Raw genomic sequence first — 72089 nt, forward strand, 5'->3', positions numbered from 1 at the left:
GTACAGGGACCGGACAGCCCTTATCAGGGGGCTCGGTACCCCGTACTCCCGAAGCACCCCCTACAGAACTCCCCGCGGGACACGGTCGAACGCCTTCTCCAAGTCAACAAAACACATGTAGACTGGTTGCGCGAACTCCCATGCACCCTCGAGGACCCTGCTGAGGGTGTAGACCTGGTCCACTGTTCCATGGCCTGGACGAAAACCACATTGCTCCTCCTGGATCCGGGATTCGACCTTCCGACGGACCCTCCTATCCAGCACCTTGCCGGGGAGGCTGATGAGTGTGATCCCTCTGTAATTGGAGCACACCCTCCGGTCCCCCTTCTTAAAAAGGGGGACCACCACCCCGGTCTGCCAATCCAGAGGCACTGTCCCCGATGTCCACGCGATGTTGTAGAGACATGTCAACCATGACAGCCCCTCAACATCCAGAACCTTTATGAACTCCGGGCGGATCTCATCCACCCCTGGGGATTTGCCACCGAGGAGCTTTTTGACTACCTCGGTTGCTTCAACCCCAGAGATAGGAGAGCCCACCTCAGAGTCTCCAGGCTCTGCTTCCTCAGTGGAAGGCGTGTCGGTGGAATTGAGGAGGTCTTCAAAGTACTCTCCCCACCGACCCACAACGTCCCGAGTTGAGGTCAGCATCTCCACTGTAAACAGTGTTAATGGTGCACTGCTTCCCCCTCCTGAGACGTCGGATGGTGGACCAGAATTTCCTCGAAGCCATCCGGAAGTCATTTTCCATGGCCTCCCCAAACTCCTCCCACACCTGGGTTTTTGCCTCAGCAACTGCCAGAGCTGCATTCCGCTTGGCCAGCCGGTACCTGTCAGCTGCCTCCGGGGTCCCGCAGGCTAAAAAGGCCCGATAGGACTCCTTCTTCAGCTGGACAGCATCCCTTACCGTTGGTGTCCACCAGCGGGTTCGGGGATTGCCGCCACAACAGGCACCGACCAACTTGCGGCCACAGCTCCGATCGGCCGCCTCAACAATGGAGGCATGAAACATGGTCCACTCGGACTCGATGTCCCCCGCCTCCCCCGGGACATGGGAAAAGTTCTGCCGGAGGTGAGAGTTGAAACTCCTTCTGACAGGGGATTCTGCCAGACGTTCCCAGCAAACCCTCACAATACGTTTTGGTTTGCCAGGTCGGACCGGCATCTTCCCCCACCATCGGAGCCAACTCACCACCAGATGGTGATCAGTTGACAGCTCCGCCCCTCTCTTCACCCGAGTGTCCAAAACATGCGGCCGCAAGTCCGATGATACGACTACAAAGTCGATCATCGAACTGCGGCCTAGGGTATCCTGGTGCCAAGTGCACATATGGAAACCCTTATGTTTGAACATGGTGTTCGTTATGGACAATCCGTGATGGGCACAGAATTCCAGTAACCGAACACCGCTCGGGTTCAGATCGGGGGGGCCGTTCCCCCCAATCACACCTCTCCAGGTCTCACTGTCATTGCCCACGTGAGCATTGAAGTCCCCCAGCAGAACGATGGAGTCCCCAGGTGGAGCGCTCTCCAGCACACCCTCCAAGGACTCCAAAAAGGGTGGGTACTCTGCGCTGCCGTTTGGTGCATAAGCACAAACAACAGTCAGGACCCGTCCCCCCACCCTCAGGCGGAGGGAGGCTACCCTCTCGTCCACTGGGGTAAACCCCAATGTACAGGCGCCAAGCCGGGGGGCAATAAGTATGCCCACACCTGCTCGGCGCCTCTCACCCTGGGCAACTCCAGAGTGGAAGAGTGTCCAACCCCTCTCGAGAGGACTGGGACCAGAACCCAAGCTGTGCGTGGAGGTGAGCCCGACTATATCTAGTCGGAACCTCTCAGCCTCACACACTAGCTCAGGCTCCTTCCCTGCCAGAGAGGTGACATTCCACGTCCCAAGAGCTAGTTTTTTATGCCGGGGATCAGACCGCCAAGGTCCCTGTCTTCTGCCGCTGCCCAGCTCACACGACATCCGACCCCTTTGGCCCCTCCCACCAGTGGTGAGCCCATGGGAAGGGGAACCCAAGTGTCCTTTTCGGGCTGAGCCCGGCCGGGTCCCATGGGCGCAGGCCCGGCCACCAGGCGCTCGCCATCGAGCCCCATCTCCAGGCCTGGCTCCAGAAGGGGGCCCCGGTGACCGGCGTCCGGGCGAGAGAAAACGTGGTCCATTAATTTTTTCCTTCATAAGGGGTCATTTTGAGCCGTGCTTAGTCTGGTACCTCACCTAGGACCTGTTTGCCATGGGTGACCCTACCAGGGGCATAAAGCCTCAGACAACTTAGCTCCTAGGATCATTGGGGCACGCAAACCCCTCCACCACGATAAGGTGACGGCTCACGGGGGGGCACATAAAATCAAAACCGAGCAAAATACACTGCGTACCCCCCTGCACAACATGTACAGTCTGTTCATAGGATTTGTTACCCAACATTATTGGAAGGGTCACAGTACCTAAAGTGTCCTAAATTGTCCATTCACAGCACGTGCGAAGATGTACTGCATATTCAACACGTTTGCGCAGTCGGGATGGACATTTTTAACTACTCCAAAATCATTAAACAGTAGAACCAGAGGCCATTAACACTTTTACATCAACACCCACTTGACTCTACCCGAACATAGGCAGTAGGTTCCGACTCACTCACCAAACCGGACTCGCACCAAAGGGGGTGAGGGTGCTGCTGTTGAGTCATCGTGGCGACCCTGCGATGGCAACTCTGGCATATTGTGCCAGCTACCGGGAGTTTCCCTGCCCCCATCCGTGGGGCGAGGGTGAACGCCGGGAAGGAGGCAAAAACCTCACTCCACGTAGGTTTGCTCCCTCTCACTTTCGCTGTCCTGACGGTGCAGCGGGAACCTCGTAGGAGTGGTGCTGCGGGTCCCCTGCTTGTGAGGAGACCACTTTCTATCGCCGAAAGCACCCAGATGTCCTCGCTGCGGAGACCGGTCTCTTGCGCTGTTGCCCATCTGAAAGTACCTGGAGGTGGACCTGCAGCCAACTCTGCCACAATCACAGCGACAGGCACGTCGTTGTTGACCGCGCTCCGCTGGGCTCAGCAGACGAGACCCAAGAAAAGAAAAAAACGTTGACCATCCTCTTGGGCACGGGATCGCAAATTCCTCGCCACGATCTGCAAGTGAGCTGCTCCAAGGCATGGACGAGCTTTTCCATAGAATTAGCGTTGCAGTCCACTCCGCACTGATGAATTAAGGGACGCCACAACAGTAGGCTGTGTGACAGAGTAGGGAGTTGCAGGCAAGCCAACCATCAAAGCCTGCCTGGCCCGTTCACAACGGCCCGCGATGATCAAAGCCTCTCCCAAATCAGTGACCCCTTGTCCGTGGCACTTAGCCTGAAGGGCTGGGTCAAGATCAGCAAGGAAGCGCCTGAAAGTTTTGCCATTTTTGGCAGCCCTGTCATAGTCTGGAAACGCTTCAGCCACGAGTCTGGAAACATCAGCTGCATACACATCCAGACTCTCATTTGGCTGGCGGGGCCATGCAGCAACATATGTCTGGAAAGACATGAATGATGCGACTTGGAGAAAATGGACTTACTGCTTCTGTCCAAAAGCCTCCTCGAGATTCCCCTTAACTCGTTCATAATCGCCTCCGGTGGCAAACTTTCCCACAGCAGAAAAGCCGAGCCTCGTCAGGAGGCGACTCACCAGAACAGCGACGTAAACCCCCACTTCTTGCCTGCGCGCAGACGACGGCCTCCAACTGCTTCACCCAGGTAGCAAAAGGCTTCTCGCAGTCCCCGCGAAATGGCGCTGGGAGCTCGACTCTCATGCTACGTACGCCACCAGTCCACAAGGCAGCGCTCCAGTAATAATCTTCATCAACGCCACAGTCCATACTGTCGCGCTTTAATACACCCAACATGCCGCTCCAAAGTAGAACAGCTAGCCGAGTAGAAAGTTCAATAAATTTCCGAAGAAAACAGTTCCAAAACCTAGGAAACACACCCGGACCGCCGCTGCCACCAATGTAGCGTGTCATGTGTACGGCATTGAAAAAGACTTTGTCAGAAAGAAAAATACTTAAGAACTTGTACTTCTTTTGGGAGCGAAAACTGTTGGCCCCGTTTATTTCCACCTCACCATAAACCTCCCTCACTTTTCCCCCTTGCTCTCTCATTGCTCTCCTCTTACATCATCACTCTGCAAGACGTCCCCCTAAAAGCTTACACTACTAAAAAAGAAAAAAAAGGAATAAATGACATTGAAACTCTAATATTTTCAATTAATATGTGCCATGTCACATGATCATAAAACGTTTGAAAACAAGGTGAAGGGTCAATTATTTTTCAAAACTGTGTTGTATTGTGCATGAAACCTTCAAAATAGATAAATATGAGTCTGGGGCTCGAGCACCTGTGGGTGTGTGTGCGACAGCCGTGAGCCCCGGTGGGAAAAGCTCTGACACCTCAGCACTGGATGAGAGCAGCGTTGTCCCGGGAGCACTGGCGATCCAGTCGGATCCAAGCGGGGGCGATATGACGGTCGTAATGCTGGCATTGACATGGTGGAGACAAGTGTGGACGGCAGAACACGGCCCGTGGAACTTAGTAAAGATTGTCCGATGAACAGAAATTACGATCTTAAAATGTCAAACGGTCTACGCATCAATGAAGTCAATGCAATGAACTTTGAATCAACACAACGCCCTCTTCAGGAGAGAGTCGAGCGATGCATCACTGTGTCTAAGTATAAACATTCAAATATCTTTCAAATGGTTAACCATGAGAAAATCATATGGGACCCGAAAGTTAAACCTAGAGGAATATTTGGTGGACATTTAAACATTAGAAGTCTTCTGCCGAAGCATGAGGAAATCAAATTGTTACTGCCGCACTCCAACTTGGACCTTTTTATGCTTGAGTGAAAGCTGTCTTTACAATAAAATTTTAACCACTTTTATCGATGTGCCTGGGTACACATGTTTTGGAAAAGATCGTAATACTGGGGGGGGGGGGGAGTAATCATTTATATAAGGGATACTTTTAAATTTCAGGTAGTGGACTTTGACTATAATGTATCAATTGAATGTCTAGTTGTAAGTGTCCATTTATCCCCAGAAATGCATGTTCGTATTTTAGTTGTATACAATCCCCCATCAGGTGATCAGGGATTTATTGATCATCTTGCAAAATTGCTGAAAGTTATTTCACACAAAACAGAAGTGATGATTTTTGGCGACTTAAACATCAATAGGCTGAACAAGAACAAACGGAGAAAACTTAAAATATCCATGTCCAAATTCGACTTTACTCAGACAATTAAGGGCCCAACCCGGATCACCAGGTCTTCCCAGTCCCAAATATTCATATACACAATGATTTTTTCACACCTCAACTACTGTATCACCTCATGGTCACAGGCTGGCCAACAGGTGATAAAACCCTTAGAGAGACTTTATAAAATCTTTGGAAAATGGCCAATAAGATCACGCCACTGTCAGGCCCTGGAAGATCTGAAAGTGTTGAATTTTCACAACTACATTACAGTGTTAAACTCTGCTCTGATGTGGAAATGCTTGAATGGCCAAGCCCCTCAGATTTTATCCGATTTGATAAAACCTTTACATGTCAGTGGAGTTGTAAATAGGAGGGCAGTTGCAGGGAATTGTAAAATACCCTACAGGAAAAACCTCCCTCAGCCAGACATCTTTCACAGTCAGGGGAGTTAAGATATGCAATGAGCTATCCTCTGATGTGAAAGCAACACAAAATTATAAACTCTTCAAAATTAAATTGGCAAAATGGTTGATTGAACATCAGGCCTGCACTCACAGGTAGTGTGTATGTGGATGAGGAGGGGGGAGGGATTGGGTTGGCGGCCTCGTGCATTTGTGTTCCACTGATTTAAAAAGTATATTTACTAATGTAGACATGTCTCAAAAGTTGTTTGTGTTTTTTCCTTTTCTTTCTCTGATTGCTTAAAAGCCCTTCTAGGGATGGGCATTGGAAATTAGCATTAGCTACAAATGCCGTGATGCTGTGCATTGGAGATTGTTTTTCATTCAACTATGTTGTGGCATCTGTCCCTATTCAAATAAACATGAAATGAAAATAATTGTTTGTTATAATGAATATTGTAAAATATTTGAAGGATTTAGTGTCTATTTATATTTATATGTTGTAACTGTATTTCAATGCTTATTATTATTATTATTACTACAGATGAAAAGTAGCCTTTTGGCTAATTCTGTTTTTTTAAGCATGTTTTTTCATGTGTTATGTGAAATGTGCACTGTCCCCTTTCAAATAAACCAATCAAATAAACTATCTATCTATCTATCTATCTATCTTTCAATAATTTGTTAAAGATTAACCTCACTCCCCACTCGTGTCACTACAATTCTGTTAAAGATAGTTCAGAGACAATCAGACTCAGTGACATGTCTACAAACAACTCAATTATGGGACATATTTTGCTTTTTTCTTTTGCATTAAACACCACAATGTCCTTTTTTTTTTTGGTTGTTGAGTTCTGTGAGACTACTTAAATTAATTAATCAATAAAAATGGAGCAACCAATTTAGCGAGAACTATTAACAGTACCCATACAATCCATACATTTTTGTCGACGTGATAAATTCTAGGTACAGATGACCAAACTGTGAAAACAGACCTACATTGGGCACATACTAATGCTAACAGTGAAACGCATCATTAGATTGAAATATATAGCTGTAAACATGTGAGTCCAAATCTATTATTTTAGATAGAGCAATTTTATGGAATAAATTATAATTAATAAATTGGATATACACGTTGTTGACTATACCTGCTGTGAAGATGCCTGAGTCGTAAGCTGTCTGACTCCGAGGTGCTCGCGATGGCCATCTTTGTTTTCTTCTCTAAGCATGCGCGGGTGGAGGAATCGCGGCTCGACTGCATGACGTCATCTTAATTTGCATGTTGTGATTCGTCGCCTAACAAAAGTGATTTGTATGCTCTGCTGGCAATTCGTGCGTAGTGAAGATTCGTAGTCGTGGAAGCAAGAGTTGTATTCTCAAAACAATGCACTCACAGATTTTTGATCTTTACTCAAAAGAAAACATTTCACACCCACAATTTTGATACATACTCACAAGAAAAACATTCAAACCATCACAATTCTGATTTGTACTCACAATAAAAAAATGTAAACCCTCACAATTTTGATTTGTACTCCCAGGCAAATAATAAAAACAAATTTTTACTATTACGGATACGAATCGTTAATCACGCATATGTCTTTTTGACAGCTCTTACGCCATATGCCAGCAGCCTCAAAGTGTCCACATTCTTTCCTTTATTGTAACCTATTTCCTGACTTTGTGGAAATCAACTTCTTCCTCGACAATTGTGCCATGTTTTTGTGGTTGAAACAAATGATACAGTATAGTATATTGTAGATGGAGCCTGAAAAACCTGAAACAGGGTTGCAGATTTTCTGTTTCAGCACGCCAGCAAATGTGTGGCTGCAATCGCTTGGTGTGCGGTGAAGAGTTGCCAATTTTTTTTTTTTGTCTAATTCTCCGGTTCAGTCACTTTCAGCCACGTCATTCGGTGGGCCTAAACTGAACATACCCATCATAAGAGGAATGGGTATGGTTTGTCCTCATTAACTGAGGTCATATTTACCTGTATGACTATATAATGGTAGATAAAGAGTAGATTTGGTACAAAAGCACAGATTGAAGGTTGCCAAATTAGTAACTTTTTCTTGAAACACTTGTGCCAGTAACTAAATCACACACTAAAGTGTTGCCAGAATGTATTTTAGCTGTAGAAGGGGCCTTGACGTCTTCAGCTGGCACCATGCCAGCCGGATGCATGTGGCCGGCCGATAAGCCCTCCGTTTGTTTCCTTGAGCCACATGTCTTGGCTGGTGTTAAGCTTGAACTCAAGTTTGAAATTTACTTGGACAGAGAGCCTGGCTACATGAAGACATGTGTAATGTAAATGAAACGGGCACGCGCTCTACAGATCCCTGACGGCGTGCCAGACAAGCCCATCCCCTCTCGCTCGGTCTTCCTCTTGTCTCCAAAAGGGATGCGGCACCAGGGCGTCAGAGTGATAAATAGTTCACCTTTATATGCCAGGAAAGCCTGTCTGCTTGTGTCGCTGTCAAGTAGACCACATCACATTTGGAAATATAGCCAAAGATGATTTGCTGCAGGCACTATATTCACACTATTCGGTGAATTTGCATGTTGCACTTAGGAGCATAGTAGTGTTTCTCAAAAGTAGGATTGTGTCTGCTAAGACTATTTCTTCAGTAAACAAATATTGAGAGTGGAAGAATGGTTAGGTGTACATCTGTCTCACAATTCTGATGTTTGGGATTTGAATCTCTAGTTGTGAATTCGTCCACTGTAAAAGAGTGATTATAGAGGGTGACTGAAGCAAAGCAGACACACCAACCTCAAACCACCCTTTGCTCCACCACCATGAAAACCCTATTAGACACTCAAGGGTGCCCATAACAGATAGAAATTATGTGCCCCTGCCTAATACCTGTCAGGGTTTGAGGTGGAGGAACCAAATGCAGGGCGTACTGAAGAGAGCATTTATTAACAGCAAAAATCCAAAACTCAAAGTAACAAAGAAACACTCAAAACATTACAGCAAGGACAACACGACAATGACTGAACAAAAACTAGCAACTTAAACACAAGCACACTGACGAGACAATGAGAAACACAAGGTAGGAGGGAGCTGATTGACCATCACTAGGGAGTGGAAGGCACACAGGTCAACACAATCATGACGAGACAGATACAGAACACTGAGCAAAACATGAAACTAAAGAAAGCCCAAAACAAACATGACAGTGCCCACCCTCAAAGGACTGCTCCCAGACGTCCTCAAAAATAGCAAAAAGACAGGGTTGGCGGTTGTCCCAGAGGCCCGAAGGAGCCAATCGGGCGGTCGTCCCGGAGATAAAAGGGGGCCGCAGGATGTGCGGCGGCGGGCGCTGCGCTGGCTCCGCCCGGGCGGCGGCAGGGGAGCGCCCGTAGTCGTCAAGGAGCTTCTGGAGGGCCAAACTGGTGGACTGCAGCCGACAGGACTCAGGCAGCGTGGGACGGGAACGGGGGGCGGCCACTGTGCAGTCGCCGCCGGGACAGGAACGGAGGACAGCTGCCAAATAGCATTCGGAGCACGGCTGCAGCTGTCGAGGAGCCGGCGCGGGTATGGGGACTTGAAGAGCCTGCATGGGCATGGGAGGCAGCCACAGTGGCCATGGACCTGCTGGGTTCCTTGTTGGTCGGGTCATTCTGTCAGGGTTTGATGTGGAGGACCCAAATGCAGGGAGGCAGGAAAAGCAGGGCGTACTGAAGAGAGTATTTATTAACAACAACAACAAAAAAAAAAAAAAATCTTGAAAAATCCAAAACTCAAAGTAACAAAGAAACACTCAGAAACACAATACAACATAACACTGGGAGAAACAAAACAACATGACAGCGACAGCAAGGACTAAACAGACAATGACCCGACAAGGACTGAACAAAAATTAGCAACTTAAATACAAGCACACTGACGAGACAACGAGAAACACCTGGACAAGAGACACAAGGTAGGAGGGAACTGATTGGCCAACACTAGAAAGTGGAAGACACACAGGTGGACACAATAATCGTGATGAGACAGATACAGAACACTGAGCAAAGCATGAAACTATTCCATCCATCCATTATCTGTACCGCTTCTCCTCACAAGGGTCGCGGGGCGTGCTGGAGCCTATCCCAGCTGTCTTTGGGCAGTAGGCGGGAGACACCCTGAACTGGTTGCCAGCCAATCGCAGGGCACACAGAGACAAACATCCACACCTAGGGGCAATTTAGAGTATCCAATCAACTTACCATGCATGTTTTTGGAATGTGGGAGGAAACCGGAGTGCCCGGAGAAAACCCACGCAGGCACGGGGAAACATGCAAACCACACAGGGAGGCCGGAGCCGGGATCGAACCCACGACCTCTGAACTGTGAGGCGGACGTGCTAACCAGTCGACCACCGTGCCGCCAGCATGAAACTAAAGAAAGCCCAAAACAAACCAAACATGACAATATTGCCACAACCCAACACCACCATAATCCTTTTGTGTGGAATGACAATAACATTCAGCACTGGGGTTAACTTAGGTTAACCAGCAAGTATTCCCACTGAGAATAACTTCCTGACCCAGAAAATTCCAAACAAAAGGAAAACAATTCACAAGATAGCTTTTCCTCCTAGGTGTTAAATGAATCCTGTCGGTAGAAGAGGTTCCACAAGTAAACATCTGATCTTTTGGGAGAGATCAATGCTCCCATCAGGGTATGATGTGCATATCCCATAATTGAAGTCGGGGTCACTGCAGTGAGGAGTAGATGTGCTTCTTGTCTGTTCACGAAAGCAAATGAATGCCTTAATAGAGTACTTGAATAATGTTGTTTGCTCCCTCATAAGCACCAGTCAGGCCCTAAGTTAAGGCTTTAAATGAGGAAAGTCTTGGTGTGTCAAATGAGGTCTTAAATTAGCAATCCTCTTTTTAGCTTCCTGTCGTTTCGCTTCATAAATTAAAGGGGAAAATGTATGTTTTAATCCAGCAATAAAATGTGAATTAAGTAGTCCCCATACCATCCCCCCCCCCAGGCTGCTTTCATTTTCTATGAACTGCAATGCTGAACACCATGTGGTGCATTTGTAAGTGGATCCTGATTTTTTCATCTCTACTTTTTTTCCCCTCAGAGTTGTCATCCAGTTCACTAATTACCTGTCACGGATTCTTAGTACCAGAAAAAAATAAAAAATAATGATTCTTCCCTATCAAGGATATTGCAGTCTTAAACAGTTTAAAGCAATTGTCATGCATCATTAAACTGTGTTTTAAACACAGTTATGTATGTGTGAGGTGAGCCAAGGAGGCTGTGAGATGGGAATTGAGCTCAGTGTTTAGTTTTTTTTTTTTTTTTTCTAAGGGTGTGTACTCAGCCAAGTCACACTTAAGATCGTTTATGTTTTGGTGGCCACTCTTCTTACCCTTAAACCATCTGCCCGGAAAGCTGCGAGAAGCCCAAGTAACACATGAAGGCCCCATTAAGTGCAAATGTCAGCTTCATACTTCAAGTTAAAAAATTGGACACCGTCGGGAATATAAGGTCAAAATGATGTCATGAGGATAGAGTTTTGTCCAAAAAGTGTACTCTAATAGGGACGAAGGTTATTTTCAAGGGTTTATATTTAAAGATTTTGGGTTTGAATCTCAATCTTATAGAGGTGATTTGCAGGTTCATGTTGACATCTCTGGCTTTTCTAGTTTATTTGGGTGGCTGCCGGGAACAGGGATGGTGCTACACCGGCACTAGTGGGGCTAGAACCCCATCATAAATCTGTGTACTGTAGACCCAGAAAAACAGAAAAGTTTGTCTGTAATTGCACATAAAAATTAGGCTAATGTTGGAAATGCTTAAAAATAATAAGAATACATAAAAATACTAATTGCTAAAACACTGAAATGCAAAAGCTTATGAGTACTGGGGATCAGCATGATGGGTGCCAATTGGCATGAGGTAAAATGAATTAGAGATGAGCAAACTCAAGTTAGCCTGAGGTAGGTACATTATAGGTGCAAATGGCATTCAGACGTGTAAAGAGGCAGTAGTAGCGCATTATGATTGTTTCGAATTGAGGAGCAGATAGCCTTTGTCGTATGAGGGATCTTGTACAATACAGCCCACTAGCCTGAGATGATCACATAGACCAGGGGTCAGAAACCCACGGCTCCGGAGCCGCATGGTGCTCTTACATCCCTCTGCGTGGCTTTGGGAAAATAAATTATAAGTGTTCGATTGAAGTAAATGTTATTTGTTTCAAAAGCATGTATCATGTCTTCTTATTAAGTCAAAGTTTTGGCCACTTTCCTTTGTGGTAGAGCGGATACAATCTGATTATTTGCAATGCAACCGTAGTCTGAACCGCGCCAGGTCGCATAACTCCGAAGCCCAAAATGCTTGGGCCCATGCTCCGCGTGGGCGGAGAGACTAAAGTGCTGGCAGCGGTGAGATCGACTCTGCAAAGTTGTTTTGAGTAACAGTATTGACTTTATATTTGACTTGAATTTAATCCCAATTCAAACATGAAGCACAAAGTGGACATTTATGGTGAGAGTAATTCATCCACAGCTCAAATCAGATCATTTTTTAACACCCGGTTATGACATGTTACTGACGTCTCCATGAAATGAGATCAAAAAGCCTTGCTTCATCATTTCCCCCAAATACTATATTTATACCTCCGACTGAATCGCTTCACTGTAGAAATGCCCTGACACGCTGCACCACATTTACTCCTGTAAACACTACGTCGTGAGTGAGTCATCTCTTCTTCTGCGCAAGCGGGTCACTTTCGGGATGCGCACACACACCCCAAAGGGACCGAAGTCGCATTTATAAATTATGTAATAATGAACACTTACACACACCAAAGAAAAGATTTTTGAAATGGAAATGACATCTTACAGTCATGCGTAAAGATGAAAGTGATTTCCCAGTCCTAATTTGCAGTCGCATGCGCGCAAAGGTTCAGGAGCAGAAGTCCCATTAACCAGGTAAAATAAATATTCAGGCAGTTATTTTGCAATTTGTATTTGTTTTCATTGCTCAGAAAAATGCTGCTCTTTTTGTCCATTGTATTTTAAAATTCAGGTCAAGTCTACACGCTCCGAAAGCCAGGATGACGGCTCACGTCACTTTTGTTTGCTAGATGGATAATTTAAATTCAACTTTTTAATTCATTTGAAATAGACCTTCAAACCTGCAATTTTTTTTTGTAAGAGTTCAAAATGTGTTCATTTAATAAATGTAATACATATACATATATATATATATATATATATATATATATATATATATATATATATATATATATATATATATATATATATATATAAAATATTCTTCATTTCAGATGTCAAAAAATGTTTGTGGCTCCCAGGGATTTATTTTCCGTGGAAATCGATGTCGAAATGGCCCTTTGAATGGAAAAGGTTGCCGACCCCTGACATAGACAGTATATAGAGATATGAGAGGTGGGCCTATTATTTTTAGAGAAGTCCGTCACAGTTTTTCTGCAGGCAGTTTCTGTCCTGAAGGGTGATTGAATAAAATCAGATGGTGACAGGCCCGCCTTTACCAACAGGCTTCCTTGCTGGAGCCCAGGGGCCTAAACGAGTCAAGGGCCTATCAGAATAATAACAAAAAAATCCCAAATTGTTGATATTTATGTCAATCAGAATGTAAATTATTGGCATGAGTTGACCAACCAACAGGCGATTCTGTACAGTTTCATGGCTGTAATTATAGTGCGTTCCAAGAGAGGACTTTCAGACATTATTCTGCCACTTTTTGAACTGTCAGTCCCTTTGTCACTGTACCAGTTCACAAAGCCCGCTCTAGACAGCTTATCTTAATGCCAAAGGGCCTATCTGAAGGCATTACATTGTACATTATTCTTCTGCCATTTTTTTGTTTATCAGTCATTCAAATAGCATCCGCGGACCAATCACCAGAGGTGTGCATTCCGTCTGACTGACGGACCAGTCCATCAGTCCGTCACTGACGGACGCCCGTTTTGCTGATTGACGAATGACGGAACACCTTTTAAAATAGAACGAATGACGGAAGTGGGTTTTCATCTGTCAATGTAATCATCACTAACCATCAGTGACAGTCCGTGACGGACTGACGGATTTAGTAAAATGCCCACGTCTGCCAATCACACACCCGTAACACAGACAAGGCATTTTGTTATTATTGCGTTTGTGGAATAAGAGTTAATCCACCCATTTTTAGCCATCTCTGGGGGCGGCCATTTCGTCACTTCTGTCGACTGAAAATGACATCACAGTTGCTCAGGGCTCAGGTAACGACCAATCACAGCTCACCTGTTTTCTGAAGCTGAGCCATGATTGTTCGTGATCTGAGCCTTGAGCACCGGTGTCATTTTCAGTCGTCAGAAGAAGTCGACAAAATGGCCGCGCCCTGAGATGGCTAAAAACTGGTGGATTTTGCTGCTTAACTCATATTGCACAAATGCAATATTCATCAGAATGCCGTGTAGTGTAGTGGGCCTGCATAGAACATATTCTTGAAAAAAATATGTTTGGGTTGACTTCCGCTTTAAGCGTAGTTGTTTATTATATCAGTGCAATACTACTAACACTAGGAGTACGAGAGCAGTCATTTTGACTGTTTTCAAACTTTGATGTGTTATTCTCTGCATTTACAGATGACCTATAAGATGCTCCTGGCCTTTTGACTTTTCCTAATTCTGTATATATTTCATTACCATCGTGCAATTTTATGGTATTAATCAATATAAAAATAGTTACAAGTCATTATTCCTGTAACTATGGAATCTGGTCAATTTGACAGTTATACTTACTCTTATGTACATTGCGCTGGGACTGCGCCGCCAGGTTTCTATAGAAACCAGTGGTTGCATTGAAAAAAAAAAAATCTTTTAGAGTAGAGGAGGCGTTACATCTACTTAAAAAAATTGTCGAGTTTGAGGATAAATTGCTCAACGGACACACAGCGAGTCAGAGTAAAAAAATCACCCTGTGCCAGCCAAGAGTAGCCGTATCTCGTGTAGTATAAAAGGCTGTTAGATGTGATAGTCAGAGCTGGGCATTCTACCTATGTGATGGACTGGTCCCCCTATCTGCCTATGACGGACACCCATTTTGTAAACGATAAACAGGAAACTTGAAAAAATAGTCGGACTAATCATAGCTATGAGCCATGATTGGTTATCTGAGCTCTGCGCATCGGTGATGTCATTTTCATTTGACAGAAGTGACAAAATGGCTGCCACCTCAGATGACCAAAAACGGGTGGATTTCGCTGCTTAAATCATATTCCACAAACAATTTAATCAGAATGCCATGCTTTAACTAGTGGGCCTGCATAGGAAATAAATTCTTGAAAAAAGTATGTTTGAGTAGACTTCCACTTTAAGCTTCAGACATGAGTTGTCACAGCAGTCCACAAATTGCTGGGTGGCTCATCCATGGGGCTGTGAAAAGTCTGTTATTGACATACACTCTGATGTTGTTTACACACACTCCCTGTGTCCTGTGAGAGAGAGAATGCAGGAACCACAGGATGAGCTGTTCGTCCAGGTGGAACGAGGTGGAGAATTTGTTGGCCGGGACTGAGGTTGGTGGGTGGTGAATGCCAAGGAGAAGATGAATTCTGGTGGTAGTATTGGGGCGCTCAATGTGTTCATGGAGGGCGGATAGGATGTCAATTTTGTAATGTCTGAGACCTCTACCCGTGTGGTATGCACATTGGAGAGGTTGGAGCTTGTTGCTGTTGGAGTGGGGCTAGGAGATTACTCCAGATTGTGGTCGCAAAATGTGCTTACTTACTTCGGTCCACTGCTTTACCTTGCAAACCACTTTTTTAGGCTTCCCTAGGAGAGGGATGCATGTTGGAATGAGGAGGATGGTGAGATGGTCAGATTTCAGAGGGGGTAGTGCGATAGATCTATATTCTTCTAGAACTGAATCATAGTACTTTGTATTTATCGAGAGGCATGAGGTACATATATAAGACTTACAAGAATAAATCGACTCAAATAATTAGAAACAGTAAAAAAGAGTACTATAGTAAATTACTAGAGAACAATAAAACACACATGGACAACATTGAAATACATTGTCAAAAAAGTAAAGTTGAAGTCTATTTTGTAACAAATGACAGTACTACTTATGACATGTCGAAAGGCCTAAATAGACCAAAAAGACGCTGGCCAACAGTGACGGACGCTTACCCCCTGTGGTGTCCATCCAGCTGTCAGCACGTCACGCTGGAGGAATACACCGTAACGACAGACAGCGACGTTGACCATTAAAGTACCTTCCGTGCATGCATAAGATGTAATGCCCTTCCATACCATCGGCGGCGGTAGTCACCATTTTTCATGGTTAAAAAAATCCAACCGTAAAGCTGTTGGCCGGGGGTGGATTATAAAAACGTAAACAATGATTTCAACTATATTCTTCACTCATGATGGATCCCACACAGTAGTAAGTAAACCATCACTTTCTTGACACAGTAAATCTTACATTATCAACCCTCGCTCTTGTACTTGTAAGAAGATCAAGGCAGCGGAGGCGTGCTCACTATTTTTCCGCATTTGTCACTTCCTGTTGGTGCTGCGAGCGCTGATTTGCTAGCTAACAGCCAAACAAAGAGACCAAATGTAATGACTGGTGACGCTGATTCAACATGCGTAAACGCCCCCCGGATGCTTACAGAAGGGTTATGACACTACAACGGTGGGCATTACATCAAACAGACGGCGCATTCAGACGCCACGACGCTTCACGACCTCCGACGTCGGTTTGGTCTATCAGGGCCTTAAAAGCTACTGAGGAATTCAATGCTTTTTTTGTTGCTGTTGGCCCTGGCTTGGGGAATGAGATTGCAAAAACTGGTGATGATGAGGTGAGAGTAAAGAAATATATGTATGTCAAAGAAATAATATTCATAAGAAGAACTAATGAGGATGAAATAATCGATACAGTAAAAAATATAAAGAGTAAGAACTCAACAGACTGTAGTAGCCTTGATATGACAACTAAAAGCATACCGGTAATTGAATGTATTGCCAAACCTGTGTCTCATATCTTCAGTCTGTCTTGGCAAACTGGCATATTTCTGAGCAAAATGAAAACAGCCAAAGTTACTGTATACCAATTTTAAAATAAGGTAATGTATTCTAAACTACAGACCCATTTCTTTACTACCACAGTTCTCCCAAATACTTGAGAAAATATTTTACATAAGACTGGATCATTTCATCACAAAGCATAGTATACTGTACGAACAATAATATGGCTTCAGGACTAAAAGGACAGCATTATTTGCACTCATAAAATTTGTTGAAGAAACCACAACTGCAATAGAAAACAAAAAATAGGCAATAGGCATATTCTTAGACTAAAAAAAAGCATTAAATACCGTAGATCATAAACTATAACTTGAAAATGTGGTATTAGAGGTACAGCGCTGACCTATCATATAACAAGGATAATAAGCTACTTACCCAATAGATACCAAAATGTTGAAATGGGAAACTTCAAATCACAATTACAGAAAAATACATGTGGGGTGCCTCAGGATTCAGTGCTAGGACCACTGCTGTTCATATTATACATACAGTAAATAACATCTGTGAAACATCAAAAATTCTCCAAACAGTATTGTGTGCTGATGACTCAAACCTCCTATGCCATTGTGATAACTTGGAGCAACTCCTGGAAACTGCAGGTAGAGAGCTGAGCAAGATAAATAATTGGTTTGACCAAAATAAATTAAAACTAAATATAATTAAAACAAAATTCATAGTCTGTGGGAACCGACCTACGAACTCCAACAAGCAACTCATGGTAAATAACATAGAAATTGAAAGAGTAACAGTAATTGATTTTGAGGAGTACTAATAGACAATGAATGAAACTAGAAGCTACACATAAATTATATCAGTGCCAAAGTATCCAAATCAGTTGCAATAATGAACAAAGCCATACCTTACACCCTGTACTGTTCCCTCACACATCATCTTTTGTGTAGAAGTATGGGGGAACACTTACAAAACAAACATATATCCTGTCTTCATCCTGCAAAAAAGAGCCATTCCAATCATCGATAAAAGTCATTGCAGAGAGCACACATATCCACTCTTCCTCAAATTCAAATTCCTTAAATTCTATGATCCAATTGACTAAAAAATTCTCGAAATCATGCACAAAGCATTAAACCAGCAGTTACCCACCAGTATACAAGAGTTGTTCCAATTGAGAGAAAATGAACGTAATACCAGAGGAAACCTCATATTAAAAAAACAAAACAAAACATCAGAACAAACGCAAAGCTCCACTGTATTTCAACCAAAGGTGTAAGCCTATTGAATAGCTGCAGTATGGAAATGAAGTCATGTAACACCTTAACCAAATTAAAGGAAAAACATTCAGAAACTAGTCCGCTGATAGTGTAGTGGTACACACGCCCGAGTTGTGTGCGGGCAGCGTGGGATCGATTCCCGCTCAGTGACAGTGTCTATGTGTGCCCTGCGACTGGCTGGCGACCAGTCCGGGGTGTAGTCTGCCTTCGCCCGTTGACGGCTGGGATAGGCTCCAGCAACTCCCCGCGACCCTGTATAGGATAAGCGGTTTGGAAAATGACATTCAGAAACTCAACACTCAAAAAATATGGTATGGTAATATGTAACAGTGAGTATGGTATTGTTTTGTTTTACTTATGCAGTACCCAAAATCTTCTTGGGTATTTTTTTTTCACATTCACACTTTTTTTTCGGAATAAGTTCTAATCTATGCAGGCCCACTAGTTGAAACATGGAATGATATGTATGTGTATACGTGTGTGTGTGTGTGTGTGTGTGTGTGTATATATATATATATATATATATATATATATATATATATATATATATATATATATATATATATATATATATATATATATATATATATAATATCGCGCCCCCCCCCCCCCAACCACCAAAAAAAAGTGTCCGTGATTGACGCCGCCGCGGGAGAGATGCTATGGCAGAGGCTTTTTAAGGATCATTAGCTGGCTATTTTACTGTTCAAACACGCTTCAAAATGCGCCCCTAGTACTTTACTACTTACCCAACTGCGTGTGCTTCCTTCCATTATGAGCCCCGGGGTTGGTTTTGCCGTATTGTATAATTATTTGGGTCCAACAGACGGCCAGAAGTCGCATTCAACAAGTTACTTATTTATTTTCCACACTTCCCTTCGTTCACGGCCTTCAATATAAAAGCATACCAGCAAACCACTATACACAGCAGGTTTGCTACGGCGTATTTCCGGAAGTAGGAAAGATGCCAGAAGAAGTGCATGAACACCACCTTGATGTGCCAGCGTCATCCAAGCCGCAGCTTGATTATACTCGTGGACACAAGTTGTTTTGAAACAGTTACGTTCCAAGTCTGGGGGCGTCGCTTCAAAAAGACAGCGACAAAAATGTATACCGTGCCTAATACAACCATAAAGGGACCGAGATGACTAGACTATGCATTTAATTTTATTGACAAACTAGTTTGCTTTGCAACAGCAACGAGCTGCGTGCTGCATCCTCTCTCTCCTCCTCTCCGTGTGGGAAACTGTATGTCATCGCAACATGTGACGTAATGGACCGATCAGAGCAGCAACAATTTCTGATGGGCCAGCCAAAGATATGAGTTTAACCTATATCTACACTGTTAATTCATAAACCTGACCAGAAAAATGATTGTTACCATAGCGAAGCAGATTCCTCAATGCAAAGTTAGCAGGATAACACAGTAAGCAATATCCAAACATACATTCAAATATGTTTCATTGCAAGGTAATTTTGATTGATCAAAAGACATAGGAAGTTTAAAGCTGCAGTTCCCATGTCGACCTCTTGGGGTCAGTCTTTATCCAGCGCTGTCAATGTTCATCGGGGCTGCCCCCTGCTGATCGCAAGAAGGACCTCCTGGCTTCCCGCTGGGGGAAGCTCCACAAAGTCTGTTCCGTCCGAGGCCATCCAAATCCACATCCGTTGTCTGTAGAGGGGGTCGCGGTGACGTAGTGTAGAGTGGCTCCTTATCAGGAGTTTGTGTCTTCTTGAGTCCTAGCATGTCTTTGTAAAATCCAATTGCCGAGGTCCCCTGGTGATTCAATTGCTTTGAAGTGAGGCTGGGGCAGACTTGGTGGCATCTCCTGGCTGGCTCTTGTCTCCAGCCCTGGAGATGTGGTCCACATGAAGGCATATGCGCTACACCAAATTGTCAGGTGCGTTGGGGACGCGTCATCCCTATCCGCCGAAACTCTCAGAGAGGCGCAACATGGTTCCTAACATGGTAGACTAAACTCCAGCACAAATATAAAGATGTACCGTTTTTACACTGAATGAATGAGCGCCTGTCTACCATAAATAGGGCCCCATATCTGGCTACTGCTGACTGACTTTTGGAGTGGATCTGCTTTCTCGAGTTGCATTTCATTTAATTGCACTCGCTATTGACGTGCAGCAGTCAAGCTCGGCAAGCTGTTATGTTGGAAGTGCTATGTGTTTCAAGTTTCATAGTCTACTTCTCCAATTAGAGAGGTAAGTTTGCTTAAATTAGTTGCTACTATTATTCTACTTTTATTCAGAATACTACTTATTTTGTGTAAGCTGGCGATAATGTGTTGTATTTAAATGTACGATGTGTTTTATTTAGGGACGCTCTGATCGATCGGGCACCGATCGGCTGATTTTCGGGAAAAACTATGTGATCGGAACATTTGATCAAAGCCTTTTATTGCCGATCAAAAAATCCAATCACCCGCAGCTCATGCTTCGCAGCCTACAGCCGTGTTGCGCACCCGATGCACGCTGCGGAGGCGCGCGGAACTAACAACCAGAGGCCCCCAGCGCACGTTTTCCATAGTCCATGGTGGACTGACTGACCTTAAAAAAACATGCTTTCAGTGGTGGAGACATACGGAAGGCTCAACAAAACTAGGGGAACCCAAGACAAATTTGTTGTCCACCAGGTAACGCCAGAGCTAGATATATATATGGTATACACGGTATGTAAATAATTGTTTTTTTTAACCCTCTGAACATTATTATGGGAATGTGCAATTAATGTCAGCATAATAAGAAACAATAATTTTGGGGTGGAATAGACAAGTACATTGAACGGACAGGTAATTAATTGATTGATTGACATTGATGAATAATAGCTAAATAATACACACACACACACACATGCACACAGCCTTACATTAATTACAAGTTCAAACAGATATGGATAATTTTTACTGTACAGGCAGTCGATATACTGCACTTTAATTAAATATAATAGAAAAACAGTTAAAAAAATGTTTTATTTTTCTCTTTTATGAATGTTCTTCATCCAATCAAATTTGTTTACAAAGTTCTGGTGGGTGGGACCAGAGCCAGCAGTCTGGTTCTGCCAAGGCAGAAAGCTCTTTGCCCTTGGCAACACATAGCAAAAATTCTGATTGGATGACAATACAACCTTCTAAATTATGGATTAATAAATATATAATACAGTATATATATGAATTAATTATTATAAATATTAAAATATCAATACTTTAGCTTGAGGATCCATACTTAAAATTGAGCACTCTGGATCGGAATATCGATATTTTGTATCGATCTGCCCATCCCTAGTTGAAGGCAGTCAGGTCGGCCGTCCCTGCCAATGAAGTGTCCCTTATTTATTTTTCCGGGAGTTGGCAACCCTACACAGTATTGAGAAATTATGCGCGGAAATTGGTGTAAGCTATGACTGATAATGAATGGGCGACCGAGTTTAGGTTGTATGGCACGCACGCTGCAGCTTGTTATGCATGATGCGTTACTGTCACAGCGCAGTATAAGTGGCATTTTTGCCACAGGGAGAAGCAATGTAGCTTGCTTGTGGGCAACAGACCCACTATATCATTTTATAATTCACAAAAAGATTAACAGTGACTTTTTTTCTCGTTGACAAATGCACAATATAGTTTGTCTATGCACAAGACAATAACGTTCCTGAGTCGTTTCAATTCAGGAACTCATTGAATAGTTTATTCGAGTGAAGCCTGCATGTGACTATTTTTTCTCCTTTGATTATATTCTGAACCATGCAATGTTTAGGTGGCGAGTTATTTATTTGACTTTTTGCATAATTAAGTCTTTTGAGACTACTGATTTTTTTGATCTGTTAAAAACTGTGTTACTAAAAGCTGGTAAATTTAAGTTTTTCAGTTACCTCTATGACTGAGAAATTGTTGTATTGTGCCAGCAACGGTTTTATATTTTTTCTTCCTTTTGAAAATATAGATTTACATAAAGAATATAGAAAATAAAATAGAGGAAATATAGAATAGAGATTTTTGTCAAAATTACAACAGTAATATGGCTGCTTTTTTTTTCAGATAATATTGCATAATAGCAGTCACCATGTGGAAAAATACCAAATGGAAAAATATACAGATATTCCATGTGATCGGAATCGGTATCAGCCGATCGCACTCATGCATGATCGGTATCGGTGTCATAAAACCTTGATCGAAACATCCCTAGTTTTATTCTATTTGTTGTGTGTTTACAATACAGTACAAAGTACAGTATATTTGGACATTAGGAAGCATTATTTGGACATTTGGAAGCATTACTGGGCATTGGGAAGGAACCAAGACTTGACTCCCCACCTCCTCGCCTGAACAAACAAATCGTGAGTTAATGCATTGAAGCCCTGCTGAGACCTGTACATGGCCTTGAATATTATTGAAAAATGGCTCAAATAAATACAGTAACAATTTTACAGTATGTACCCATCTTTTTTGTAGTTGGGCTTGAATTTCAAACGTTGGAATAATAAATGTTTGCACAAGGTAAGCATATTCATTCATATTTATTCATGTTGACAGGAGTATTCTAAACATGAAAAATGCACCTAACTGGTACGCAGGTACGCATGCGCAACAGAAATCAGTAATGCGTACCTTCATTTGCGTCACGACGCGCATGTACACACTAGTGGTGCGCTGCAAGGATCAAGCATCAGTTGGGCACGATCCGCAGAATGGTTGGTGAAAAAAACGAACAAGGGCTAACTTCAAAATAAAGCTTACCAAATAATACATTGAGTCATTAATGCCAATGCAATAGCCTTAGTGAACGTTTACTTTGAAGCTGGCCCGCGTGGTGGCGTAACGGCTAACTTGACTTACGTTTTCAACGTATCGTCAGTTTTAACGCTTGCTACCAACATCAATACAACGCTGTTTCTAAATCATATTCAGTCGCTAATTTAGGACACGAACAAACCGCTGGTTAATTACGCTGTCATTGTATGATACGGCACAAGTCTCCGGCATTAGTGGCTAACAGCTGTTATCATTAGCTGGTAGTTCAACAGCTGCTTTTTAATGGCTTGCTTTTTTTTTTTTAAACTTCTTTTTCTATATTGTGGCCCTAGATTATTATGTAATGTTTTAAGAAAAGTACCTTAAATTGCACTTCAGGTCTTTTTCATTATGAAAAGAAAACAAATAAATAAAACTTTGTCTTCATTTAATTCATAACAACATCTTTGCCTAATAATTGTAAGAAAACATTCAGCTCAAATGTCTGGCAGGATACCATGAAATGTATACACTGTACCACTTAAAAAAATATGTTAAATTGTGTTCTTAAATCTTAAACGGCCATATTAGACAGATTTTTTTTTTTTTTTTAATGGGCAAAAGTGTTTTATAAAACAAATGAAGACAAAGTTCTATTCAGCTTTTTTTTTTTTTGTCATACAAAAAAACCATCCGATTCGTGGCTCAAAATTCATGACCGAACCGAACCGTCACTTATGTGATCCGTTGGCCCACTAGTGAGTACCAAAGACAATCTCCTGGTACTCATGTGAGCACCGCATGAAAAAAAAATGTGCACCCCTGTGTGTATACATATATATATACTCAAAATAGTTAGGGATATTTGACTTTCAGGTGAACTTTCAGGACGAGCCTAAAGTGCATTCAAACCTTTACAGGTAAAAGTTTCAGTACTTTTTGCACAATTTGCTGTTCTCTAACGAGGAGCTTAATGGCAAAATTCACAACAGGTGTTTGATTCTTGAATCAACCAATGACTATTTTAAATTTTTTCCCCGTCATTCGTCGCTCATTACAAAAACGGGCGTCCCTCATTGACAGATGGACGGACCGGTCCGTCACATAGACCGAATGCCCAGCTCTGGATATACAGTGGGTACGGAAAGTATTCAGACCCCTTGAAATTTTTCACTTTCTGTCTCATTGGAGCCACTTGCCAAAACCCCCCCCAAAATTATCATTATTGTACAATCAGCACCCCGTCTTGACAGAAAAAATCTGAAATGTGTAGAATTTTTGGCAAATTTATGAAATAAGGTGCCTTAAGCATTTCCATCAACCTCAGGCAAACATGTCTCACTTAATTCAACGTGGAACAGATGTTCATACACTATGATGACTGCATATCATTTGATACAATGCCTACTCCAGATTTAAAACACACACAAACACGCACAGATTCGAGACAGAAATGGATTTTGTTGTGTGTGCGTTCTGACGGCAAGGATCTTTTGCAGCAGGGGAGTAATTGAGATTGGTGGGAAAAATACTTACGCAACCATCCACACAAATTCTTGGCTGCTGTCCAATTAAAGCCCAACAGCCTCACTACCGACACAACGCCCAATTACAACGACAGAGCTTGGCTGGTCAGAGGAGCTGCCACCTCTTCTCTTCCTGTTGCAAGAAATAGCAAAGTCAGAGACAATGTGTGCTGTCCTTTGTGGAGGTGTCAGCCTGTGTTGGTAGAGAGGGTGAGATGAACACTGAGGCCCAGCTAAAAGAATCACATTAATGTCAATCAAAGTAGAATAAGATGATTAATGAAATTACACATCTAATTTTCCTCTTTCAATATTTAAAATATAAAATATATAAAATATTTCAAAATCCAGATGGCCATTTTCAGTACAGTAATGTGTCAAACGTAAGAAGGTAAAGTAAAGCACCATATTGTATTGAAATAGGGATGCGCTGAATTGGTGCAGATACTGTACGTACGTCTATACTTGTACACATATTCAAAGAAATGCTCTCACTCTTATACCACTTTACCATCTTGACGTTACTATTCTGCCCTCCCTGAGCGTGTGTTGTGCAGTTTGTCAGATAGTTGTTTAAAAAGAGTCCATGCGTGCTTCCAACAGTAAAAGACCATAGATGGGCTAATGAATTTGTATCAATGTCATGGTATTAACCTTTCAATAACGAATAATACAAAATATTATATATGAAGTGTACAACCTGTCCTTCCCAAGGGCACACACCACCACAGCCTTGATGCCACTCCGATTCAGATCTTGTAACCACTCATACATCAGTTATGTTCACGTAAGGGATTCTTTCACCTTGTCCTAAACAGAACTGATCGTCTGGTACCACCCGGTGACTGCTGTGAAGAGAGCAGCAGACAGGAGGGAAAGACCCTACCAGGCCTGCCATAGGCTAGCTCCCTGTGGTAGGAGGGACCTGGCACTGTTAGTGTACAGGTCCCACCCCTCTACGGCTCCTAAAAGTTCAAAGAAAAGAAAACACCCCTAGAATCAGTGAGAGCGGGGGAGAATGAGGACTCATCGGCAGACTACACGGCAGCAGATCCAGGAACAAAACAGACAATGAGAATGATGATCAACACGATTCCTGAGACAACTCCTACTCCAGGAATTAAGCTTCAGAGTTGCAGATGTGGCTGGACCAAGGTAACATCTCATGCAGGCTTGAGAAGTTATCAAGTCTTGAAAAAGTGCTTGATGCCAGAACAACAGGGACCTTGCATTGACCACTACTTCTTACGAAGCAAGTCGAGTAAGTCAAGTGAAGTTCAGCAGCAGGAGCAAAACAGGACATCAATTCCCCTGTGCAAGAGGAAGAGGAAGAGGAGCCAAGCACAGTGGTGCCCCATGAGCCCAAATTGCAAGATCCAGGGGCGAAAACCACAGATCAAGTGGCCGAAAACCTGTGAGAAAAAAGAGTGGGAAACAATCAACACAGACATCAGCAAACTCCTGGAACGACTGAGAGGAACTGCAGTTAAGAAGCTGGAGCGAATGGGAGACCTGATCTACAACTATGGTGCTGAGCGCTTTGGAACTGCAGAAAAGCGGACAAAAACATCAACCACCCGGTTGAAATCTAGGAGACAGCAGGAGATGTATCTGCTAATCAAGGAAAGAAGGAAGCTGAAGAAACAATCGAGGAAAGCTCCAGAGGAGGAGAATGAGGGAATACACCTGCTCCAGGCAGAAGTAAAGGGCCAACTGTCAACTTTGAGGTCACATCAATCAATCACATTTTATTTATATAGCACTTTTCATACATAAAAATGCAACTCAAAGTGCTTTAAAACATTCAAAGCAAAACATAGAATTATCTTCAATCAAAAGAAAAGATAAATTATTTAAAAGTTGTTGAAAGCCAAACTAAAAAGGTGTGTCTTGAGCTTCCTCTTAAAAATATCAACAGTCTCTGCAGACCTGACATCCTCTGGCAGGCTATTCCAAAGGTGAGGACCAAAATGGCTGAATGCAGCCTCGCCATGCATTTTGGTCCTCACCCTTGGAATAAATAAAAGGCCGGCGCCAGAGGACCTCAGGATCCGCGAGGGCTGGTATGATAAAAGCAAATCAGATAAATAAGATGGCCCAAGACCATTAACACATTTATAAACTAATAAAAGTACTTTAAAATCGATCCTGAAACACACAGGGAGCCAATGCAGCAATTTCAAAACTGGCGTAATGTGCTCCCGCCCTCTGGTTCTCGTCAGCACCCGAGCGGCTGAATTCTGCAGTAGTTGCAGTGGTGAAATGCTCTTTTTCGGGAGGCCAGAGAGCAGGGCATTACAGTAATCTAAACGACAGGAAATAAAGGCATGCATCAGCACTTCCGTGTTAGCCTGAGAGAGAAACGGGCGGACTCTGGCGATATTCTTAAGGTGATAAAAAACAATCTTGGTTACATTTTTAATATGAGGAATAAAACTGAGCTCAGAGTCAAAAATGACGCCAAGGTTCTTCACACAGTGTGAGGGATTAAAAATGTGTAGTTTTGGTAAAAGCTTCTCTCTCTGACCTTCGGGACCGATAACTAAGACCTCAGTCTTGTCCTCATTGAGCTGTAGGAAATTATCTGCCATCCATGACTTGATATCTAAAATGCAATTTAAAAGGGTATCAATGGGTCCTGTGTCATCAGGAGACACGGCAATATACAGCTGCGTGTCATCAGCATAGCTGTGAAAGCTGATGCCGTGTCCCCTGATGACATCCCCGAGGGGAAGCATATAAAGATTAAAAAGTAAGGGGCCTAAAATCGAACCTTGAGGAACCCCACATTTAATTTCATGAGTTTTAGAGGAACAAGTATCCATACTTACAAAGAAATATCGGTCTGTGAGATAGGAATAAAACCAGTCAAAAACAGTACCAGAGATGCCCACTAGATTTTTAAGTCTATTTAATAAAATTTGGTGATCTACTGTATCAAAAGCAGCGCTTAGATCCAGTAGCACCAAGACTGTGAGTTTTCTCACGTCTGCAGTGCACCTAATATCATTTAAGATCCTTAAAAGAGCAGTCTCCGTACTGTGGTTCATCCTAAAACCAGATTGATATTTCTCCAAAATATTATTTGTATTTAAAAAATGATTCAACTGGATGAAAACCAGTTTTTCTAAAATCTTACTTAAAAACGGTAAGTTGGATACGGGTCTGTAGTTATTAAAAACGCTCGGGTCAGAACCGCTCTTCTTCAGAAGGGGCTTCACCACCGCCGTTTTAAAGGCAGCGGGGAAGACGCCTGTCTGAAGAGAGCAATTGACTATATTTAAAATTTGTTCTTCAAAAAATCCATAAAATGTCTTAAAAAGAAATGTGGGAATTGGATCCAAAAGGCAGGTTGTTGGGTTTACCTGGGAGAAAACTCGAACAAGTGTCCTTGCATCAACCAGGGCAAAACTTTCCAGTGTTTCCTCATGTAAATATGATTGTCCGGGTTTATTAAAACTTGTGTTTTGACGGGCTAAAAGACTGGATCTTATGTCATCGATTTTACTTCTGAAGTGGTCTGCAAAGTCCTCACAGAGAGCATCTGTTGGTCTCTGTGGGGACTTATTAAAATCAGAACTAGTTAAAAGTTCAAAGGTGGAGAAGAGAACCCTGGGGTTGTTTTTATTGACTGTAATGAGGTTTGAGAAATAGGAAGATCTTGCCAGTTTTACTGTTTTATTGTAAGATTTCAGTTGTTCGCATAAAATTTCATAGTGTACTGTAAGTTTACTTTTTCTCCACCTCCTCTCTGCACTCCTGCATTTTCTCTTTGATATTTTGATAGCATTGTTTCTCCACGGGGGTACAGTCTTTGTTTTTGTTGTTTTAATTAAAAGTGGAGCTACTGAATCTAATGATGATTTAAGATGTAGGTTAAAATTGTCAACAATAAGATCACAGGGTGCAGGTAAAATGTCAGCAGGAGTGTTTTTTAAGATCTCGATAAAATTTGCTGCCACCTCAGAAGATAGGTAGCGTTTCTTCACTGTTCTGACCGGGACTGCTAGATGGTTAAAACTGGCGATGTTAAAATAGACACAGTAGTGGTCTGACACTGCCAAGTCAACAACAGAGGACACACCAGCAGACAAGCCATAGGTTATAACCAAATCCAGGGTGTGTCCTCTGTTGTGAGTTGGCTGCAAGACGTGCTGTTTAAAATCCAAGCAGTTTAAAAGGTTTGAAAAATCTCTGGATAGTGGGTCCGAGATGTTGTCCATGTGTATATTAAAATCGCCAGTTATTAATATCCTGTTATAACTGGAATATAAAATGGATAAGAATTCTGAAAATTCTGTAATAAAAGAAGTGGAATGATGGGGAGGTCTATAGACGGTAATGCAGAGAATAGGGGGACTGCTAAAAACAAAGGCATGGTGTTCAAACGATAAATAGCTGCTAAAAATGATCTCCTTTGATAAAAGAGTATTAATAAAAATTGATGCAGTCCCGCCTCCTCTTTTGCCATCCCTTGTAGAAAATAAAAAGTTAAAATTCGGTGGGCAAGCCTCGTTGAGAGCAACTGGAGCATCTGTACCAAGCCATGTCTCAGACAAAAGTATACCATGTAAATTATTGTCTAAAATCAGGTCGTTTATGATAAAAGTTTTGTTTAAAAGGGAGCGCACGTTCAGCACGGCCAGATTAATTATTGTGCTGGATGTGCGCTCATGGTGGTACGAATGAGCAGTATTAACATATACTAGATTACCACTGTTAAAACCACGTTGTTTGTGTGTGCAAGGGAAGCGTCTGCCGGTGATGGTTTCAATGGGAAAATTGTCCGATAGTGGTAATGATAATGAGGGCCTGCAGGGGGAGCTAGTGAGGGTGGTGGTACTGTGAGCAGCTGGTATTGGCCTGTAAGTGATGGTAGTGACATTGTCATTGCAGCGTTTATGAGTAGAAGAAGAAATATGATTGGTAAACAAGAGTCAGCTGGGAGTGGAATTGGTTACGACATGGTGGATGTTAGCGGCTAAAATCTTGCTACCAAGAGAGTTCGGATGAACACCATCCGGCTGGTAAAAAGACGGGCGATTCCAGAATAGGTTAAAGTTGTCAATGGTCAATGTCAGGTGAGCTGAAAACCTGAGAAGGAGGCGTAAATTAGCGGAATAGGGGAAACTTCTGCAAAGACCCCTTCAAGTTTGTGCAGAGTCTTTACAAAGGACAAAAGTGGCAAACTCAAAACATCAAGCGGTGTGGACAGGTAGCGCTTCCACCTGATAGGCCACCAGGACATTCAACATCAGCTAGATGTCAGCTCTCCAAAGTTGAGTGAGGTGAACAGAATTGTAATGCAGGCAAGATCTGCATCCTCCCCCGGGCCCAATGGGGTACCATACCGACTCTATAAGAATGCACCAGAGGTATTGCGTTTTCTCTGGATGCTGATGAGGGTGGTGTGGCAGAAACAAGCAATTCCAACTGTGTGTCGGATATCATCCTCAGCCCTGGCAGCGGAGAGATTGAATTTGCAAAATTGTTTTGAGTAACAGTATTGACTTTACATTTGACTTTAATTTAATCCCACTTCAAACATGAAGCATAAAGTGGACATTTATGGTGATAGTAATTATTCAGCCACGGTTCAGATCGATTCATTTTTTACGCATGGTTATGACACGACCTCAGCTTTAGTGACGTCTCAATGGAATCAAAAAGCCTCGCCTCATCATTTCCCTCAAATACGGTATTTCTACCTCCTACCAAATCGCTTCACTGTAGAAATGCCTGGAGCTCACCCTGATACACACCCTCATTGTGCTCACCCTGATGTTGCAGTAATTGTAATTTGTGCATTTGTATTATTATTATTACTTATCAAAAAAATTGCAGCTATAATTTATGAACGAGAATGGCAGTACAGAACGTACCATTCACTGAATTGTTGATGAACGGTAAGTGGCAGCACGTTCACTCACTGACTCGTTCGTGAACGGGGAATGCAGCACGTTCACTCACTGAATCGTACGTGAACGGGAAACGCTCAACGCTGTACGTTCACTCACTGAATCGATGGCGAACGGGAAATGGCAGTACGTTCACTCACTGACTCATTCGTGAACGGGAAGTTACTGATTCCTTTGTGAACGCTAATAGTGTGGCAGTATGTTCATAAAATCCCTCTTCCATCTGACGCCGGCTGCTGATTGGTTGTTTGCGAAGATTGACGACATGCGTGTGGCAGAGCTCAAATTAACGGAGAAAATAATCACTATGTTCTGTACCGGTTCTTGAGTAAAGGTATTTAAAAAAAAGAACGAAACACTTGAGGAAGTGATCCATTCAATCACGTTCACTGAAAAGATTCCTTCTTTTTGAACAAATCGTTCAAGAACGACCATACACTATAACAAACAACATACAGTACACTGAGTACAGTATATTGTTCAAAGGAGCACATATTAGTTTCATCATTGCCACTGATCATGGTGCGTTTTTGTGTGAAAACACAAGTTACTGCGCCATGTTGCTTTGGAAGTAAAGAACCCAGTAAAATAATTTTGTTGTTTGGCTCCTGACTGACACTTAACTGAATTCTATTGAAATCCATCTATAGTTATGAACCTTGAACTGAACTGTGTTTGGAGGTTTATATACACCTACATTTTCTTACAAGATGATCTGTAAAGATCGCACTGCAGTAGACAGAAACTGATGTTTTGTTTTTGTTTTTTCTAGGCACAAGATCCACAGAAAATAGTATACTTATTTGTGGTCCACACATTGTACTCCCTACTTGATTACCTCTTCCAAGTAGGTCATGTTTTCACTTCTGATGTCTGTTATTCCTTCTTTCCACAATCTCTGTTGTCCTCCATCCAACGAGCACTTTTATTCACATTCCTTTGGGCTTTGGATATTTTATTATTGTCTTAATCAAGTGTGGCTGTTCTGCATTGTTTTATTGGTCTTGTTTGCCTTATTCAGTAGAAATTGGATTGAAGCTATATTTGTCCAATAGGACTTTTTACACAATTACATATTTTTGATTGATGCATTCATTTTTAAGTCTCCATTCACCTCCTAAAGCCATATTTATTCTCTGTTTATGCTAATGCAAATGCATTCTGCGGTTGTTGTAGTAATCAAATTTACAATCAAATTGGTTGTCCTCGGTTTTTGAGCATGGCACGGTTTATTTGCTTGCTTCTCACTATATTTAAAACGTGGTCCAAAATATGCTGTAATGTATTGGGGATCATCTTGAGCGTGTTCTCTGTGAGTGTGTCCATAAGGACAAAATAATACATTTTGACTCCAAATAAGAGCTTTTCCATTATGTATTCCGTACAATGGACAAAACCATTGCTAAAGTATTTGAGGCCGTACTAACTAGGCCATGAAAAGTCAGGGTATTTTCTTGTTGATTTGTTGTTACTGCAGAGCACACTACTGGCAACTTCATTATAACTTAGTATGAATTAATCTATTTTCCGTTTTTCACAATTGGTACAATGCCTATTTTGGGACCTTGGCCTCAGGCATGGAATGCAACATTGACAGCCCCAAAACCAGAGCAGGCAACGGTGACACTGTTTATTACAGTATATACAAATAATATTTTGCACATACACTGAATAAATATATGCTACAAGTAATGAGCCTCCTATCGTAAAGCACATAATTTTTTGGTAAGAATTCCATGGTATTTATAATGTTGACCCTTCGTCAGACTGTTCGTCAATTCACATAAGCGTACATTTTGTAAGTTTTAAAGAATATTTCTAACTGCTAATAACAAAAATATAGAAAACCTGAATCATACACATATCAACTGAAGCAATTAACTTAGTTGAACCCCAAATATCTCTTAATCATTTTAAAGCCAAGGTATTTTTTCAAAAACCTTTCAGAACAGTTTTAAATGATAAAAACATGTTTATTTTTGCTAAAGAATTGATACTAAGGTGGAACAATTTTTTACTGTGCATGTATGCTTTTTCCTTTTCTTTTTCCACGTATACCGAAAACATCCACGTGAGGTAAGTGAAGACTTTTCCATGGGTATGAACATGTATGCGGATCATTTTTTGGCAATGTGTGCCTTGCAATTGATTGACAACAGGTCCAGATTTCGCCAAAATCAGCTTGGATAGGCTCCAGCTCAAACACATCCCCAGAGAAAATGAATGGGTGATAAAATACTACAGTCTACTGTCTAAAACAATCTGTTTGGCATGTAAATTGATGTGTAGATGTACAGTATCATTATAGGCTATCATCTTTGCATAAAATTATTTAGGATGATGCATAATGTATTTGCTCAAACAATATCAGGTTTGTCTGGACTTTTAACAGTCGAATACGGTAGTGATTCACAGAAATAGGAAATAGTAGGTTTTCACTGTTAGCAAAACTTAAATTATAAGTATAATAATAAGTACACATAAGTCAGTCAAGTGGGTTAAATGGCTTAATTAGGGATGGGTACGTTTCACAATCGGACCATTATGGTACCGATTCCCATACCGATCCCTCGAATTAAGGTAGATAGAGCGCACAGGGCAAAACATGACAGTTTTTATTTTTGGAGGATCCCACCTCTCTGTTAGTTGTCTCAGCAAGAGTGCATGGGCCTGCTGGTGTGGGCAAGTTTGAGCTCACAGAATGGACCTATGCCTATGCATCTTATATTCTTGTTTTTTGTCACTTTGTAAAATCTCCACTCAGTTCTGGTATTCCTTTGCATTAGAGCCATGAGAACATTTTGGTCAGTTAAATATTCAATTATTTGTGCTCCATTTCAATCATTTTAATTGACCAGTCTACAAGTTGTTTGTCTTATATTTGATGTTTTATTTTATTGTCATTTTACTAGTAAATTAATTAAGAATATTTAAGGATTTAGGCTCTATGAGTTACTTTTTGGCTGTCGTAAAGCAAAGGTAGCTGTCGTAAAGTGTGGTGTTGACATAGATCATTTGGACTGCAAGTACGGCGTGGAGCAACAACTTTTCGGACCGTGTGTTTGTGCATCCGTTCATACGTGCCTACACTAGCACTTGCTATGTTTGCCGTTTGTAACGCCTTCATAATTTGTGCTTAAAGGGGGGAAGTGAAACAAAGCATTTTTTTTCAAGAATATGTTTTATGCAAACCCACTAGTTGAAACAAGGCAGTCTGATCAATATTACGTTTGTGGAATAAGAGTTAATTCACCCGTTTTTAGCCATTTTGTCACTTCTGTCGACATCACAACTGCTCAGGGCTCAGGTAACGACCAATCACAGCTCAGCTGTTTTCTGAAGCTGAGTCAAGATTGCTTGTTACCTGAGCCCTGAGCAGTTGTCATGTCATTTTCAGTCGAAGTGACAAAATGGCCACGCCGTGAGATGGCTAAAAAGGGGTGCATTTTGCCGCTTAACTCCATCCATCCATCCATTATTGATACCGCTTATCCTCACAAGGGTCGCGGGGCGTGCTGGATCCTTTCCCAGCTGTCTTCGGGCAGTAGGCGGGGGACACCCGGAATTGGTTGCCAGCCAATCGCAGGGCACACAGAGACAAATAAACATCCACACTCACACTCACACCTAGGGGCAATTTAGAGTGTCCAATCAACTTACCATGCATGTTTTTGGAATGTGGGAGGAAACCGGAATACCCGGAGAAAACCCACGCAGGCACAGGGTGAACATGCAAACTCCACACAGGGAGGCTGGAGCCGGGATCGAACTCTCAATCTCTGAACTGTGAGGCGGACATGCTAACCAGTCGACCACTGTGCCGCCTGCTGCTGAACTCATATTCCACAAACACAATATTAATCAGAATGCCGTGTTGCAACAAGTAGGCCTGCTGGGAAAATATTCTTGAAAAAAACTGTTTGGGTTGATTTCTTCTTTAAGAGAACTGAAGTGGAATTAAAGAAAAGCATTTTTTTTGTTCAACTACTACGGCGTCGTTCCTTTGTTATTGTTGTTGCTGGACTGAAAGGACCCAGCTCGGAGAGATGCTGGGTCCAGGCCATTTAATGACTTATAGACAAATAGAAGAATCTTAAATTGAATCCTAAAGTGCACTGGGAGCCAGTGAATGGAGGCCGGAAATGGTGTTATGTGCTCTGTCTTCCGAGCTCCAGTTAGGAGGCGAGCAGCAGCATTTTGGACCAACTGGAGACATCTCAAACAACAAGACCATCAAATTAAGTATATTTAATCTGCAATTATTTTACAGTCAAGATACCTAAGTAACCATCTGGCCTCTTTTGAGAAACGTTCGGTATGACCAAAAACAGAGCTGGGCATTTTACTACAAATTGAGCGGCCGACTAAACTTTCACTATAACTGATCGGTTACATTTTTTTTGGGAGGGAGCTATTTGGTGTAACCCATACTGCTTTTGTCCTGCCTTGTTTAAAGTGACCTTTTCTTGAGCCTGACCATCATCCATCTCCACACATTAATGTGCAGTCAGTAATATCAGCGAAGGTCATTTGGCAACAATAAATGAGGCCAATTGAAGCATCTGAAACAGCAACATTTGTCATGTAGTGGGAGTAAAAGCTCAATATTAATATCAATAGATATCTAAACCCTTTGTTTTATATACAGTACTGTATACAGGTAGGCCTATATGAACATATGTTGGTTATGAAGCAGCAAGTAATACTGTCACCAAGCAGTGACATTATGGCCTTGATGCACAGAGGCAGATGACACAGCCAGCTGTAAAGTGAACAAATGTTGCACAAATCAGCCTGCAAAAGGAAAAAAACAAAGCATGTACAGATTTATCCAAACAAGCTTTACAAACCTGTATAAAACATATTCTGGAAAAAAATATGTTTGGGTTGACTTCCGCTTTAAGAAGCAGGAAGAGGATTTAGACATATCGAATGATTTTTTGGATGACCCAATCTGATGCTGCTGTTCGGATTCACCGTCTGACCGGGGAAAGATATGAGGTGGGCCTTCTTCTCTGAGGCGTTGTTTTGGAGATACAGTATCTGCATCGACCAACCGAGCCATGTTTTGAGGAGGACCCACTTCTTCGAAGGCATCTTCCTGCAGCACTTCATCTTATTAAATGGACTCTTACACTATTCTAGTTAATATTGTATAGTACACAGATGCCAAGTAGGCAACATTTAACACATTATGTGTTAAATGTTGCCTACTTGGCATTCGTTGCAGCCTGGTCATCCTTTTTGAGTTTTTCCTTGCCCTCTTTGTTAATTTTGAAATGTGGGTATGCCAAGCTGTTTGAGACTCTTTTGTGATTAAAGTCTGTATAAATAAATTTGACATCACCTGAATTTCAATAACATTTTTTCAGTTTCTCTCTAGTTTGTGTCCGATAAGGTTGTCTGGATAGAGCGATGTTTTACTGAATGTTTGTGCTCAGTGTTGCCATGGTACATTTAATTACTAACTAGCTCAGGGTTGGGCAACTTAAATGATGAAGACGGCTACAATACAATCATCACTACTGGGCACTGAATGTATGATAAGAAATACTATTTTAAATATGGACAAAATATGTGCAATATATTTCGTTTTTCACAAAGCATTTTTCATTTAATGTATAAAAGATCCAGTCTTCAACAACAAAAGGGTTTGAACAATGACAATATAACCACATATGGTGACCCCCACCTCCCAGTGCAAAGGTTTCTCGTACATGAAAATTACCTTTCAAGAATGACACAAAACTGCTAAAATTTCCAGTAATATCCTAAAAAAATATTTTAAAATCTCTCGACAACAATGGCGTCACTCAATAAACTGCACAGTAAGCAATACATACAGTATAGTAGGTATTGTACAAAGAGGTGAGAGTGTATTCTTGGTCCAGTGGGAACAATCTTGAGTCTATACATTTGCAAATAGGTCAAATCAAATCTGGGTAATTGCCAATATCTGTCGGCTGTGCAACATTTGCATTCGGAAGGCGATTTAATCTAAATTCATAACAGGCTGCAGATACTTCCAAAGTTAAATCCCTGTGATTTAGATTGAGTCACTCAGCGAAAATAATGACACTCTACCTCGCATTATCTTCCTTGTGTAAGGGACTCGAAGGGACTGTTTTACTAAAGGTTTGCATGTGCAAAAAATGATACAAACAGATGTGGAAGCTAATCTACTAACTGATTGCACCTAGGTTTGCGTCTGCCAAATGGGCATCATTGTCATGCATGTCATTTTGCTCGTTATGGGAGGAGTATATGCCAATAAATATATTTATCATTGGCAATGAGTTACCAAAATTGAGATGAATTATAAAAATGAGAGGCGGGGGGAATTTTTCCACTGGTACAAACATTTAAGAAATGCCACAAACAAAAGTGATAGCAACATCTATAGTCTATTCAGCAATTCTATTGGAGCATTGGAGCTTCTGTAATAACAGACTTGGTGCCAGTTACAAGAAGGGGTCATGCCACATCACATGACAAAACTCCTTTCAACTCTCAATTTCTTTGCAACAATGTCATTTTAGAGCATTGTGACAATTGGCGCTGGTAGTGTTTCTAATGTGCTGTTCCAAATTTCCATGTAATGTTACACAGGATGGTCACACATTCTGAATGTTATCCACACGGGACTGAAACCTCAATTCTACTGAATTGCATGTTTGGAATTTGCTCTTTTTCCCATTACAAATCACTGCTAGCTGTTTTCACTGTGCTGTATGGCCTGCACTGTCTATATTTATGTGAAAAGAGATGTTTGTAGGCCTATACACAGCCCTTATATTGCCAAAATAAATTCCTATTATGTATCATATCATAACAATAAATGATTCCCAATTACTGATCCAATTCACATAAGAGGTTGACGTTCCACAATGCCGGTTCAAGCTTGATATCAATTAATCACCAATTACTTGTTTTGGCATTGACACCACGGATGCCAGGCAGAAAGGGTTGAGCTCAATAAACTAGCAGCTGTTACTCAAGTGCGTGTAACTCTTTTACTAAAAATGAGACAAAAGCAAAGTCACTTGTAAAATGTGTCAATCCTCAGATATCATATTAGCACAAGTGCTATATGAATGATCATCTGTAAAGGACCCTGATAAACTTAAGATGACGAACAGCCAAAATTTAAGTCACCAAATGCCCTCCCATAACAAAAAAAAGAGGGACAATACACTGTAGCATTTGGTCCATCAACAACCTATTAATTGTAAAAATGAATGGTTAATCTGCAGACAGTAGGCTTTTCTCTTCCTCCTTCCAGTCACGCCAACCCCGGATTCATTCATCCAATCACAAAGGGCGCTAAGACACCTTCACTGCCTTGTGGACACTCGAAGCTTGTAGAATTCTGGCAAGAATCCACATTAACACATCCGATAGCAGGGTCACTAAAACACATTATTGTAAAGCTTTATGTGGGCACTGGCTGTCTGTGGGGCATTGAAGATGTCTGAATAGTTTTGGATTGTGGGGCCGTAACTGTTGTGTGCATAGCAATTTCACAAGTCAAAAAATATAAATATAGATGACAACTGCATGTCAATGACAAAAAATTGAGATAGGTCAACCCTAATGCACACATTCTTAAAAATGCTGGGTCAATTTTGAAACTCAACTGTTCGATCAATATTGTTGGGTCAGGGGTTGGGTCATTTTTAACTAAATATTGGATTAAAATTGGACTAAATTATTAAACCCTCTCTTGGGTCAAAGATGCTCTGCCCACAACACACATGCATTGATTTCTTAACCCAACTACTGGTATAAGATGTTGGGTTTGGGTTTGGTCATCAAGATAGGTTTACAGGCACACAACTTGTTGGGTTGACAAGACCTTCAAGCAAGTCTTGGAAGTCGCCATTTTGTCCCCTCGCTTTTCTTTTACCTGGGGGACTCGGATTTGTCGGCTGCTGGTAGCAGTAAGTACAAGGGTGGAGTTGCACCGTATTTTATATTAATATACTATAATGTGCTTTTTATGAAGCTATTTGTATATTATAACACTTAAACAACCACAGCATAGGCTGGAATCACGGCAACAACATCTTATTTAAACCGAGAAGAATAGAGCGGCGTTTCGTACGGGATTAGTCCACTCAGAGTGCTTGCTGACCAGCCATGGCAACGGTGTACGACAGGACCAGGGAACTCGTTGTAAAATTAGACCTTGGAGGAGGAGTGGTGTGGCCGTTGGGCGAGTGAAATAAATTAAATTTCATGAACTTGTTCATGTTTTGGGTGAACATGAACAAAACGTGTATTTCCGCTCTTTGAAGTATTTTCTGAACGCGTACAATTAGGCGTCTTTGAGTGTGTTTGGAACGACAGTTCAGTTTCGGGCGAGAGTGCCGGGGTGTAATAGAGAGCCCGCGGTGGTTAGCGTGTACCACAGATAACTTAAAATATAAAAATAAAAAATGACTAGTCCGTAAGTCTGTATTGATGGGCACCAAATTGTTTTTTTTTTTATGGCAACGTTGTATTTATGAAAATGTGTAATGCTAGCTGTAGTGTGGTTCGTGTCATTAGTGAGGAATTCCCCTGTCGCCCTAAACATGTTTGTATTCCTTTCCAAAAGATGGACGACTTTGTAAAGGAGAAGACCAATGCTTGGAATTTGACTGAACTACAAGTGCCACAACAGACCAAGGTTATTCTGCCAGGTACAGCAAGATGTGTTGGATGAAATAGAATGGGCAAATTGCCCTTCCATTACAACAAGCACAATTGTTCTTACTTGAACTGTACATTGCATTAATGTATTATTAATGTATCTTTTCCCTTGATCACAAAATCAGATAAAACTGCAGAGCAAGCCTTGAATTTGAGTGACTAAAAAAAAATCCAAGCTTTACTAAAATTTCTAGTGCACATTCAAAGCATGGTGAGTTTGCATTTTATGGAATAGGTTTGACTGAGTAAATTAATTCTTTTTTGTTCCTTATATATATATTTTTTTTATATCTGAATCTTATCCAGCAGATTTCTTAGAAATTCTCAGTGTTACATGCTACAATCCAAGCTTTAACTAAAACTTCTAGTGGACACTCCAAATATGGTGAGTTCACGTTTTATAGACTCAGCAATTTTTCTTTCTTCCTTATACATGTTTTTAATATATTTGTCTTATGCAGCAGATTTCTTTGAAATTCTCAGTGTTGCGTGCTACACTCCAACGTTGACCCAGTGTCAAAGTCACCATTGACCCCGCAGGAGTCACCGGTGACGCAATTGCGAAGTCACCATTGACCCAGCAGCTGGGTCACACTTGACCCAGCAGTCGAGTCACCATTGACCCAGCAGCGAAATTACCGTTAACCCAACGCGGTGTCACTGTTGACCCAGCGGCGGAGTCACATTCAACCCATTTTGGGATAAACAATTCCCAACCCAACACGGCTGGTCACGCCCTTGACCCAGCCCGGCTGATCCAAAATAACCACTGGCTGGGTCGGTCCAAATTTAGGAACGTGTTGGATTAACCAAATAAACCAATTTGGGTTATTTTCAACCCAGCAGTTTTTAAGAGTGCATGTACAGTATTTGGGGCAAATTAAGTCAAACTTAGGAGGTTGCTGACTTCTCAAAAATGATCAGGGCAATAGAATTCTCTTCTGTAGCTATCTGTCTTTGATTAACACTTGCAATTCAATCACTTCAAATTTTAAATTGACAGCCATTTTCGAGAACCACTGGATACGAATGATATAGATTCTCTCCTTTCACCGGAAAAAAAAAAGTTTGATTCCGTTTTTTTATTTCCGGTCCTTTAAATAATCAACATGCAGTAGAAAAACAGTAGGTTGCACATAATGCAGCAGTTTCTCTCAGTGGACTTAGAAACGCTGATCTCATATCTAAAATGGGGCATGAATGTCATCTGGCTGTGCGACAGGAAAATTGTTTCCCTGTTGAAAAACGTAATAGATAAGTACAGTATACTTGTCAATGGCAGTGAATAAGTTAAATACGGCATGAGTTAAATACCACTTACGCCCGTTGCCAACATCGTCAGCAATCTGTTAAAGGGAGCAAACATGCAATTTATTTCCTGCTTTGGGAGCTTAGTAAGTTTGCCATCTGAGTAGATAACACAACATGTTCACCAGCACCTTGCACAGTCTGTTTGGGACAACGCACAATTTAGTGCACGCTATTTGGGATGTTAGTGGATAAAGTCCTAACAGTTTAAATGACAGCAAATTAAGATTGTCTTTGAAACATGCTGCGATCATTGAGAACAAGTGTATTGTGAGACAATAATTCAAAAAAAAAGAAACAAAAAGTGTCATTGGTGGATTGTGTGAGGCAATTACTTCCTTTTCTTTTTTCAACATCTTTTAGCCCCATCCAATAAATGGAAAAGAATCACAGATTATTTGCTGTTTAATGCAAACATTACTACGACTAATACAAACATCAGAAAAAAAGTCAAATCCAGTACCTACTAAGACATCACATAGTACATTAATGGTGATTTATGTCATGTCATGTCATCTTCCAAACCGCTTATCCTATACAGGGTCACGGGAAGGTGCTGGAGCCTATCCCAGCCGTCAACGGGCGGAGGCAGACTACACCCCGAACTGGTCGCCAGCCAGTCGCAGGGCACACACAGACACTGTCACTGAGCGGGAATCAATCCCACGCTGCCCGCACACAACTCAGGCGTGTGTACCACTACACTATCAGTGACTAATGGTGATTTAGTCACCCACAAAGCAGACCTGGGTCAATGTCTGCTCATCATGTTCTCTGGAAATAAACAGCACCCTTCCCACAGATGTCTCTGTCGGGAATTGAAGTTATTCACGATTAGTCTGCTTCTTCTTTGATTTGACGACTGACAGATCTGTGGCAGACTGTCGGCATCTTAGATGAGTCATTCTGCTTGGTCTTCTATCGCTGCAATCTTAGCTTGAGGCTGCATTTGTCAAAAAAATAAAATAAATTGGAAGGAAACAGCAATTGAAAAGCATGTGTCTTTATTACGAAGGGATTAAGATATTAAAGATGAAATATGTATCATTCACTCTTAAAAAGATCATATCTTTAAAGCTGTTTTAATGCTACCCTAACTTGTCCATCCATCCATTATCAATACCGCTTATCCTCACAAGGGTCACGGGGCGTGCTGGACCCTATCCCAGCTGACTTCGGGCAGTAGGCGGGGGAAACCCTGAATTGGTTGCCAGCCAATCGCAGGGCACACAGAGACAAACAAACATTCACACTCACAATCACACCTAGGGGCAATTTAGAGAGTCCAATCAACTTATCATGCATGTTTTTGGAATGTGGGAGGAAACCGGAGTACCCGGAGAAAACCCACGCAAGGAACGGGCAGAACATGGAAACTCCACACAGCCAGGAGCCACGATCAAACCCACGACCTCTGAACTGTGAGGCGGACGCGCTAACCAGTCGACCACCGTGCCGCCTACCCTAACTTGTAATAAGGAAAATAGTCTCTATTATTACCCAATGCATTCTACTTTAGAGGTCTAATATTGGTGGAGCTGCCAGGACACCTTGTGTTGAGGGTTGATGCTAAAGTGTGGTTGTTCCATTAATCGTTAACATGAAATTGTAACACAAATAGGTGAATGTACACATTCACTGGCTTGACTTTAGGTATGGATAGGTGTCTGTGTGTGTTTTGTGGCATTACTACAATTTGCTTATTAAACCCAAAGTTCAAGCCTTTGTGACAAAAAACACATTTTATCAAAACGCCTTCTCATACTACACAACTTTTTTGTTGTTCCCGATGGTCGCGCTGTTAGACTACCAAATAATATCGTTCTGAGTCTTGGACTGGGTGAGATGTCACACAGCAAGTCCGTCACCGACTCGACCCCGGCCAATTGTTGCGTGCTTCTGTCAAGATTCTGTCCATCGGTGCGTGTCTGTTGGGGAGGTGGGACAAGCATCTGTGTTGTCAAGTCGATGGAGGCATATGTGCATGTGTGTTTGTTCTCTGCTCTGAAAAGGCCCCAAAAAAAATTATGACTATGACTATGACTATAAAAGACTATGGACCTGTTCCTGGATGGTGGGGAGAGGTCAGTATGGATTGCCTATTCTCCAACAATAATTTAAGGTAACAATTTTTTTTTTGCAGTTAGCAAAAGTAGCCCCAGTTAAAAATGTTGCATATAATTTCCAGCATATCCGCCCACTACTGTCCGTTGATTTTTTCACCTTTTGATTGTTTGTATGTGCGTGCTACATCCAGTCTCTCGCCATAAGCAGAAAGGTCGTCTTCCAATTGGTCAATGCCAAAGAACCAAAGAAGGACGACGTAGGACATGTTCAGGGGTGCACATATTTTTTTTCATGCGGTACTCGCATGAGTACCAGGAGATTGTCTTTGATACTCACTAGTGGTCCAACGGATCACAAAAGTCACGGTTCGGATCGGTCATGAATTTTGAGTCATGGATCGGATCGTTATTTACATGAGCAAAGAAAAAAAAAAAAAGCTAAATAGAACTTGGTCTTCATTTATTTTATAAAACGTTTTTGCCCGTAAAAAACAAAACAAAAAAAAAGCCTCCTAATATCTAATATGGACGTTTAGGACTTAACACAATCTAACGCAATTTTGTAAGTGGTACAGTGTATACATTTCAAGGTATCCAGCCAGATATTTTGAACTGAATGTTTGAAAAAGATGACGAAAAAAAAAATGAAAAAAATGAATTATATGAAGACAAAGTTTTATCTTTATTCTTTATTTTTTCAAAACAAAAGACTTGGAGTGCAATTTAAGGCACCTTTCTTAAAACATGGACAGCACTTTACAAAGTAATCTAGGTCCACAATATAGAAAAAGTAAAAATAAAATAAAATAAATAAGCCAAGAGGCAGCTGTTATACTACCAGCTAATGATAACAGCTGCTAGCCACTAACGCCGGAGACTTGTGCCGTATCATACAATGACATCGTAATTAAGCAGCGGTTTGTTCGTGTCCTAAATTAGCGACTGAAAATGATTTCGAGACAGCTTTGTGTTGGTGTAAGTAGCAAGCGTTAAAACTGTCGATACGTCGAAAACGGAAGTCAGGTTAGCGTTTATGCTACCACGTGGGCCAACTTCAAACTAAAGGTTCACTAAGGCCATTGCATTGGCATTAACGACTCAAATGTATTATTTGGTAAGCTTTATTTTGAAGTTAGTGATCTTGAGGGTATTCAACTTCCTCTACTGAATGCGGATTAATCAGGCTGCTTTATTGTGAACGCAGTTTTTTTCACCAACAATTCTGCGGATCGTGCCCATCCTGAACCTATGCTTGATCCTTACCAATCAAAGATGATTCGTTCCACTGCACCACTAGTTTTTTTTTTTTTTTTTTTTAGCACTACTTGTACAGGACAGGTACACAAATGCGCGTTGTGAGGCAAATGACGGTACGCATCAATGATTTCTGTTGCGCATGCATACCTGCGTACCAGTTATGTGCACCCCTGGACATGTCACACTATGCGGCAAGACAAACAAAAATTCTGACATGCTAGACTTGCGTCTTGTTGGTCATGAAGCGTCTCAGATGCCAAACGACCAATCGTTGAGTATGTCACACTACACGGGCTACAATGCGTCAAGACAACTCAAAATCGGCTACAAGACACTATGTTTGTCTGCGACATGACTGTCGGCCCAAAATCGGGCTACACTCATGTAGTCTGACATTGGCGTTTATACTGTGCATTGCGCTAGACTTGCACTGGACACAAAAACTAGGGCCGATGTTTCAGTTTGTGGTTTGCAGATGTGGTAGACTGGTCATTGGAATTAGAAAATTATTGGACCTGTGAACAGAGCAAAAGTTTTTTTTGTTTTTTTTTTCAAAATTTTACATTATTTGTAAATACACTCTACTATGGGTGTAGTATGGTGTAGTGATTCACTCGCCTGAGTTGTGTGTGGGCAGCGTGGGATCGGTTCCCACTCAGTGACTGTGTCTATGTGTGTGCCCTGCTACTGGCTGGCAACCAGTTCAGGGTGTAGTCTGCCTTTTGTTCATAGTCAGCTGGGATAGGCCCCACCTCGCAACGCTGTACAGGATAAGTGGTGTGGAAGATGACACATTACACACATTCTACTATAACAAATATTTTTTTTGTAGAACATGACAAATATTACGAAAATGTAAAATAGCGGTCACACAAAGCGGTCTGAATATGTTTGGATTTGTGGGTCGGGTCGAGAGTAAGCTTGTATTTGGAGGGGAACTGCAGTGTGCATAGCGATTTGATCAGTCCAAAAATATAAATGACAACTGGACTATCATCACCTTTGTGTCAATGACAAAAACACACATTCAAAGTGGCTGCAAAATAAAATTTTATTTCAACAGGAGAAACCCAGCTTGTAAGAATAGATGGATAGGACTGGCTGGCTGATTTAGCAACTGTCTTTTGACCTGCATGCATCCATCACACTTACCCCAGTCAATTTGTCATGTTTCTTCTTTTTGTTCATCATCTGCTCAGATAATACATTTGTTATTCAAAGTTTTCCCACGTGTATGTTAAAACAAAGCAAGTATGATATGTCTCTTACCTTGACTGTGTTGTGAGCATTTGCAGAAAGTGTGGTCTAATGTGGAAATAAGCGTTTCGATGTCAATTATGGTGGCGAAAACAGAAACGGTACTTCTTCAATAAATAGCAATGTTAAACCTTTTTTATTGGTTAGCTCCAAACTTTTTAACAGCCCATGCAGGAGAACTCTGCTAAAAAGTCATAAAGAGTAGACCTACAAGGTTATGATCAGACAGTGTCAATGTACATATAACACAAATGACCTGCTTTTCATTGGACAGCGACAATATCTTCATGCCTATCTGAGGACATTTTAACCCGAGGCACTTCTTTCACATGCTACATTTTTCAACCCACAGCTGCCCATGTTGCAGCAGGACATTTTATTATGTATCCAGGGATGGACAGTTTGAGCATGTTTTTAAAAACCCAAAGGGAAATGTCAGACCACCAAAAAAAAAAAAAAAAAAAAAAAACACTACCTATATTCCCCTTTTATCTTTTCAAAAATGTATTCAATTTTTACTGTGTCCACTCTTGCAGTGAAACATTTTGTCTTGAGGGTAGCTGTCAAACTTCAGATGTAGCGATGACAACGCTTGCGAGGCTAACTCCCCACCTCCCTGTCTGTGTTCTTTGCTTTTTTTATGTGATGCCTGCCAGTGACTCTGCTTCCTCCTCCACCAGTGAGCCTCAAAGAAAACACTGTCTGGCTAACATCATCAGCAACTTGAAGCAATTGATTCTTTCGACGCAGACTGTGTAATGGCCTGCTTTTTTTTGTTTTTTAACTCCAAACCAAACAATAGCCAATCAATGGAAGCAACCACCTCATCTCCTCATTGCCCAAACCTGCAACAATATCCCTCATATCTCGTTTCTAAGCTCATGACATCATCGACTTCCAAGTGGAACTCAAAATGTTTTTTTTTTTAATTGTCTGGAAGCAGTGGCGCTGTAGACACTTTTACGTAGAGTGGCGAAGGTGTGGCAGGAGGTTCACTTGGGACGGCGGAGATTTTAACAACCACATACGCACACACACACGTTTTGAATTCAGGTTTCTGCATTCCCGGGCAAATTTTATGCCTGTCATGTGAATAACATTGCTTAATGCTGAGCATGCACTATCCAAATCATTGTAGGCTATGCAAAAACAATTGTTAACTATAGAATTGTTAGTTATAGAGCCACAGACAATTATTTTGCTAGTCGGCTAGTCATCAATAGTAGTTGCGATTAATTAATTAATCGGATCATAAGTAAGTAGTAGCATATGTCACCAGCAATCATCTGCTCTTATAAATACATATAGCGCTTGTTAGCTTCCAGCTTGAATTATTTAAGGTACAGTATGTGCAAATTAAACATAAAAATAATTAAGATGATAGTGCTTTAAACATTTATTGGAATTATTTCTTATAACATTTATTTATTATTACTAAAAATTTGCAGTCCATTTATCGCCTTCCGCCTACAGCCGGGGAACCCTTACCCCGTCCGTTTATTCACCATTTTGTCTGGCCGGACCAAAATGTATTCCAATTGGCCAGCCTGGGATAGTCATGTTAACATGCAATTTACTTTTTTCCTTAATTGGCGGTGCGGCATATATATATATATATATATATATATATATATATATATATATATATATATATATATATATATATCGTCGCTGTCATGTGAAATACACTCCATTTTTTTTCATTTTCCTATTTTTACATGAAACATGTTTCCGCGTTAGACATCGCATTAAAGTGAAGATTAAAAAAGTTTCCAAAATTGGAGATGCGTGTTTTTCACACGACAGCGACAATATATTAGTGCTGTCAATCGATTAAAATATTTAATCATGATTAATCGCATTTTCCATAGTTGACTTGTAGTTAATCGCACATTTAATTTATTGGATAAAAATCCCTCGATTTTTCCGTCCCATTATTTTTCTTGAATTTTAATACCCTTAACATGAATAAGAGGATTGATTTTCTGATGCAAATACTTTATTAAAGTAGAGTCTCATTGCAAAGTCTCACTGGACGAGTCTCAATGCAAAATTAATGTTACATGTCAATGGCCTTGACGATGTATTAGTGAGATGCGGCACTTGATGGAGGGAATATGGTACTACATATAAATGGTATACACAGGTTTAGTAATCATAGCTTTAATGTGGGCTACACAAGCATTGGATTCAACTCACACAAACAGCCCATCAACCCTTTCAAACACACACACCCCAACACACGCACACACACAATCATTTACATTGGTGTCGTACTGACAGACATATTTATTGCTTCTTAAGGGCGACTTGTTGCTTAAGTGCCGCTTGGTTTTCTGGATTGTGCTTAAAATTGGACTGCATGTAGATCAATTTACTACTTTTAAATTATGTATACTAGCGAAGAAAAACAAAACCTTTTCGATAAAGTTTAAATTAAGACAAAATTAAAAACCAATAGAAGTGTTTATTTTATTTTTCTTTAGCACAGAGCATTCTCCCAATTTACTCCTCTGATTTCACTACCTTCCATTTAAAAAAAAAAAAAGTTTTGGTGCGAAATATGTATACAAGTACTGTACTTCTTTTTTTATTCATAGATAATTTCACTGCATTAGTGCAACTCTGCATAGTGTATAGTTGTGGTTCCATTTTAAAATGCACTAAAGAATTACAGCTAAAAATTTTAAGGCCAGAGTATCGCCATCAATTTAAGGCGCTCCCTTATTTATAAACATGTCAGGAATGATGGGTTCCCAGATAGCAAAACATGGGTGAATCAATGTTGAAATACAGTTCATCTTAAGTGTTGAATCTACGTTGAAAGCTAAAGTAGAAATTATACAGAAAGTGCAAGGTTGATAAAATGTTGGGTCAACGTTTGCTTTTCAACCATATATCACACAATATCAATGTTTATTCAACCATCATCTAAACCAGAACCCACATGCACTTTTTGTTGATTTTTTGTTGAATAAATGTTAAGGAAAAAACATTAATTCAGCCATCATCTAAATTGGAATTAAATGTTACAATAAAGTTAAAAAAATAAATAGATAAATAAATCTTGGATTAGTCCACTACAAAATGCTATCTTTTTCATTACTTACCCAAATGTATGAAAAACCTATGACAGAAAACATGTTTAATATTAAAAACATGTATTAGAAGAGATCAAAACACTTTCAGTAAACCCAAGCCTCTCTATTTGGCCATACATTAAATTATAGTCAGTGTTTCAATTTAGTTTTAGTCATATTTTAGTCATCTGAAATGTTTGTTTGTCAACCACGTACCATAAGATTTAAATTGACTAAATCTAAAGTGATTGACTGTAAGAACAACAGTCCATATTGCTGTAAAAATATATATTTTTTTAACAAAACACATAACATAACAATCCACCCAATAAAGAACAATACCACAGTAAACTAAGCTTGACTTGGGTCCGAGGCAGTAGCATGCGTTGGGTTGCCCCCTTTATGCTCATAAGCGAAATGAAGCCAATGCTTCCCAGTTGTACAAAAATCTTTCTGGGTCAGCGCGCAGTCAAACTGTCGAGCAGCAACTGAAAGACAAGATTAAAATAAATAAATAACCAGCAGTCAGCAAGTTCTAACACTTGACTGGAAAGTGCAAACGACAAGCCTGGCTCCATCCAAGCGCCTCTGAAAATGCGTATATCTTATAGCTTGCAATTTTACCATCACCTGATTCTAGTCTCATCTTTTTGGTAAGATTTACAAGATTTGAAATATGCATTTCAACTCAACCCCCTCTAAACGCCTCCTACTCCATCCAGTGATTCGACTAATCCCACACGCCCACAAACATGAACGCGCTTGCCTGTCACACGTCACAGCGCAGAAAACGAGACTAGCTCATTAACTTCTGAAGTATATTTATATATTGAGGTAGTAAAAAAATTAGTGAATGTGAAGACTTCATTTTAATATATTGTAAATCCCACAAACACTGGCCGTCTCATGCTTATGCATCGGTGGCCATGAAGATTTTTAAGATAAATGGACTGCCGGGAGGCACGAGGAGGAATGATTTTACGCCACAAAAGAAACTACTTCAGAGCATTGTGCTTAAAAACAACTGTGTTGTCATATTAAGTAGTTTACTTGTGAGATAACTCACCAAACATACGGTCTCGAATCTTTGTCTCTTTGAACGCCTTCTTGCCGCTGCTACGATGCTGTCTCTTTCGGATCAAACTTTTGGTAGTTTCCGTCTAGAGAGAAAAACAAAGGCTGTAACATTTATAAAAATGGCAAGTAGTGCGATTTAAATTTGTCTAGAAAGACATTTCATTGTCGAAGCAAATTAGAGAAATACATGACATACCATTTGATGTATGCTGTGGGGCCCCACAACAAAATCCACAAAAGTTAGGGAGTAGCAACAAATTCTGATATTGTTGTCGTGTATCTCGGGATCCTGAACACAAAATCTGGATTGTAAACCATACTATGCCAAAAAATACAACTCCTGTGTCCCTGTCACCAACTTTATGTAGTGAAAGAGTACAGCAAGACTATGGTATAATTCCAGGGAATGCGATTGCTCGTTGTTGGGTCTCTCGCTGCGCATTATGCCACTGTGGAGTCTGCGGAAAGTGGTAATGGGCACCAGTGCTACTGCCACATCCTGATATCCCAGCTGAAAAACACAGTAGGAAATGCACAAGGCAGTTAAGGTATTAGCATGATGCTAACCTCGAAAATGAGTAAATGTATGATTTCCATTCAGATAGTTTAACATATTGCTCTGACCCAGGGATAAAATAGTATGCAATGTGGCATCCAAATTTTCACTTTCAAATGGCAAAGCTAATGTGACAAAACACACATACAGTAACACAACAAAGATGTTTAAACATGCCAGAATATTATGTTTTGTGACTGCTGCCTGACTGACTCACCCACTTTCTTGGATGGAGAGTGCCGGTAGGCACCAGAAACCAGAACTACAAAGGGGCAATTGGAAAACAAGTTGTGACTCAAACATGATACAGAATGCTAAAAGCATGACACACTCATGTTTAATATACCATTCCTTCCATGTTGTGGAGTCTTGGGAATTTTCCAGTGTGGTGTTATACCTGAAATTCATGCACATAATTTAGACAATGTGTCTTCTGCAGTATGCATGATGCCATCTACTTCCTCAGAACAAACATCTGAATTTGGTTCACTTACCGTTATTTTGATCAGTTTTCAATTCTGCTAGGCTTGATACTGGTATGAGATCCTGAAAGAAAGGTAGAAAAAAAGTCAATATGAGTGTGCTGCAATACACCTAGGGGCAATTGAGACAGTCCAATCAACTTACCATGCATGTTTTTGGAATGTGGGAGGAAACCGGAGTACCCGGAGGAAACCCACGCAGGCACAGGGAGAACATGCAAACGCCACACAGGGAGGCCGGAGTCGGGATCGAACCCACGACCTCTGAACTGTGAGGCGGACGTGCTAACCAGTCGATCACCGTGCCGCCCTGTGCTGCAATATATCTCTTCAAATTAGTTTCGCAAAAAAAAAACATATTTATCAAAACCACACAACTTGTATAGTGTTAAAATTTATAGGTAAAGTGTCAGGTATTTACTATTTAGGGGTAAAATATCCTTGAAATTGGTACAGTCTATCACAATGGTTAAATACAAAATCAAAATCTTGGAAGATTACAAGTTTGTACAATCCAGATTTGTTTCCACTTTATGCGATCATGTTATCATGTTATCAAAGCTAGCACCTTCACGCAAGTCTTGCACTGTGTGACAGTTCATGGCGAAGTGATTAGAATGGTCTTATTTATGCATGCATGCATGCTATGATCCATTGACTACACCTTGGTTTCTCTTTTGGTAGGCTGTACAATGTTCGCCCCTTGTTTTGCCTCTTGTTGTGGCATCCTGGTGCACAACAGCTGTCTAACCATGATTGTAAAAATGTTTACTACAAGTAGCGGACGCGTTTTCTATCATGCCAAAACGGCCTTGTGATTTTTTTTTTTTCATTTTATGTTTATTTATTTATTTATTTATTTATGGCTGTGTGAACTTTTGGCGCATTATATTGCATGCGTAACTTGGCGCATTATATTGCATCCGGGACTCTATTGGTAAGACCGTTCTGATTGGCTGACTATCACCACGTCGTTCAGTTACAATGCATGCAATGCAACAGAACCCCGACGGTTAAATGATGAAAATGAAAAAAAAAAAAAAAAATTTAAACACATCGGGATATTAAATCAAGTCTCTCCGGCCGGTGTCCTGCCCGTTTCTATCCCAGCTTTAACATATCAGGTTCAAAGGTTATCAAGCTTCTTCAGAGCTTGCTAATGAGCTTTCATTTGAAAAGGGTTTGTTGAAGCAGGTACAGATGGAAAACAGGCAGAAAAGTGGCCATTGAGGACGGGAGCTCGACATGTCTGTATTAAATAATACATTGGTCATACTGTAACCGTTATAAGTTTGGGAACAGACCCATATTTAAAACAAACTAACAGAATCTTTACACATATTTAGCTCAATGTAGGTAAAGTTAAATCAAACATAAGCACAGCACCCAAGAAAGATAATTTCCACAAACTGACTGAAAAAGCAGGCAGAGAGATACTCGTAGCTGGTTTTCTGTATGGATAAGGGCGCGATGAAGTCAAGTGCAAATCAGTGCGCAATTGCGCATGCGCTGCTGGGTCTTCTTCTTCTTCTGTTGCATTTCCGTCAGAGGAGACGCTTACTGTCCCCCGTAGGTTGCTGGTGCTACTTCATGTCACACCAGTCAATACGTCACACAATCTAGTTTTATGCGGGAAGTCAAACACACCTCTAAAGGCTCATTTATGCTCAACGTTAAATACGGATCTGGTTACGCACAGTATAAGAGCCTTCCAAATGACTGAAAGTAGAGGACTTCGCATTGAAGTCTCGCACAGAAATTATACAAATATTCACATGTTTATCTTGGTGAGCCTTACATCTTTTACTAAAAGATGGCCTTTTTTGGGGGGAATGGACCATTTTTTACTTAGAGCCCTGCGCAGGAATGGCTAAGAAATGAAAACGTTTTCATGAAACAGGACCAACGCCAATGTGCTCAGGGCAACAATTGCAATTGTTACAATTGCAGAGTCTCTGTCAGCACTCATCCTTCCGCCCGCGCGGAGCGCATTTTAGACTCCTGACGTCAATGTCGGATGTATGCGACCTGTGGAGGTTCAGACTGCGGTCGCAATGCAAAAAAAAATCTGATAGGTATCCAATATTGGACCACATATGAAAGTGGCCAAAAACTTTGATTTACTAAGAAGACATGATGTGCACGAGACAAATAATATTCATTTTAATCTGACACTTATTATTTATTTTCCCATGCCACGCAGAGCCGCAACATAAGGATGAAAGAGTAGATAGGATCCTCGGGTTGCCGACCCCTGGTTTATACGAACTATGAGGACTATTTCAGGAACATTTAATGAAATTTGAATTGAGTATTGATAGATTCATTGCCACCAGCAGGGGTGTCAAGGCATTTGGTAGAGGTGGCGGCAGCCATGTAAAACCGCCTATGTCTGCAATGGATTGTAAAGGCACTGCAAAAAGATTGATTGTATATTTACACTGTAATGTAAGAAAATAAGATAACAACACTGCATGATGTCTTAAGGACAAAAACAATGCATTGGAACAACAATTTTGGGCAATTGTGTACAGTTGGCAGTACTGCAATGCAGTAAGCACTTAAACTGGGGCATTAAAATTCAATTCTGCCAAGTCCTTACGTGTTATCTGCTGTGTGAAGGGTTACCGAGGGTGATGTTAAACCACTGTGTAGCAGAATGGTGTTCAACTAAGGCACAGTAACATGGGCTTGCTTGTGCTGATCTTCTTCCCCTTTTTGTGCCAAGAGATCATCTGAATGAGTAACCTTTATATCTACCTTTGCCAGAAGCTAACAAATGTGTGGACTACACCTCAACCTTGTTTCACTGCAGCATGATAAACGTAGACAGACGCTAGCATTACATTCTTACTTAAAATAAAGCCACAGAAACAATGCATGTTTTATAAAATAAGTGGATCTAGAATTTGAAATTCAACTTCTCTTAAAACAGCATGTGAGGTCAACGCTAAAGTCAGTTTGTCATTCAGTCCAGTTATTCATGGGGGTTCACCTCTATTGTGTAACAATAAACAACTGCATAAAAAAATAATCAAGCAATCATGCATCCATCCATTTCTCAATTAATATGTCAAATGATGATTCATTTTCTAAACAATGGGGGTGTAACGTATAGGTGAGTGTATTAATACGTATCAATGCGTATTAATAATATTAATAAGTGTTTCGGTGCGGCATGTTCGGTTCGGTCCACTTGCATATCATTTCTGATTAGTTTTTTATTATTCGCGCTAGTTTACGCGCGAGTAGGCGAGTTTTCACACGGACGCTATTGAGTGTTGCACGCGTTGCACGTAGAGTGGGCGCACAGAAGAGTACCCAGTACGCCAGAAGCCGTGGAATATGTTCATTTCAAGGTAATTTTGATTGACCAAAAAGATAGGAAGTTTAATGTTGCAGTTCCCATGTCAACCTCTTGGGGTCAGTCTTTATCCAGCACTGTCAATGTTCGTCGGGGCTGGCCCTCTGCTGATTACAAGAGGAACCTTCTGGCTTCCCACTGGGGAAGCTCCACAAAGTCTGGTCCAAGCCGAATTCACAACCCATTGTCTGTAGAGGTTTTCCAGGTGATGAAGTGTCGATCTTTATCAGGAGTTCCTTTATTTTTGAGTCCTAGAATGTCTTTGTTTAGTCAAATGGCAGGGATTCCCTGGGGAGTCCATTGCTTTGAAGTGAGGCTGGAGCAGACTTAGTGGCAGTCCTGGCTGAATCTAATCTCCAGCCCTGGAGATGTGGGCCACATGAAGGCATATTCCTTACATACTGAAATAGTAAGAGTCTATATTAAAACACTTAACGATGCTCGATAGTCTCTTCATGACAATGTGTCTAATGCATTTGCTAAGTACTGTATATTAGCTGTGTTCCATTAAAGTCACTCATTGTCTCAAAGCATTGCATTCATTATCTAAAGTTGTCGACAGTTAGTGATGATGTACAGAATAAAAAGTATTCCATTGTTTTATTCAAGACAAGCAACGAGAGGACCCTATCCTGCCTACTTGGTTTCAATAAACCAAACGTTGACACCCGTCTATAATGAGCAGTTGATTGACAGAAAGGTATGTATGTTCACAATTTAGATCCTTTTTTTCTGCTGACAGATGCAACAACCGATGAAAAAACCCTGTCTTTTGAACAGGGGTGTGCAGACTTTGTATATATAGCCACTGTATATCCTCGTAGTGCTGGCATTTGTAGAGTCTCATCACATGTATTTCAACTTTACCATGCTTCACCGATAATATGAATCATGAATACAATAATAATGACTGACCTTCAGCACTGTGCATAAAACATAGCGACACATCGTTACTCCCATACTGTTTGGAAGTGATTGATAAATGTTGACATTAGTTTGGAGGTCATGACTTAATGGAGCAGTAAGTGGCATCAACTTAAGACCTAAAGTGGCTATTTAGGATAAACTTTACTTCACTATTCAGTCCTTCTCAGCTATGAATGTAATTGGAAGACCAAAATAAAACGCCAAAAGAGCCCTCTGTCACCTTGAGAGCAATCTATAATATTAATAGCCTCAAGCCGCTTTCATTGTGAACCCCCCCCCTAAAAAAGGAAAAAAACAAGGCTGTATCTGAATGTGCATACTATTGCCCATTTAGAGCACTTTTAATTAAGGGGTTACGTCAATTTGGAGGGGTGTGTGAATGTCCAGGGAGGATAAATGTAGGGCACTCAGAAAGACCCACAATGCACTTGGAAAAGTAGTGAGCATCGATGTTCACCCACCAGGTTAATACAGACCACAATGCATTGTGAGCAGGAAAACAACATAGCACAAGCGCAACTCTGAAAGCGATACAGTGTGTGCGGGTGTGTGTGTGTGTGTGTGTGTGTGTGTGGGGAGGGGGGCGGGGGGGGGGGGGTGAGTGTGTGTGTGTTCAAAATGAAAGCAATACATTAGAGTGTGTGTGTGCCAGTTAACCATGTTACAAAGCTCATGACGCTATGAAGGATATTTGATTGTTGAAATATGATTGTGTAGCCTTGGTGCAGATACACTATAGTTTTACAATAGTATTATAAAGTTAATGTTTCAAATTGAATGTAGAAATCTCATGAGGTAGTCACAAATATGGCATTGATCAATGTTTACCAGACATTCTACCAGTGGCTGCTGGTCAATTAAAAAAAAAAAAATATATATATATATACATATATATATATATATATATATACAGGGGTGTACATAACTCCAGGTACGCGCAACAGAAATCACTGATGCGTACCGTCATTTGCGTTACGACGCGCATTTCCGTACCTGTCCTGTACACACTAGTGGTAAAAAAAAACCAAAAAAAACCTAGTGGTGGAGTGGAACTAATCATCTTTGATTGGTAAGGATCAAGCGTTGGTTCAGGATGGGCACGATCCGCAGAATGGTTGGTGAAAAAAACAGCGTTCACAATAAGGCAGCGTAATTAGTCCCGCATTCAGTAGAGGAAATCGAATACCCTCAAGATCAGTAACTTCAAAATAAAGCGCACCAAATAATACATTGAGTCATTAATGCCAATGCAATAGCCTTAGCAAACCTTTACTTTGAAGTTGTTTATATATATATATATATATACATATATATATATATATACATATATATATATATATATATATATATATATATATATATATACATATATATATATATATATATATATTAGTGCTGTTAAACGATTACAATTTTTAATCGTAGTTAATCGCATTTTTTCATAGTTAACTCATAGTTAATCATATATTTTATTTATTGTAAAAAAATCCCTTGATTTTTCTGTTCCATTATTTTCTTGAATTTTAATACCCTTAACATGAATAAGAGGATTTTCTTATGCAAATACTTTATTAAAGCGAAGTCAACCCCAACATTATTTTTTAAGAATATGCTCCATGCAGCCCCACTAGTTGAAACAAGGCATTATGATAGATATTGTCATCACTGGGGGCGGCCATTTTGTCACGTCTTTCAACTGAAAATGATATCACAGTTGCTCAGGGCTCACGTAACGACCAATCACAGCTCACCTGTTTTCTGAAACTGAGCCATGATTGGTTGTTATTTGATCCCTCAGCACATCTGTGATGTCATTTTCAGTCGACAGAAGTAATAAAATGGCCGACCCCTGAGATGGTAAAAAACGGATGGATTTTACAACTTAACTCATATTCCACAAACACAATATTAATCAGAACGCCTTGTTTGAACTAGGGGGCATGCATAGAACATATTCTTGAAAAAAAAAGTTTTTGTTGACTTTTTCTTCAATTGAAAAAACAAGCATTGGTTTTAACTCGGCGGAACGGTGGTCGACTGGTTAGCACGTCTGCCTCACAGTTCAGAGGTCGTGGGTTTGATCCCGATTTCCTTCCACATTCCAAAAACATGCATGGTAAGTTGATTGGACTTTCTAAATTAGTGTGATTGTGAGTGCGGATGATTGTGAGTGCAGATGTTTGTTTGTCTCTGTGTGCCCTGCGATTGGCTGGCAACCAATTCAGGGTGTCCCCCGCCTACTGCCCGAAGACAGCTGGGATAGGCTCCAGCACGCCCCGCGACCCTTGTGAGGATAAGCAGTATCGATAATGGATGGATGGATGGATTCAACTCTCAGCCCTTTTCAAACACACACACACATGCGCGCGTGCGTCTTTCAGCTGTTACTAAAAGCATGCTACTGAACACCAATTGATTGGCTAACCTTGTCTTGCTTCAGAAAGAAAATATATATGACAAACACAACGCTGCATTTTAAGGGCAAGCAAGGAAAGTCTATCTAATCTAAGCAGTCTATGCAACCATAGGATGAATCTGTATGTACAGTAATTATGTGTATGCTGCAGCTACGTATTATCTAAGTTAAATATTAGCTGGATGTGTGCATTTGTGTGTTGAACTTGTTGGTTCAATGTTGCAATTGGACGTACTTAGCTGATTCTGACTTTGGGTCATGAGCCACATCGCGTCATTCTATGGCTAGGCGTCGGCCGAATGAGCCAGGACGACCGACCCCATGAAGGGCGACTGCTGCCACCGCGGTGTCCCAGCTGCCGCGCAGCTGTGGAGATCTGTGGGAATTGGAGTGCCCAGAGTCGCCGCCGCTGCCCGGCCGGGACGAAGCGAGCCGAGGAGCTGAGCGCGAGTGGGGGCGAGCTAACGTGTTATTGCTACGCAGCTTCGGCGGCAGGAGACTGAGGCTGCGCGGATGTGAGCACACTTTTTTTTTTTTAATCGGTCGTACTTTGTTCGTAGCTCATCCGCGCGGATAACTAGGAATTGAAACTTAGCACCGACATTCTAAGATCTGAACGATTCCTGGTGAACGGGAATGATGGAACTGATTCCACTCGAATCCGGGGTTTCGGTGCCCAACCCTAAGCAAATGACAGCCGTGCATGTGTCTGCCGAGCAATTCATCCTCATCGTCAATATATTGAAGCAGATGTAACGCCTCCTCCACTCTAAAGCTTTTTTTTTTCAAGATACATGTATAGATCATGGTGACCAGCAGCCTTTATCAATGCAGCCGCTGGTCGCTATTGGAAACCTTAATCACGTGATCCAAAAAATTCACGCGGCGTCAAAAGGGGGTTGGATTAACTTCGAAAATAACGCGCTAAATTATATATATATATATATATATATATATATATATATATATATATATATATATATATATATATATATATATACTATTTCCCCCTGAACAGATGACAGATGATGAATAACACTCATTTTTTAGTAAAATGCCCAGCACTGCCATACTCTGGATAAAAAAAAAATTAAAAATCAGAAGCACAATATTTTCAGATACACATCAATATACATACACATACATACATATTTACTGTATATAAATACAGCTGAGTTGAGAGTTAGCTCACTACAATAGAATAGCTCACTAAAATATATATAGAATATTGCTACAGCTAGCTAGCCAATAGTAATTACTTCTGACAAGTAATGTCTCACAGTAATCTATAACAATACTGTTATTCAAAACAACTTGACAGATTCGATCTCCCGGCTGCCATCACTATCCCTCCGCCCACTTTGGGCTAGGATGACATCAATGTCGGATATATGAGACCTAGCGCGGTTCAGATTGCGGTCGCATTGCAAAAAACCTGATACTTATCCGTGTTTAGTTTAACTTGTTTGTTTAGTTTATCTATGTTGTCTAATTTTAAGATATTTCTCCTGTCTAGGGTACACAAATCTTTACCAGTTGATTTCCTGTAAAGGTTTGGCATCGCAGTAGCTCTTCTTCTATGAAATAGCTAAGACCAAGGTTGGGAACTTCCCATTTCCTCCTATACTATACTGGTTGCCAATATATTGCAGGGTATACCGTATTATGTGATGCAATTAAATTATGCACATTTTGACATTCACACCATCAGCGCACCGACAGCAATTGCCGAGAATGATGACAGATCAAGCTGCAAATTATTGAACAAAAAAGCCTTGGAACATTTGTCACTATTTTTAATCCGTTCCAGTCTGGACCTTAGTCCTGTTTTAAATTAATTCTCAAAACGAACCTTTTGATAAAACATTGTTTACACACCCAGTACAGATATGAAAGACTTTGATCTTATTTGCACAGATATGATTGCAGAAGATGAAATGCATGCAATGAAAACAACAGCTGGCCAGCATGATGCAATGCAAAACAAACACTCCCACATCGGACCTCATGTAGGAGCGACCAACGCTGTAGGATTACATCATTCGGGGTGCCAAACTGCCCTCCTTGTACGATTTCTGTGGTACAGTTCTATGGATCATCCCATACGTGCTGCGGGATGCCAAATTGTGCTTCCTTTTCATACCTATGCAATCATGAGTAACCTCAAACTTACGCATTACAGGTGGTTGTCTTGCATCTTAGAAGAATGTGCGCAACTGTTTCATCAATGTCTCCTCTATTTTAAGTGACAATATTCCCTGTGATCTTTTGATGTATCCATCCATTGAATATACTTATCCATATATTGTTTGCTGAGCAGTAGCACTACATGGGATCGCAACGGGAGAAAATTCGACATTAGTGTTCGGCAAATTGTTAGGTTATTATTCTTCTTCATCAAGTGAAAACGCAGATTTCTTTCTGACAACTAGTGATGGGCAAAACCAGACCATTTTGATGGAATAAGGTTGCGATTTATTTTGGCAATTTTTTCTATACAAATATTTTATTGTATGTTATTTTTTTAATCCAATAAAAAACATGACAATAAGTGACCATTAACAATTTTAATGTGTTCTGTTCATAGCAAATTACTGATAAGTTACATTACTTAATTTTTATGAAGGACACTTGAACCTACTTTGAACGTCAGACGAGCCACCATTACATTCAAAACAATGAAATGAGAGAAATGTCACTATTGAATATGCACAGAGCTGGGCATTCTGCCTGTGACGGACCGTTCTGCCTATCCGCCTATGACAGACGCCCATTTTGTAGGCGCTAAACGGGAAATTTACAAAAAATAGTCGGACTAAGCATAATCAGAAACTCATTTTAATCCCGTCTATGTAATAGTCTATTTTTGCTGGACTTTGAAGGGATGCGCTGCCTGAGCCTGGGACGTGCTGCGGGCAATCACTCAAGCTTCAACAAAATCGAACCACCGTGTTGTGGTGTTATATTTGACTCAACTCTGTCTTTTCAAATGCACATTAAGAATATTACTAGAACTGAATTTTTCCATCTCCATAATATTGCTAAAATGCATCCAATTCTATCGAATAGTGATGCAGAAATTATAATCCATGCGTTTGTTACGTCTCGCCTCAATTATAACGTTTTGCTCTCTGGTCTTCCCATGTCTAGTATTAAAAGTCTGCAGCTAGTCCAAAATGCTGTAGCAAGACTCCTGACAAGGGCGAGAAAGTTCGATAATGTTACTCCGATACTAGCCAATTGGCAGTGGCTCCCAGTCCACTTGAGATGCGATTTCAAGCTTTTGCTACTTACCTACAAAATATTGCACATCTTAATACGTTCCTCTCTCGTGGACCTAGTGATACCATATGTTCCGTCCCAAAACCTTCGGTCACAAAATGCCGGCCTTTTAGTGATCCCGAGAGCCAAAGAGAAGTCCGCAGGTCCTAGCGCATTTTCTATTCGGGCACCAGTGCTTTGGAATGCCCTAACCGTGGATATTAGAGGCACTACCTCAGTAGAAATGCTTAAAACATGACTAAAGACTTATTTGTATACTTTTTGCATTTAGTTGAACTATTTGTTTTGGCCCCTTTACTGACAGTCCTATTCCTTTCTCTGCCCCCTTTTCCCAGGCTTGGGAATTAGGTGATGACGAACGAATTAGAGGTTACTTTTTCCGTACCACAGCAACTGACCGCTACAAGATCGGAGGTCGACCACATCCTCGGAGGTGCGGCTATGGAGATTTCTACATTGACCAACTGGGCAGGGACCCACTTCACTGAACTCATCTACCTGCAGCACTTCATTTGATTAACTTTCACGTTATTTTAACTAACACTGTATAGTATCATAATATGTGTTAAATGTTGCCCACTCGGCATCCATTGCAGCCTGATCATCCTGGAAGGGGGATTCCCCCATCTGTGGTCCCTTCTCAAGGTTTCTTATTTTTCCCCAGATGGTTTTATTTGAGTTTTTTTTGCCCTCCTCAGCAGATGTCGTTTAGATGTTGTCAGTTATGGGCATGTGAAGCCCTTTGAAACTTTCCTGTGATTACGGGCTATATAAATACATTTGACTTGACTTGACATCATTCAATAAATGCACTTTATTAATTTATTGCTATTTCTTTCAGCAAACTAAATTGCAATTGACAGACTGCAACATAAGTGCCTTTAATTAAGTTCAATATTTTGGTTATGTCAAATGTTCAGGTCAGTATCAAGTTTACTTAATTATTTATGTATTTATCTGCAATTAAAAGACAATATTTACTGCCCACCCTGTTGGATAGTGATGTTTTTCTGCTGCGAAACCGCCTCATCTACAAAACATTGAGTTGTATTGAAAATAATGAAGATATGCTAGAGTGCCAACATTAAATAAAGATGTCATTCAGTATTTAATTAATTTATGTGCATCTGTGAGCCTATAAGATACTATTTTTATGAAATAAGCTGCATAGCTGCTGTCATAAATAATAATAATAATAATAATAATAATAATCGATACACAAGAGAAAGGGAGAGGGAGGGTGAGGGAGAGAGAGAGAGAGAGAGAGAGAGAGAGAGAGAGAGAGAGAGAGAGAGAGAGAGAGAGAGAGAGAGAGAGAGAGAGAGAGAGAGAAAGAGAGAGCCAGGGCAGTCCCCCAATAAAAACATATACCGTAGCCTGATCGATCCACAGTAATGTGAACAAATATAAAAGTTATTTTTGGGCGGGGCAGCTTCATGACCTGTTCCATGCGGTGGCGTATTCATTTTTTTAATTAAAAAGAAAGTCACAAATAGAAAATGCTTTAATGATTCCTAGACATGGGGATCTAGCCAAGGTCTCCACGTTTGAAGCGTAGAGCGCTAAACACTGAGATAAACATAGTGGATATTGACAGAGCTCTACATAGTATTAAAAGGCAGAGCTGGGTCCGTCTATCGCCTAGACGGACGCCCGTTTTGCTGATGGTTGACGAATGACTGGAAAAAAATTCAAGTAGACGGACTAAGCATAGTCAGAAGCCCATGTATTTAATCCGTCTTTTGTCTGTAGTCTGTCTTTAGTATATTTTTCGCGGCGAGGCTTTGCTGGCGGCGGCGAGGAACAATACTGAGTTGTTGTTGCTTGGGGGACAGATTTGAGTGATGGACCAGACTGTGAACAGGCTTCCATGACGCAGTGAATCACTCTTTCTGTTCTAATATTGGCAGTGAGTCGTCTTTCTGTTCAAATTCAATAAGTGCTCCGCTTGTCTGGCTGGAATCTGGAAATGTTGTTGTGTGCCTTCGTTGAGCCGCTTGTCTGACTGGGAGCACTTACACGCTACACTTACAGCACTTACACATGCTGTGTGCACGAGCCCTCCCATTAGCGCACTGATGGGATGGCCAATTCTCCGACGAGGGCCACCAATCACGAACAAGCAGGGCAGGTGAGAGCTCTATATAAGCAGTGTGTCGGGGTGAAAGGCTCCCAGTCAGACAAGTGGCTCATCGAAGGCTCACAACAACATTTCCAGATTCCAGTCAGACAAGTGGAGCACTTGTCGAAGACACACAACTACATTTCCAGATTGTGGTACACTGTGCACACAAAAGGCGCATCAGGGGCCGGCATTTAATTTGTATTATTTTCATTTTTTTTAATATAGTTTAGAAACGCCGACAGAAGCCCGTTTAAAATCAGATCCGGACCAGCCTATAGGAGAGTACAGTTTTTTTCCCCCCAGAAAAAAAGGCCAATGAAGGATGACGGAAGGATACCCACGCTGCAGACGGATGGCGAATAACAGATACTCATTTTTTAGTCAAATGCCCAGCTCTGTTAAAAGGTATGGTAAATTGATGTTGTACATGTCTGATTTGTGCTGCAAACCACAGTAATCCACATAGAGAAGTCTGCGAAATTCACGAGCAGCTGTGTGCTTCTTGATGGTCCTGGTGGGACTTGTGGGACAACAAGAATAAAGCAACCATGCTTGCTATGTCATCCATTGTGCGTAGGAAATAAAGAAAATGGTTATTTTCCACTTATTTAAACAAGTTATGCCCTGCCTGTTCTCTGGTACATGTGATGCGAGGGACATGCAAATGCACAAATGAACACCCGCATCAGACTCGCGCGAGCCACGCTACGCCCACGATACGTGTGGCGATATGCCACAGTTCATATCGCGGCCAGTGGGAAGGTAGCAATACAATGCAAGATTGGTGTTCAGGAACAGCAGCATATTTACAATGGTCATACTGCCTGCCTGTGTGTATAAACCTGCCTGATGCTTTTTCACTGCCTGTCCCCAGTCTGAGCGGTAAGAGCCACTTGTCACCTCTGTCAACCGAAAATGACATCACAACTACTCGAGGCTCAGGTAACGACCAATCACGGCTCAGCTTCAGAAAACAGGTCAGCCGTGATTGGGAGTTACCTGAGCCCTGAGCAGTTGTGATGTTATTTTCAGTTGACAGAAGTGACAAAATGGCCGCCCCCAGAGATGGCTAAAACGGGGTGAATTTGCTGCTTCACTCATATTCCACAAACGCAATATTAATCAGAATGCCGTCTTTCAACTAGTGGGCCTGTTGGGAACATATTCTTGAAAAGAATATGTTTACTTAGGTTGATTTCCTCTTTAAGGCAAGGCAGTTTTATTTATTATTATTAGCTCTCTTTCACATAACCACCACCATGCAATTTAATCTATCACCACAACGTGAATGTAAAATATTAGTCCACTTCCATCAGCCAAGTGTTCCAAGACACAGCAGTATCCAGAATCAAAAGGTTAATTAAAAGGTTAATGATCAGCTACAACAGAATGTCTGATTCATGTTTATTTGGATATTTTCAATGCTGTGCGTGTTGTTGGAATAACTAAACAGCGCAAAGTTATGCATGCTTCTGACATTTAACAATGACAGAAAGAAACTTTTTGTTACTTTTAGTATTGTGCAATGAGAAAAAAACTGCTTTGTGTTTATTAGCAAGCCAGATGAATGAGGTGAATAATGCAACAGGCGGCAAGAGTTTGCATCAAGGGCAACATTGGTCGGGCATAAAAGCGTGTTACCAGAGCTGGGCCGCGACCCTCCACCCTTGACCTGGGTACCCTTCCGGCCTCGACCCCCCCCGCCCTTATTCATAAAAATTATCCCCCCGCCCGTCCGCCCCCCCACCCACCCCAAAAAAAAAAAACGTGCATGACGCCGCCGCGGGAGGGATGCTAACGGAAGAGGTTTATTGAAAGACCATTAGCTGGCTAATTTTCTATTCAAACCCGCCGTGGACACACTTTAAACGTGCTTCAAACGCGCCACTAGTACTTACCCTACTGCGTGTGCTTACTTCCATGCAAGCCCTGGGGTTGGTTTAGGCCATCCACTTCTGGCCATGCTTAGTCTAGCCCGTTTTTACAATTTGTCAGCCCCCACCCCGGCCAGGCCAGAGGTTCCGACTGGTCCGGCCCCGGGACGGACTGCCCAGCTCTGCGTGTTACTTATCATACAGAATAGAAATGGAACAGAAAAAAATTCTGTGTAATTTTTTGTGTGTATTTTTTCAGTGTCTTACTTTGTTTGTCCTCCAAATTACCAACTCTCCTGGTCCTTTCTTTGTGGTGTGGTAAGAATCCAGGCAATTTTGTTTGGGGCCAATCAGTGTAGGGTTCAGGAAACATTACATTTCACAGGAAACTGGTGAGCACCGCTGTGAAAGTTAGGAAATGTTCAAAGTTGGACATAACAATGAGAAACAAATGATAATTCTTTATATAAATTTGAATAGTCTACTAAATGTTTACGAGTACTCTGGTTTCCTCCCACATTTGCAACGCATGCATGTCCAGTTAATTGATGACTAAATTGTCCTTGCCCATGTGAATGTGTATAGAAGGTGGATAGTTGTGCTAACCAGTCCAAATGACTCTTATGAAAAGGGAAACAAAGGGAGTATTAGGAAGTTCTTTGCTATGTATGTAGGTAAGTAGTCCGCACAAGTGGTTGGTTGCCAGCAATTTAGTTTTCCATATCAAAGCACATAAAAACGTTGTTTGTGCTTGAAAATACAAGATTGAAGTGTGTGCTTCTATGCAAGCTAATTTGTTTGTATGTGCAGTTGCATGAAGGAGAGCACAATTGGCCCACAAGGCACATTCTCAATCACCCGGTGGTGTGTTGATCAGTGAAAGTGAACACTCCAAACGCCTGTTTTAACAACCGCATCCAGCTGCCCTGTGGACACACACACACACACACACACAAACAGTACACAAAGCCCACAGAGCAGCCATGGCCAAATATTTCTCAGTGTTACAGCCAAGCTAAATAACCTTGCACAAAGCATTGCTGTATAATTGCATTTGCACCGCTTGAGGCCTGCCAAGGAGAAAAAACAAACACACATTTATAATAACTCTAGCAGAACCTCACACCTGAGAGTTATTGTGAACATTGTCAGTTTGTTGAGTTTTTAGCAAGGAGACATGTTGTACGTATCTTTCACTGATTCTCAAGGCCAGAAGAGAGATGCACATGACTGAGTTGACCACTGTCCACAACGTATACCAATCACCTTGACTCAGGCCTTGGGTCAGCTAGAAATGTCATTTTTCATACTGTTGTTATCAACTCTAGAGGTAAGGAAGGGCGTCAAAGTGGGGTAAGTGGTTTTATCAGGTCCATACACACGGAAGCGGGCCTGGGCTTTTAGAATTTAAATCTTTTTGTCATTTATTTATTCATACATGCCAGTTATGCCAGTTATAAAAACTTACATCTTCAATATCATGATAATATACATTTTATGGTAAATGTTTAAGAATCGTTGCACAGTGGCTGACCAGTTAGCGTCCCGCCTCACAATTCAGAGGTTGTTGTTTGTCTCTGTGTCTGTGCTATTGGCTGGCAACCAAGTTCAGGGTGAACCTCACCTCTCACCCTCAGTCATGGACTCATATATGAATGGGCTAACAACTGGCTTTTTGCGTATGAAGCCAGAGGGCAGCCATTTTACGTTGCCACTGTTACTGATAACTTCTGTTGTTTTGTTTTTTGTTGTTGCTAAAAACACTGTTGTCAGTGTGTGTGTATTATGCCATTATCCCTGGATGGAGTAATGAGAGCCTTGAAAAACGCAAACGTCACTGTTTGCATCGGCCATTTGGAGTATATTATCTCGTGAATTGTGACTTACAGAAGTTAGGTTTACATTTCGCAATGATTTTTTTTCCTGAGGGGCTTTGCTTTTATTTCACTGTTGATGGCTCTGACAACATGATGGAGACGAATCTTTGAGTAACACTCGGCGATATACCATATAATAATCGCATTCTTACCGAAGAAATGTGCACGTAGCGCTTCATCCTTTTTGAGTGGTACAACCGTATGCCACACACTGTGGCATTTCCGCCGTAGCGACAGAAAATAATGTGAAACACTGCGGATACATTTTTGTATCCAAGTTCGGCGCTTAATGAGTGGCAACGTTAGATGGCCGTTAGTGGTTTCACTTGTCACCACTGCGAGAAAGCGGCATTGTTGGTCCATTCAAATATAAATCCATGTTGTCAGTGTGCTAGGATAGGCTCCGGTACTCCTGAGACCCACGTGAGGATAAGCAGCACAGATAATGGATGGCTGTTCAAAAATAAGGCTGCTTTAAACAAATTAAGACTGTCTGAGACTGCCTACATCCACAGTGAAAAAATGAGAAATGGTCGTCATTTCCCAATCCACCTGCTGGAAGGTTGCTTAAAGGCTTGTTGATTTTACAAAGCGACTTTGGGCGATACTGCATCATGTTTCCTACAAAGCAGACCACCAGAAAAGAAAGGAGGGACAGTAAAAAGAAGAAGGGTAAAAGTAGACTGCCAAAAGCTTACTATGTTTTTTTTCAAGCGGTGAGTTTGGCGTGAGGGTGTGCGTGTGGCGAGGAGTAGATAACATTAACCTCGGCTGCTGTTTGCTGCCACTTGTGTCGTCGCGCTCTCCTTTGCTCTCAGAGAGAATCCATTCAATGTGGGAATACAACATTTCCGCCTCACTGTCATGTGTAAAAGATCCAGACATTCAGCAGGGGACAGAGCTGCTTCGTCAATAAGCAGCTATCATACAGGACACTGTTGTCTTAGCTGTCTGTAGTGAAGAGAGGGAGCGGTGAATAAAATCAATATCACCTTATTTAATGATTGTTTCACAGCGGTTACATTCAACGCAAACCTCTGCACGCACTTCCATCCACCACTGAAGCGCCATCTTTGACCTCTGAATCTCTATTTCATGAGCAGCAAGAAAAGAAAACAACAACTATACTGTACTTCAATTTAATTCACATAAAAATATTGGTTATTCAAATTCATATAATAATTAAAATTTTAATATGTAATAAAGCGGAAGTCAACACAAACATTTGTATTTCAAGAATATGTTATATGCAAGCCCACTAGTTGAAACAGGGCATTCTGATAAATATTTTGTTTGTGGAATAATGGCTCAGATTCACAAAACAGGTCAGCTGTGATTGGTCGTTGTGAGCAGTTGTCATGTCATTTTCAGTCGACAGAAGACATTATATATATATATATATATATATATATATATATATATATATATATATATATATATATATATATATATATATATATATATACACACACACACACACACTTCGGGCAGTAGGCGGGGGACACCCTGAAATGGTTGCCAGCCCATCGCAGGGCACACAGAGACAAACATCCGCACTCACAATCACACCTAGGGGCAATTTAGATAGTCCAATCAATTTACCATGCATGTTTTTGGAATGTGGGAGGAAGCCGGAGGACCCGGTGAAAACCCACGCAGGCACGGGGAGAACATGCAAACTCCACACAGGGAGGCCGGAGCCGGGATCGAACCCACGACCTCTGAACTGTGAGGCGGACGCACTAACCAGTTGTCCACCGTGCCGCCCGGCACTCACTTATACACTCTTTAAATAATCTTGCGTTATTTTACAATCATTATTTTATGGAGAAATGAAGCAATAAAAACAAAATATATGTACACACTCACATATATATATATATATATATATATATATTCACACTAAACATTATTATTGTTGGTACTGTTTTCATTATTGGTGCACTGTCTTGTGCCAAAAGCCACTGAAGTCTGACTTTTTATGGCATATGCTGCAAAGAGCAACACACTGTGGATCTCTGCACAAACATAATTACACAAGATAACAAAAATATTGAAGTTGTTTGGAGATAACAAGATGTCATCTCCTGTATTGCCTGTCATATTTTTATGCCTCAAAGGAAAGAGAAGAAGAAAGCCACCTCTGTGCTTGTCATCTTCCAAAACAAAGGCCAGCATACGTGTAGAATTAGGTTACCATAGGAAATCACTATTCCTTAAATGCAATTACATTGTATTTTTGTCAAAAACTCATATCACAGTTTTTAAATTAAATTTAATACATTCAATGTGCAGAAGAAAACCTGTTTCTCCTCACAATGAAGGAGGACAGAGCTTGCAGCAGACAGGATATTTACTGCTTTCATTTCGTTTTGAGCCAGCAGTTTATTGCTTTTGTGTTCCATTATTACTGCCTCCAACTGGGGCTAATTTATTTAGATTAAGCAGGCTTGTTGTTTATTGTATGTCGTTTCAAAAAAAGTTGTGTGTGCGTGAGGGGGGGAGAAACGACTACATTGGGTGTGGAACATATTAGTAATACAGTACAGTACAGTTACAGCATAGTACAGTTTCCCCCAAAATATCGAGGATATTGCCAACGATGATTGTTCTATTAAGAATTAGCGATGCACAAATAATGATATCAAAGAGGGTAATATTTGCTCATACATAAGATCAGAAGCAGGTTGGAGAATTTAGTTGTGGCATTTGTGAGAGGCTTGGCCGTGAAGCAGCATAGTGCAAATGCCAACATTTCACCAGGGCATTGGTTGCGACTCCTTCCAGCTGCAGACATTTTGGCTTGTCGACAGCCTCCTGGGTCTTTCAAACATGGAGCCATCACTCGGTCCTGCCTTTCTTATATGGTCAACTACATGGTTCCCTTTGTCTCTGCAATGGTGCCTCCTCCTCTGGATTTGTGCTTTTTCCAATAGACTTATTTTTTCTAGGAATCATTGTGAACATAATTTTTTATAACATCTACCAATTCTGCCCTGCAATTGGCGGGCAACCAATTCAGGGTGTAGCCCGCCTACTGCCCAAAGACAGCTGGAATAGGCTCCAGCATGCCCGCGACCCTCGTGAGGATAAGCGGGCTGGATAATGGATGGATGGATTTACCAATGCAAGCAAAACTTCTTGTAAAACCCTCAAAATAATGATGACAGTAATCGTACTTTTCAAAATGCCATGCAACTACAGTGGAATGCCACTTGCCCTTTTGCTAAGACAGAGAACTTATTGTAGTGTTGCTGATTCATACTTCACAAGACTTCAGGTGAGAGAAGGATTATGCTATGTGTTGGTTTGATTTTTCTTTGGCTCTTTTTTTTTCAGCTCTTATTCCCAAAGGGGAAGCAGCTTGAGTTAATAGACGAACAATGTGAGAAAGGAATATACAGTGTTCCACTGCTATCTGGAGCCGAGCTCTGCTGCAAATAGAAAAAAAATCAGCAGGTAATTGACCCACCATTAAACAAGATTTAGAATTGCCCATAGATGCCACAAGCAAGCGGTAAAGCCCTACAAGGAGCGACTCAACTCACTTCAACATAGTTTCTTAGTTTCAAAATGAAAACGATTGTGCCAAAGCAATGCTTTGTGAATAGGTGAGTTTTTCCAGAAAATAACAGAGGATAAGCCTCCCCAAAAATATCAGTGAAAAAATGAAGCCACAAATTGCAAAAATGAAGGGAAAATTGCACACTTTTTGTGATGTTTTTAAAATGACTTAGGTTCTTTGCTCTCACAAGAATTATTCAATGTTTTCTTTTCATGATGTGGCGCTGTAGCTGATGTGTACTCAAAATGCATATTTTGAAAAATGTAATTAAATGTACAGTGCTGAACAAATTTATTCAACCACCACATAATCGCGAAATTTCTTAATTATAGTTTTTTACAGAGATGGGCACTTTACCCTATTTTGCCGGTTCGTCCTCCGTCCGTGATCTGGGCACCCCTCCGTCGTCGTCCCTCCGTCCTTATTCATAAAAATAATCGTACTCCGACCCGTCTGTCCTTGTCCTTTTTGTGGGCATCTACTGTGTAACTGTGAGTACAATGGTCCTGCAGGGAACGCACGTAAAAAAGATAAAAAAGGACTCTACAGTGTTGTGCAGGCAGTTAATAAAGACAGCTCCGTGGTAAGAGAACATTGGTCTTTCTTTTTAAAAGAACCCAACACAACACATCAGTCGGTACTTGACCCGGGATGATTACAGGGACGGATGAAAACCCACTTCCGTCCTGGCTTAGTCTGTCTTTTTTTAAAAAAAAAAAACAACTTCTCATCCTCCATACCCAAAATGGGCGTCTGTCCGGGATGGACAGACAGACTGTTCCCTTCCTGGGAGGGAATGCCCATCTCTGGTTATTTACACTGATTACTGAGCGGAAAAATGGAGCAAAAAATCGTAGTTGATTGTTTGAATAATTTCTTCTCAGGTCAGATTAGGGTATGAGATGGTTAATTGAGTTTGAAATTGCTCAACCATGTTCAAAATTGTAAGAAAATAGCAGCTCAAAGAAAGCAAAACCGAGCACATAAAATTACATGATGCTAGTCATGTTTTTCTCAATAAAATACAGTGGTACCCTGAGATACGAGTAACCTCACTTACCTTTTTGATATATGAGCCATCATTCCGATTTTTTTTTTTTTTTGCCCAGACATGCAAGTGCAAACTTGAGATATGAATACTGTGTGGTGGCAGCAAATGCAAATTAGCTCACTTCACAATAAACAACAGTTCAGAAAATAGTGAGCAGTTTATCAAAAGAGCCTTCAAATTGTTTAATGTCATTCCCAGTTGAAATTTAATGTCAAATGTCTATTTAAAACAGACACACAGTTTTGCCTTAGGCAAGTCATGCTTATCTTAACACTAACAAACAATTTTAAACGGCATTTAAATGCCAACGGTTGGCATTGATAGTTGACTAATAGTTGATAGTTTTAGAAGCGAAGCAATTATTTATGAAAAATGACTAATATTAGAGCATCTTATTGAGTATTACAGAGCTGGGCACTTGACCCTTTTTTGCCGGTCCGGCCGCAACCCTTGACCTCGATACCCTTGCGAGCCCCAGCCCTTGTTCATAAAAATGATCACCCCCTGCCCCGTTCCGCCCCCCGCCACCACCCCCAAAAAAAAACGGAACGGAAGAGGTTTATTTAAAGATCATTAGGTGGCTAATTTACTATTAAAACCCGCTGTGGACACACTTCAAACATGCTTCAAACGCGCCACTAGTACTTACCCTGCTGCGTGTGCTTACTTCCATTGTGAGCCCTGGGGTTGTTTTTGTCGTATTGTATAATTATTTGGGTCCAACAGACGACAAGAAGTCTGCAAGCATTCAACAAGTTACTTATTTATTTTCCTCACTTCCCCTCCTTCACACTTCCCGGCCTTCAAAATAAAAGCAGCAAACCATTACACAGCAGGTTTGCTATGTTGTATTTCCGGAGAGAAAGTGAGAGTGGTGGATGAGAGCGAGGTTCGTTAATTTAAATGAGAAAGCACACAGACCTGTGTTGCTTGTAGTAGGAAAGACACCGGAAGAAGTGCATGAACTCCACCTTGATGTGCCAGCGTCATCCTTGAGTGCTGCGCGCAGCTTAATATACTTGTTTTGAAACAGCTACGTTCCAAGTCGGGGAGCGTCGCTTCAAAAAGACAGCGACAGCAATGGATATCGTGCCTGCGCCAACCATGAAGGGACCGAGATGACTAGACGATGCATTTAATATTATTGCGAAAATGAGCTGGAAGGTGGCGGCTAAGGGGGAACGCAGGTGAGTAGCTTCTTTTGATGGATCTGCACAAAATAGTATACATTTTTGAAGTGAAATGAGAAATATATATATAAAAAAGAAATTATAAAAATTAAAAACTGAAAATTGCCATGTGCATATGTATGTGTATGTATGTGTATGTGACCCCCTTTGTTATGAAGCCCCTGAAGTGCTCTGGTTCAACCAATTAGCCTCGGAGGTCACGTGAAACAAAGTCCACTCGTGTGCAATCTTAAGTGTCACATGATCTGTCAGTATATATACACCTCTTCTGAAAGGCCCCAGAGGCTGCAAAACCTAATGAAGAGGCACCGCTAACCAAACGCCACTATGAAGATCAAAGAACTCAAAGAAGTCAGAGACAAATTTGTTGATGCTGGGTTGGGTTATAAAAAATATCCAAATCTTTGATGATCCCCAGGAGCACCATCAAAGCCATCATCATCAAATGCAAACAACATGGCACCATAACAAACCTGCCAAGAGAGGGCCGGCCACCGAAACTCACAGACCA

The 72089-nt window shown here is 41.2% G+C and overlaps 2 long non-coding RNA genes across 2 annotated transcripts; one reads left to right on the forward strand and one right to left on the reverse strand.

Moving 5' to 3' along the window:
- Window positions 1–16202: 16202 nt before the first annotated feature.
- Window positions 16203–40969, forward strand: LOC147152610 (uncharacterized). Its single transcript, XR_015086163.1, has 3 exons — window positions 16203–16489; window positions 38730–38814; window positions 40674–40969. It is a non-coding gene; the product is annotated as an uncharacterized LOC147152610 (long non-coding RNA).
- Window positions 40970–49652: 8683 nt separating this feature from the next.
- Window positions 49653–49970, reverse strand: LOC147152611 (uncharacterized). Its single transcript, XR_015088295.1, has 3 exons — window positions 49920–49970; window positions 49772–49822; window positions 49653–49687 (listed from the first exon to the last, which is right to left on the reverse strand). It is a non-coding gene; the product is annotated as an uncharacterized LOC147152611 (long non-coding RNA).
- Between the last annotated feature and the right edge of the window lie 22119 nt (window positions 49971–72089).

This window comes from Filicampus tigris, chromosome 1, assembly GCF_054856515.1.
Source record: "Filicampus tigris isolate MCC_2025a chromosome 1, RoL_Ftig_1.0, whole genome shotgun sequence".
NCBI lineage: Eukaryota > Metazoa > Chordata > Actinopteri > Syngnathiformes > Syngnathidae > Filicampus > Filicampus tigris.